Source organism: Mus caroli, unplaced genomic scaffold (genome assembly GCF_978045245.1).
Source record: "Mus caroli unplaced genomic scaffold, Mus_caroli_1 scaffold_6, whole genome shotgun sequence".
NCBI lineage: Eukaryota > Metazoa > Chordata > Mammalia > Rodentia > Muridae > Mus > Mus caroli.
The window spans coordinates 8,882,503-8,954,591 of NW_028227261.1; the positions used below are offsets into that span (position 1 = coordinate 8,882,503).

Below are 72,089 nucleotides of genomic sequence, written 5' to 3' on the forward strand. Positions count from 1 at the left end.
ATGTCAAGGAAGGAAAGATAAGGTTGCTGACGTAACAGTTCATAATTTCTAAGTATGAAGTATGTCTAAAACTGGGTTTTTGTTTGTCTAGTTGTTTGTTTATGGGGCTGGGAAGTGAACCTAAAACCTTATTTTTCTTTCATATAGGCAATGATGGGCTAAATTCTAGAACAGGTGGTATTTTAGTCTAAATTCTTGTTTTCTTTTATACTCATACATAATCCAGCAAAGACTAAGCCTTCCCAAGGCAGTAAATGAGGCTCTACTAACCATAACTGAAATACAAGGTAAACCTTAGTGAAACTAAATTGGAGCATTAGAAACTTACCATGAGTTCTTATTACCAGTTGGAACATCTTCTGCGTATATGCCCAGGAGAGGTATTGCTGGATCTTCCGGTTGTACTATGTCCAATTTTCTGAGGAACTTCTAGACTGACTTCCAGAGTGGTTGTACAAGCTTGCAATCCCACCAGCAATGGAGGAGTGTTCCTCTTTCTCCACATCCTCACCAGCTTCTGCTGTTACCTGAATTTTTGATCTTAGCCATCCTCACTGATATGAGGTGGAATCTCAAGGTTGTTTTGATTTGCATTTCCCTGATGATTAAAGATGTTGAACATGTCAGCAAGATTTTTCTGAAGGGTCCCTGATATAGCTGTCTCATATGAGGCTGTGCAAGTGCCTGGCAAATACAGAAGTGGATGCTACAAGTCATATATAGGATGGAACACAGGGCCTCGAATGGAGAAGCTAGAGAAAGCACCCAAGGAGCTGAAGGGGTCTGCAACCCTATAGGTGGAACAACAATATGAACTAACCAGTACCCCCAGAGCTCGTGTCTCTAGCTGCATATGTAGCAGAAGATGGCCTAGTCAGCCATCATTGGAAAGAGAGGCCCCTTGGTCTTGCAAACTTTATACGCCCCAGTACAGGGGAATGCCGGGGCCAAGAAGTGGGAGTGTGTGGGTAGGGGAGCAGGGTGGGGTAGGGTATAGGGAACTTTTGGGATAGCATTTTAAATGTAAATAAAGAAAATATCTAATAATAAAATAGAATCAAAAGAAAGAAAGAAAATTACCATGATACATTGTTTTGCTTTTTTTTTTTTTTTCCTGTCTTGCTGTACTTAGCTCATAATGACTTCAAGGTAATTTTGGGTTTTTGTTTTGTTTTGCCTTGTCTTTAATGTATTTTCTTTCTTTTTAAAATTTATTTATTAATTTATTTTTACACTCCAAATTTTATAGCCAACCCCCTCCCCCGTCGTCCACCTTCCAACTCTTAACTGTTCCACATCCATTACCTCTTTCCCACCCCCATCTCCACAAAGATGTCCCCACCCCCCCCCCCATCTCCCACCCCACCTGACCTATAACTTCTTCGGGCCTCCAATCTCTTATCCAACTGATCATGATTTAGGAGATTCTTCAACTATGGATGAAAATGTTACCCCTACCACAATAGCAGGGTTTGTAGACAAAAGCTCTCTTTCAGCTAACTAGATGAAAAGATACACACTGTGGTAATCCATGTGACCCAAAATGGGCAAAAGCAAAAGACTACCTGCCCCCGCCCCCCTCCAAAGAAAACTTTCAGACCTATGAAAAGGACAATACTAATTTAAAAAATGTGTTTACTTAAAAGCATTCAGAATGTCAACAAAACAGCTGTGATTTTTTTTTCAATTACAGAGTGGTATTCAGTTAACAGAACAACAGTTATCTTTGTATAAGCTGCAAGAGAGACACCTGAAGATGAAAAAGAAAAACCCAAAAATAAAACCAAAAGAAAAAAAAAAACCAAAGGAACAAAACCAAACTACTGTCCCCATATATAACTAATATGTGTTGTGCACCAACAAGAACCTGCTTTAAATTTTCATGCCAATTTACAACCCCCAGACTGTACCAGGCAAGGTTAGTGGCTATTGAAAATACTACCAGGACAGGGCTATCTAAAGACACATTCGGCCGGGTGGTGGTGGTACACGCCTTTAATCCCAGCACTTGGGAGGCAGAGGCAGGTGGATTTCTGAGTTCGAGGCCAACCTGGTCTACATGTAAGTACACTGTAGCTGTCTTCAGACACTCCGGAAGAGGGCGCCAGATCTCGTTACGGATGGTTGTGAGCCACCATGTGGTTGCTGGGATTTGAACTCTGGACCTTCGGAAGAGCAGCCGGGTGCTCTTACCCACTGAGCCATCTCACCAGCCCCCCAGCCTGGTCTACAAAGTGAGTTCCAGGACAGCCAGGACTACACAGAGAAACCCTGTCTAGGGGAGAAAAAAAAAAAAAGACACAGTCGGTAGTGTGTTAACTATACAGAAAAAGACATTGTACAGTTTATTGTTATTTTGTCTTTTTTTTCCCCCAGAGCTGAAGACTGAACCCAGGGCCTTGTGCTTGCGAGGCAAGCGCTCTACCACTGAGCTAAATCCCCAACCCTGACACTGTACAATTTAAAATCAAATCTTAGACAGCTTTACATTTCAAATTTTTCTTTAAAAGAAGTGAGTTGTGTACAAGGAGGTTAAGTGCTTTATAGATAAGAAAATAAAACTGTGCCAGAACCAACTTATTCATCATTATTATCTTCTTCATCTTCATCTAATTCTTCTTCCTCCTCTTCCTCATCCTCTTTATCCTCCTCATCATCTTCCTCCTCCTTCTTTTCTTGCTCTTTTCCACCCCCTTTTCACTGCATCACGTTTTCCTTTAGCTCTGTAGGCAGCAATATCCTTCTTGTACTTCTCCTTCAGTTTGGCAGCCTTCTCATAGGGCTGCTTGTCATACACTGCAGTGTTGTTCCACATCTCTCCTCATTGTTTTGCAACATCACCAATAGATAAGCCAGGATACACTCGCCTTTGATTTTGGGGTAGTACTCAGACCTGAACAAGAAGAAAGCCGAGGGAGTCCTCTTGGGTGCATTGGGGTCCTTGAACTTCTTTTTGGTCTCCCCTTTGGGGGGGGATGTAGGTTTTCATTTCTCTTTCATAATGAGCCTTGTCAGTCTTCGGCATAACTTCAAATTTCCCCCCTTTTTTAGCAGCCATGGTCGTCCACCTCTCTGAGCACTTCTTGGAGAACTCTGAGAAGTTGACAGAAGCATCCAGGTGCTTCTTCTTGTGTTCCTCCCAGCAGGTTTGCAAAAATAAAGCATATGAAGACATTTTGCCTCTCAACTTCTTAGGATCTCTTTTGCCCATGTTTAGTTGATTTTCTTTCGCGAGGCACAGAGTCGCCCAGTGCCCATCAGGCTCTCGCTTTCTCTTTGAAGTGTTCTTTATATTTTCAGAATATCACTGTAAGGAATCAAACACAAAAATCATTCTCACACAGCATGCACATATGAGCAAAGTTTGATAAGGAATCCTGGCAATGAATACAAAATTGGGCATAGAGACTCTGGGTTTTATTCCCTGCACTCTGGAGACAGAGGCAGAGCTTGTGGATACTGGAGGTTCCTTAGGAGACTCTTTTTTAAGTCCCTCAAGACTTTGAGGGCATGGGAATGCCACAAGCAAAACCTGAAATGTCTGTGCTTAAGGTTATGTTTCATCTCTAACTCTGCCCAGACTAGGAAATTCAACAAACCAATTTTACACTGCACACCCCAACACCCCACATGTTTGCTACTTGCCTAGAACGAAACTGGACTTAGTAAGAAGCTGTAACCAAGTTCCTGTCCACCATCTTAGATTCTCAAAGATTAACCATAACATCTTATAAGGAAATCTCTGCCAACTGACTGAACGCCACAAAGCAAAAGAAAATTGAGAGGCTGGAATTAAAGTAGTTTGACAATGTTGATAGAATTTCCCTACACCAAATCACTAATGCAATACCAATGCTCATGACAAGATGAATGATGAAACAAACGTAAGAGACAGAACTCAAAACACAACTTGAACACCATCCAATGAAGTCAAAGGACATAAAGAGGAAACAAGCACAGGAACTCAAAGAGGACAGGAACTACCTGAATGAAATACAAGAGAACTCCTGCAAGTGGCTTAGGAAATAATTATGATAATGCAGGATGTTGACATTGCATCCAGAGATATAAACATCTAAGGAATCCTCAATGTGAATGAAATGAGAAATGAGCTCTGTAAGCCTGATGGTAACTCAATGGAGAGCCAATTCACAAAGATAGAGCATGCAGAAGACAAACATTAGTGTTTCAGTGCAAACTGAAGGAGCTGCCTCAGTCAATCAAGTAAGTTATAGGTGACACAAATGAACAAATTCTTGTTGCATGTTAGCAGAAATATTAAAATATAAATGTTTGATTCATGCCTAATACAGTGGGTAAGGTCTTTCATCCTAGCACTCGGGGTGCACAGGCAGGCAAATTTATGAGCTAGAAGCCATTCTAGTCTCTATATCAGGATACATGAGAGTCAAGTATGCAGAGTGAGACTCTGTCTCACAAACAAACAAACAAACAAACAAACACACAAACAAACAAACAGAAAACACAAACAAGAAATTAAATATATATTTACTACGTTGATATCAAAACTGGCTAAAACGTGAAAGGATATTAGAAGATTGCCTATATAGTTCTGAATGAATATGTCTCACATTGGCTTATACTTTTGAAGTTGGATCCCCAGTTGGTCACAATGTTTTAAAAAATTTAGCTGTGGAACCTTACTGAATAAAGAATGACACTGGTGATAGGCTCTGAGGAAAAGAGTAGACCAACGGCACCTTAATTCTCTCTTCCTCCTTAGGGACTGGAGGTGAGGATATGATCTCTCAGCTTTCTATTTCAAAAACATGGTTATTTGCTGTCAGGCCTCCTTACCATGGTGGATAGTTATCCTCTGGAAGCATTACCCAAAGTGGTCTTTTTCTTCGATTACTTTCCTTGATCATGGTGCTTTAGGAAAGCAGCAGACGAAAATATAGAAAAACATATGATTGGATTTAAGGTTCCCTTTCAGAGAAAAAAATTCATGTCATATTCTGAAAGCTAATCAAGAACAGAATATATGTTAGATCATAAGAATTATGAGGCCATTTTAAAAAATGATATCATCTAAAATCATCGTAGCATTTATTGTGTCTTCTTCTTTCAGTAAAAAGTAGGTGACCTTCCAAATGCTGACACCATTGCATACACTAGCAAGATTTTACTGAAAGGACCCAGATATAACTGTGTCTTGTGAGACAATGCCGGGGCCTAGCAAACACAGAAGTGGATGCTCACAGTCAGCTATTGGATGGATCACAGGGCCCCCAATGGAGGAGCTAGAGAAAGTACCCAAGGAGCTAAAGAGACCCGCAACCCTATAGGTGGAACAACATTATGAACTAACCAGTACCCCTGAGCTCTTGACTCTAGCTGCATATGTATCAAAAGATGGCCTAGTCGGCCATCACTGGAAAGAAAGGCCCATTGGACTTGCAAACTTTATATGCCCCAGTACAGGGGAACACCAGGGCCAAAAAGTGGGAGGGGTGGGTAGGGGAGTGGGGGGGGAGTGTATGGGGGACTGTTGGGATAGCATTGGAAATGTAAATGAGGAAAATACCTAATAAAAATATTTTTAAAAAAGTAGGTGACATAATGGCCTCACAGTCAGGAAATATTGAGACATAATAAAGTATATATTTGAGGTCTGGATGCAGTAATATATCTTTAAGAACACTTTTTTAATAACAATATTGATCACAGTACCACACATCAGATTATAAATGATGGTGACTAAAAAAAACTACAACAGTCAGCTTTGATCAAATGTGGACCCTGTATCTATCTTGTATTCAGTTGGGTGTCAATAGGCAGACTCTAGTCTAAAATGCTCAGTTGAGATCCTAAGGACGATATATAATGCTGCATCCTTTCTAGACCAAAGAAATAGAGTATGGAGTCAAAATTCAAGGATTACTTAAAAGAAATAATTTTCTTTGTATCTAAGCAAATAAAAAGTATAAAATCAGATCAATGGACTCAATTCCCCAATAAAAAGACACAGACTAATAGACTGGCTACACAAACAGGACACAACATTTTACTACTTACAGGAAACCCACCTCAGGGAAAAAGACAGACACTACTACCTCAGAGTGAAAGGCTGGAAAACAATTTTCCAAGCAAATGGTCCAAAGAAACAAGTTGGAGTAGCCATTCTAATATCGGATAAAATTGACTTCCAACCCAAAGTTATCAAAAAAGACAAGGAGGGGCACTTCATACTCATCAAAGGTAAAATCTACCAAGATGAACTCTCAATTCTGAATATCTATGCTCCAAAGACAAGGGCAGCCACATTCATTAAAGAAACTTTAGTGAAGTTCAAAGCACACATTGCACCTCACACAATAATATTGGGAGACTTCAACACCCCACTCTCACCAATGGACAGATCCTGGAAACAGAAATTAAACAGAGACACATGGACACTAACAGAAGTTATGAAACAAATGGATTTAATAGATATCTACAGAACATTTTATCCTAAAACAAAAGGATACACCTTCTTCTCAGCAACACATGGTACCTCCTCCAAAATTGACCATATAATTGGTCACAAAACAGGCCTCCACAGATACAAAAATATTGAAATTATCCCATGCATCCCATCTGATCTTCAATAACAACATAAATAATAGAAAGCCAACATTCACGTGGAAACTGAACAACACTCTACTCAATGATTCCTTGGTCAAGGATGAAATAAAGAAAGAAATTAAAGACTTTTTAGAGTTTAATGAAAATGAAGTCACAACATACCCAAACTTATGGGACAAAATGAAGGCAGTCCTAAGAGGAAAACGCATAGCCCTGAGTGCCTCCAAAAAGAAACTAGAGAGAGCATACACTAGCAGCCTGACAGCACATCTAGAAGCTCTAGAACTAAAGGAAACAAATTCACCCAAAAGGAGTAGACGGCTGGAAATAATCAAACTCAGGGATGAAATCAACCAAGTGGAAACAAGAAGAACTATTCAAAGAATCAACCAAACCAGGAGCTGGTTCTTTGAGAAAATCAACAAGATAGATAAACCCTTAGCCAGACTAACTAGAGGCCACAGAGACCGTATCCTAATTAACAAAATCAAAAATGAAAAAGGAGACATAACAACAGAACCTGAGAAAATCCAAAACATCATCAGATCCTACTACAAAAGGATATACTCAACAAAACTAGAAAACCTGGATGAAATGGACAACTTCCTAGACAGATACCAGGTACTAAAGTTAAACCAGGATCAGATTAATGATCTAAACAGTCCCAATTTCCCCTAAAGAAATAGAAGCAGTCATCAATATTCTCCCAACCAAAAAAAGCCCAGGACCAGATGGGTTTAGTGTAGAGTTCTATCAGACCTTCAAAGAAGACCTAATTCCAACTCTCCTCAAACTGTTCCACAAAATAGAAACAGAAGGTACTCTACCCAATTCATTCTATAAATCCACAATTACTCTGATACCTAAACCACACAAAGATCCAACAAAGAAAGAGAACTTCAGACCAATTTCTCTTATGAATATCGATGCAAAATACTCAATAAAATCCTCCCAAACGGAATCCAAGAACACATCAAAACAATCATCCAACATGACCAAGTAGGCTTCAACCCAGGAATACAGGGATGGTTTAATATAGGGAAATCCATCAATGTAATCCACTATATAAACAAACCCAAAGACAAAAACCACATGATCATCTCGTTAGATGCTGAGAAAGCATTTTAAAAATCCAACACCCCTTCATGATAAAAGTCTTGGAAAGATCAGGAATTCGAGGCACAAGACAGCAGAGATACAAGGAGAATGCTGAAATGGTGGAACTTCCCTTCACTTCTGCCTAGCCCCTCCTTCTGGACCTGCCCAATATTCAGCAGCTTCCTGCAATTCTTCTAAGCCTACCTACTTGGGGATCTTTCAATTAATTAGCTTCCCAATTCTTCACAGCAATTTTTGTTGTTTTGGATTTTTGCTTGCTTGCTTGCTTTCTTGTTCGTGTGCTTTTAATTTGTCTTTTCCTTAAAATCATCAAATTATGCAGGAATCCCACACTCCCCAATCAGGAACCACTCCTCCAACTCTGTTGCAGCCTGTCTTCCACACAACTTCCCAGAACCTACTCTGCACAGCTTCCCCACAAGGTTGCTGCTAGACTAGACAAGAACTGGATGTTGTAGGACACTGCACCTGAGATCTGAACCCTTCAGATACAACTAATCCTGTCTAACTTCTCATATTGTGAGTCTAGCAATCTGAGCTAAAAATGCACACAATTAAGCAATCCTTCTGAATTCTGATGCTCAGAACAGATACCCAAAATAAACAGAAACTATGATAAAATGTCCTTGGCTCAAACCACAAACCATATATGTATCCTATAAGGAGCACAGTTTACATGATATCTAAGATAAAAATTGAAAACCTAAAGTAATGACCAAGGAGATTAAAGTTTTTAAACATGTAAATCCACTCAAACAGGAACAAAATGAATCATGGGCAAGAAAATAACACCAGATGCCTGAAGGAAATGAGGACACTATAAAATATTAAAATTGAGTTCAATAGGTGCTTAGAAATGCCCCCCCCCAAAAAAAGCTGGGTGTGGTGGCGCATGCCTTTATTCCCAGCACTTGGGAGGCAGAGGCAGGGGGATTTCTGAGTTTGAGGCCAACCTGGTCTACTGGTCTACTGAGTGAGTTCCCGAAAGCCAGGGCTATACAGAGAAACCCTGTCTCAAAAAAAAAAAAAAATCACTGAAAATAAAATGCAGTAAGGCAAATAAAAATAATACAGAGAGAACCTGTGGGAGACAAATTATAATTCTTGCAGAAAATTAACATGATGTTAGGTCAAGGCACAATATTACTTACTGCTTGAAGGGTCAGGCACTAAAGAGAAACTCCTTTGGAAAACTGTCTAGATTTTTGTCAAAAAAAAAAAAAGAAAAAGAAAAGAAAAGAAAGAAAATATGAAGGAAAGAAGGAAAGAAAACTAGAACAAAATTACAATGCATACTGTACTGTTTGTTCATAAATGATTTCCTGATTGTTCACTGTAATTAATACTCTATGTAAACCCATACATATCAGCATAAGCTGGGAAAAGAAGACTTGAGATTTACCCAGGTCTCATTAGATCTAGGAAGGCTAGGAAGTCAACTCTTTTTATGATTAAAATGCGTTCCAGGATTCTCATGTAACCTCCAGGGTTGTGATGACTGTGAGAGGTTAAAATGGATTCTAGCTAAGCATGGAAGTGAGAGCTCAGAAGCACAAGTCCAGACCTGGGGGTCTGTCTTTAAAGAACAGGGTTCTGGGCTCATGGACACCTTTCAAATGGCAGGGCTACTTGTTTACCGTTGTGGTGACTTTTAGTTTTTCCCATATTGTACTTATGCAAAAAAATATGTCACAAGTTAATTGATCCTTCATATGTGAATAGATTAAATAAGCATACTGGTGATTAATAAAGCATCTGAGCTGAGTTAAGAAAAGAAATTAAAGCCTTTCCCTCAGAGCATTTAACTAAGTGTGAGTCCAAAGTTGAATTGTCTACTTCATGTTCCCTGTGCCTTCTATCCTTTGTCTGTCTTCTCAGTTAGTTTAAACCTTTAACTTCCTGAAGGCTGCCTCATGCATCTCTCCCTTTCTATCTGCCTTTTGTCTCCATGTGTAAGGTAGAAAATTTAAGTTTGACCCCCTAGACCAAGTTGGAGCCAAGAAAGAAAAATAGGTGGTCCCTGAAGTACCCTGTTCCCGAGAATGGCTGACCTCAGAACAGGTAATTACATAAGCCGGTTCAGTGATCTTGTTCCAGGACCTGACTGACCACAGAACTTAGATTAAAGTCTTGAGAACCTCAATACCTGTGGAGAATCTATGTAGGCCAGAAGAGGAAATTGTGACCCAAAGGTTGGAATGTCACTTTGATGTATACTAGTCTGACCTCAAATGTAGAGGAATACACCTGCCACAGTGTTCTGTTTGCTGGGATTATGTCAGCAACACTTGCATGTTTTATGTCTATGAAGTCAAACAATGTAATCACACTCTGTATATCTCAACAACATAATTTATATTCTAGAAAACATCTTTTGATTGTCTTTCCATTTACACTAACACAACATTAACATCCTAAGAACTAGAAACAACCATAAAATATATTTTTTCTGTAGAGAACAAAAGGAAATTGTGGTCAAAAATAAGCTCTAGGGTAACCAGGAATGTAAAACCACAGGGTTTTCTCTACAGTGCAAGAAAAAGTACACTTTTTTTTTACCAGAAGTGAAGGGATGGATGTAGTAAGCAGCTTGGTGACCTGTGGTAGTTGAAGTGCAGGACCACACCTGAAAGTCCCAGACTATGAAATTGTCCCAGACAACAATCCTAGGTCATTGTTTCTCAATAAGTACAAACCATCCTTGGGGGACATGGGACATGTACCTTACAGCTTGGTGTCCTCTATACTGTATACTTGGATCCTCCTCCAGGCCCTTATTTTTAGAATCCAACTTTAAGAAAGAAACACATGTACTTTGCAAAAGACTTTTGAGGTAGCCACACCTTCATCTTCACTGTGCACAGATGATTGAGACAATTATTACCAAGAAATTTCATTTTGAAATTATACTGTGCTTACTTGTTCCTAAAATAAACCATCCTGGGATCAGTATCTTGAAGCTTCAGTCAGCATTGGCCACTGAGTCTACAGGGGAATTTTATACTTTACTTCCCAGTTTTAATAATTCAGGAACTCTTTAGTTTACTCAAACTTAGAACATAAAACCCAAGCAATATCCAACCAGAGATATTTCCAATCCTGAAAATCCTTACCCCCCATCCCCCTCCCCCAAATGCGTCCCACTCATTTCTCTTCTGCTTCTCACCTGAGCAGAGGCAGTCTCCCTCCAGTGTTATCCCATTAAATCTCTGTGTGTGGTTAAATGTTCCATGGGGCATTGTGGTATATCATGACTTCTGACTGCCAGGAGACCTTTTACTTCAGAGCTATTCACATATTCACTGGGATAGATTTTCCCTGAGTGCTGCAAGAATTTCATTGACAATAACCCACAACACACCCACAACCAGTGCTGAAATACTTATAGAGTGGTATTGAACTAGATTTCTTTTGGTCTCAGGGATTGTTATTCTAGCAGACCTAGGGTTTGCAGAAACCGCCATGCTTGTATCACTTAACCAGTAAACATCAATCATAGTCTTTCATTCTGACTAATGAACTCAGTTTTGAGCACAAAATTTCTTCCCCTTTGAAATTTTAGCTTTTTGATGTTTTTCATTTATAATGACCCATAGAGAATATACTTTATCAGCAGCCAGCAAAATGTGTCACAGAAAAATGCAGAAAAGACCAGAAATTTGAGAATAGAATTTGGGAGATACAAGTACTAATGCCTACACATGAAATATTAATGATGATGTTCATAGTGTGAATAAATTTAAGTAAAAGAACACTCTGAAATTGAGAACCATGGTCAATTTGGCCAAAAGTTTGGGAAAAAAAGTATCCTAGTCTATGCACCTACAAACATGGTTTGCTTTGCTATAAAACTGAGTGTGAATGGCCTGTGAATATCATGGAGCCAAAGAAAGAGAAGATGAGGGAAATATACAGAATGTAGGTGAGAGTGTGGTTACTGGTTTTCCAAATGGAAGGTGCTGGGTGATTCACAAAAATCCCAAGAATCAGACCTCTGAAGGCAGGGAAACAGATTTCACAGGTAATAGGCATTCTCAAATGGTCTCCATAGGCCAGAGATGTCACAGGTGTATGGACGCAGTAGTAATCTATGCTCTGTGATGATGTACCAGGCCTCTGAACACTTCACACACTAATACTCATGTAATAGAGAAAAGAAAGTATCATCACAGGGAGTGGTGGCCCACGCCTGTAATCCCAACACTTGGGAGGCAGAGGCAGGCAAATTTCTGAGTTCAAAGTCAACCTGGTCTACAGAGTGAGTTCCAGGATTGCCAAGGCTACATAGAGAAACCCTATCTAAAAAAAAAAAAAAAAAAAAAAAAAAAAAAACAAAAAACCAACCAACCAAACAACAACAACAACAACAAAAAAAACAAAACCAAAACAGAAAAAAAGGAGGAGGAGCAAGAGCAGGAGGAGGAGGCGAAAGAGCAGCAGCAGCAGCAGCAGGAGGAGGAGGAGGAGGAGGAGGAGGAGGAGGAAAGTATCATCATTGTAGCTTCCACAATCACAGGACACTTTCAGACACAGGTGGGAGATACTTTGCAACATCCACATCCTCTGCAGGTGAGGATGTAACTGAAGTCACTGTGGTACAGCAACAACTCTAATTCAAAATGTCCATCCCCTTCACTGATTAAAAACTAAGAGATGTATATGTTTAAATTTTATTTACCTATGTGTAAATGTTGCTATGTTATTAATGTTGCTAGAAAAACACATTTCTTTGAATATTTTGGATAATTGAATGGGGTATGCCTTTCAGTCAATCACAGTTCTACTGACTCTGGAAGACGAATAGCTCATTGCTGTCAAAGTAGAACACCTGAAGATCTATGGCCTGTTTGAAAAGTTTTGACAAAACTGTCTGGTCAATATACCAAGCCAGCTCACGAGAAGCTGGGGCAGAAAGTGGATACTTTTGTGCCAGGACATCTGGACATACAGAAGTGTAATCTTGCAATAAACAAAAATTAGTTGTGAAATGGGGTGAGGCAGAGCATGGTTCAGATAGACAGGTTGGAAGCAGGAAGAGGGAGGATTACTTGTTGGGTGGTGGACCACAAACTAATTCAGAGCACCCATCGAAAAGAATCCATAAGATCCTGGCAGCCCAGGAAAAATAATCTATGTCAGCTTCCTGTGCAGAACATGAAAGCCAGGATCCTCCAGCACCATCACAAGACACTTGCTAAGAAGGTGTGTGACTGCTTTAGAAGGCTCAGTTTAATGATGAATGGATTGCTATTTCCTATCCATATAATTTCAGTGGAGCACAGGCTGTATGCTAGCCAGTCGGGACAGGAAGGATCAATGGTAACAGGTGTTTGAGAACTGGTCTTGATACTGTTGCTAGTATTAGAGGCTGTGATGTACAGCAGCTAACATCAGGAGTGGTAAGGTTGTTGTGACCTTTCTGTGGTTAGGGAGTTTAACAATTTCCTTTCCCCTTCCATAGGTACCATTGCATACCTGGAAGGAGTGAAGAATCTGAGACACAAGGAAAGCTCTGCAGTTGTTGTCCTAGCATTCCCACAGCAACTGAGGCAACTTACTCTGGATGTGGAACTCAGTTCTGACTTCTCTGTTTTTAAAGAGACAGCTGCTAATTTATAGTAGTTGTTCATTATTTTGATGAAAGATAGATAGATAGATAGATAGATAGATAGATAGATAGATAGTTAGATAGATATTCACATTAAAATGTTCAGGCAAATAGATGTACCTAAAAAAAATTATCTACTGAGGTAAACCAGACACAGATGGAGAAATATGGAATATATTCACTTATGTGTGGATATTAGCCACTGCTAAAACAATGAACTTGATATTCATAGGCCCATTTTATTCAGAGATATTAAGTATAGAAGAGTTGACTTCAGAGCACACAGTGGCACCCAGATTCCCTGGTGGAAGTAAGTAAAATAGATTCCATGGATGGACTGGAGGCAGATGGGGATGTGAATGGGTAAATGAGGTAGAGAGTGGGAGGGAAGTTAAGGTTGAAGGAGAAAATGCTGAGAGACAGTTGGAATTGAGAGGGGCATTTGAGTGATGATATGGAAAACTACAGTGGTACATACTTCTTAAATGCTATAAAGACAATCAAAATCCAGTAACCTAGTAATGGGGGTGAAGAAGTCCCAACTGACCTGGTATTTGCATCAAGTGAGCTTTCTAGTACACTACCTGAGTTTTATTTAATTAGGTTTTTGGCTAAGTGGGTCCCTTGGATCCATAAGCAATCTAGACACTTGATAAGATAACTCTTTTTTTCTGTAGAAATTGAGAGCAGTTCTCCATTACCACACATGCCATCCAGAGAACTCACTGGACGTGGAGAAGTTGAACCTTCCTGACTATATAATATTGTCTTTGTTATGAGAAGTTACTAAACAGGGTAACAAAAGAGAAATGTGAAAATCAACTTAGCTGCCTTCCAAGTGCTGGGATTAAAGGCATGTGTCACCACTGCCTGGCTCAAAAAAGAATTTTTATTGAAGAGAAGTACTACAAATATAAGCAATGTTGTTAGCACCAGGTGCATCTGTGGACAGCTAGAAGTGTCTTTACAGTCAGGTTTTCGACCCAGTGAAGAGGCTCCTCATCTCTAGGCAACAGCACTGCTCCTGCATCTGTTGTCATGGCACACACCATGGTATCACTCCCCTTTCACATGCCTCCCATCCTCATGTACTGAATAAAAGAGTCTTCCCCTGTCCCACAGCCCTTCTTCTTCTTACCTCTCACTCCCTCTCAGAGGCTGCTTCTGCCAATAAAACCTCCCCCGTGAGACCTGAGGGTTGGTGTGATTTGTCCGGGAGTTTGTCTGCCTTCTCTAAAAAATATGAAGAAGCCCTTTCTTTCACACAAATAATATCTCAGAATATATAAAAATTGAATATAGGAGAGAAACCCTATGAATAAGCCATGTGATAAAGCCATCAAATGTTATAAGTCATGAGAACAACAATACTGCAGAGAAATCCTGTTAAATGTATTCAGTTTGGTGACTTGCCTGCTCCCTTGAGTTCTGGGGGAAAAAATGCTTGGCAGTCGGGAAATATACATAATAGCCATGGCCAACTGAAAATAATGGGCTGGGCTCAGGAAACATGAACCATTTCCAGCTCATGGTGCTCCTTTTGGATGGGTGTTCCTTCCTTGTAGTTAGACCACTTGCTATAAACCAATCAGCTTAAAGGCCAATATTCCTTTACACTCTTACCCAATCACATAATGTTAAAGCTTGGAAAACCCCCCTTATGTTTTTCTTTTTGTCTTTTTCTTTTTTCTCCTTTATAAATGCCATTACCCAAGGGATCACTCTCCTATCTGGTTGTATCAGGTAGGTTTGTGGCCTAAGCTGGAGCTTCAATAAAAAACTCTCATGCATCAGAGTTGTGATTCCTGGTGGTCTCTTTGGGGAATTTGAGATCTGGGAACAGTTGCACATTCAGCCTTTTACAAAAATGTTTCTGTGACATTCTGTCTTCACACAGGTCACCTTGATGACAGTCTGTTGTTCCCCAAGGTAATGGTTTTGATTTTTTTCCTGATTAAACTAATTCTTTAGTTAAAAGGCTATACCACAACATAGTTTTAAAACTGCACATTACAGTTGTGTAATTGTTGCCACACCCTACTGAGACCCTTGGGGTGGTGGAAAGAAGGCACAGAATCAAAGAAACAGATTCTGGGAATCAGGCAAGTGGCAAATGCAGACTCCTTTATTGCAAGTACTGCACAAACTATTATACTCCCATCTAAGCCTGATCAAACATCGGGGGTCTTGAGCCGTGATGGCAGTTAAAAAAATTAACTAATGAATGTTGTTATCAAAGGCATTTAGAAACTATCTAGGCTATCTATAAACAAGATACAACAGAGGTTGACAATTTAGCTCTACATCAAGGAGACACTGCTGATAAGACACCAACAGCCTTACCATGGAGGTGGTTGAATGACCCACCCATTTGGATTGATTGTATATGACAACTGAAAACCAACAGGCATTAGAACAGCTAGTCCAAGAGCAGCTGGTTGCTCAGCCTATAGAGTAAACCACCAAACCTTGGAATTCTCAGGCAGTTGTCATTTAAAAATATCTGGAAAATGGAGGTTGTTGAGATGTCTCAGAGCAATTAAAAAGGTTATTCAGCCAATGAGATCCTTGCAGCCTAGAATCCCATTGCATTCTCCTGGAAAGAATGTTTGATGAAATTTAAAAAAAAAAAGAATCTCGCCTTGCTAGGGATTGCAAATCGCCCCTGAAAAAGATACAAAGAGTGGATTCTATTAATTATCTAGGATACAGAATAAGTCTGCAAAAGGTTAGGCCACAAAAGGTGCAAATCAGGAAAAACCAATTGAGGAATCTTAATGATTTTCAAAAGTTATTAGGAGATATTAACTGGCTGTGGCTTGGCCACTCAAGATCTAAGCAATTTGCTTCAAATTTATTACAAGGTGATAGAGATATAAATAGCCTGGAGAAATTAACAGCCAAGGATGAGAAGGACTTAGCTCAGGTAGAAAGGAAATTGCAGGATACACAACTAGTTTGTATTGTTCCAAAATGGCCTGCATCTTAGTTATCTTACCTTCTACTCATTCCCCTACAGGAATTTTCATGCAGAGGGAAGATTATGTATTAGAGTGGACATTCTTAGCACATAAACAGAGTAGGAAATTAAAAACCTACAAGGAGATGGTCTCTGAATTGTCACTAAAAAGTAAAACGAGACTTCAAAAATTAATTGGGATGAATCCAACTGAAATCGTGGTACCTTTTTTTAATGCAGAGATGACTCATTTGGGTAAAATATGAACGTTGGTAAAAAGTATGCAGTAATTTCTTGGAGAAATTAACAACAGACACCCTAAAAGCAAGTGACTTTTATAAAATGAACTACTTGGATTTTCCCTCATATTGTAAAAGCAATTCCAATATCTGGAGCCGCTACATTTTACACTGAGGCTAATAAATAAGAAAAGGCAGAAGATTTAAGTAAGGTGGCTGATTGTTCCTAGAAATCAGTTCAAAAATCTTAATTATGTGAAATATTCATGGTGTTCTCAGATTTTCAAGAGTCTTAATATAGTAACTGACTCTCAATATACAGAAAGGGTTGTTTTACACAGAGAGACTGCTGATCTTATTTAGGATGATTCTGAATTGACTTCACTATTTATTCAACTACAACAAATTATCAGAAATAAGAGTAATTGACTATATATAAGACATATAAGATCCCATACACATCTGCCAGGCTCTCTGGCACAGGGTAATAATGAAATTGACCAGTTATTTATAGGAAGTGTACTCAGGGCTTTGGAATTTCATTAAACAACAACAACAACAATACCATTTTAACAGCAAAGGTTTCAAGAAAGTATTCTCTATCACAAGAAAAGGCAGTCTCTTCCAAACGCTGATACCATTGCACACACTAGCAAGATTTTGCTGAAAGGACCCAGATAGAGCTCTCTCTTGTGAGACTATGCCGGGGCCTAACAAACACTGAAGTGGATGCTCACAGTCAGCTATTGGATGGATCACAGGGCCCCCAATGGAGGAGCTAGAGAAAGTACCCAAGGAGCTAAAGGGATCTGCAACCCTATAGGTGGAACAACATTATGAACTAACCAGTACCCCTGAGCTCTAGACTCTAGCTGCATATGTATCAAAAGATGGCCTAGTCGGCCATCACTGGAAAGAGAGGCCCATTGGTCATGCAAAGTTTATATGCCCCAGTACAGGGGAATGCCAGGGCCAAAAAGTGGGAGTGGGTGGGTAGGGGAGTGGGGGGGAGTGTATGGGGGACTTTTGGGATAGCATTGGAAATGTAAATGAGGAAAATACCTAATAAAAATATGGAAAAAAAAGTAAAAAAAAGAAAAAAAGAAAAGGCAGTCTCTGCTTCTGTGTCTCTTTCATATTGTATTAGAAGTTCTAGCTCAAGCAATAAGGCAACTAAAAGAAATCAAGGGGATACAATTTGGAAAGAAAGAAATAGTGAGTTTTCTATTTTTGGCTAATATGATAGTATATATAAGTGAGCCAAAAAAATCCTTCCAGAAATTACATTGATAAACTTTGTAGCAAAGTGTCTGCATACACAATTGACTTGAAGAAATCATTAGCTCTGCCCTACACAAAGTGATAAACAAGCTGAAAAGAAGTTAGGGAAACAGAACACATTATATTAGCCACAAACAAAATAAAATACATTCATCTTCATCTACCTCTAACTAAGCAAGTAAAAAAGTGAAAGACAAGAAATTCAAGTATCTTAAGAAAGAAACAGAGCCGGGCGTGGTGGCGCACGCCTTTAATCCCAGCACTCGGGAGGCAGAGGCAGGCGGATTTCTGAGTTGGAGGCCAGCCTGGTCTACAAAGTGAGCTCCAGGACAGCCAGAGCTATAAAGAGAAACCCTGTCTCGAAAAACCAAAAAAAAAAAAAAAAAAAAGAAAGAATCAGAAAGCTACCAGAAGGTGGAAAAATCACCCTTGCTCATGTATAAATGGAATAGGCACATGAATATGTCCATCTTACCAAAAAGCAATATAGAGTTTCAGGGCAATTCCCATCAAAATTCCAGAAAAAAATTTCACAGAACTTTAAAGAAAAAATTCTCAACTTCATATGGAAAAGAAAAAAAAAAAAAAAACAAAACACAGGATAGATAAAATATTCATCAACAACAACAACAACAAAACTTCTGGAGGTATCAATATCTGTAACTTTAAGCTGTACAGCAGAAAAATAGTAATAAAAATTTGTACAGTACTGGTATAGAACTAGATAGGTGAACCAATGGAATTCAATAGAACACCCAATAATAAACACAGTCACCTACAGGTACTTAAATTTTGACAAAGAAGCTAAAACCATACAATGAAAGTGGAGAGCATCTTCTATGAATGATTCTGGTCTAACTGGATGTCTTCATGTTGGAAATGCATATAGATCCATATTTATCCCCCTGCATATCACTCAAGTCCAAATGAATCAAAGACCTCACTATAAATATATACACACTTAATCTAATAGAACAAAAAATGGGGAATAGCCTTGAACTCATTGGAATAGGAAACAACTTCCTAAACAGAACACTCATGGCTCTGAAACTAACGTCAAGAATTTTTAATAAAAGGAACCTCATGAATGTGAAACGCTTCTGTAAGTCAAAAGACACCATCTTCAGGATCCCTATAGATTAGGCAAAGATCTTCACTACTTCTACATCGATTAGATAAGGATTCCTGCTACTAAGTAGAATGAGGGGAGACTTGTGTTAGAGGATACTGAGAGAAGAGGAAGGGATGATATTGTAATCTAATGTGAATAACTTCAATCTAAAAGATACACATGAAGAATAGGAAGACATTCATTTACATGGAAAACAGAATAGAAACATGACATGTGAATATGCACATACTACTTGCAACATGGAATGAGGAGTGTCTAAAAAAAAAGAAAGATGAATTGTCTTACTTTTACAATAAATTACAATTATAACAAATAGCGTGTAGTATGTTTATTAACATTCATAGAGATATGAATAAAATGGTGATCTCGTCATTCATATGCACAGTTCAGTAAATTATAAACCACCTAATATTTATTCTTTTTTTTTTTTCTTGCTGTCTCTCGGGAACACCCCACAGACACAATTTTATTCTTTATAGAAACAAAGTCATTCCCTAGCACCCTCCCTTGTCTTTGTCCACAGCAAAATAAATAGCTGTTCCCTCTAGAGTGGTGACAGCTGTCCGGGGGTGGGGTGTCCAGCAGAGATGAAGAACTCGATGGAAGGCCTTAGTCCTGGCTCTCAGAGTCAGCTGCCTTCCTCCTCCTCAGACTCTCCCTCAGACTCAGGCGCGCTCTCAGGAAGGTCATCGCCCATCTGCTGGAATCGTCCCGACTGGGCGTCCCACATATATTTGATGATCACTTTGAATTCAGCCATCTCATACCCAAACAGCTTCAGGATACGGGCCTACTCTGGGGTCAGCACGTCACCCTCTTTGCATACTTCATAGTCAGACAGCAGGGTCACCACACCTTTCTTGAGGGCAGTGGGCAGCCCCAGCTGCCTCAGCTGTGGCTCCATGGAGTGAGGGAATTGCTTCAGGGGCCCTGGATCCAGGCTCACAGTTAGCATTGCTTTGTTTCCCGCTCGAGCAGAATCCATTTCTGTATACTTTGTGAACCACTCATTCACCTCCTCCTTCGTGCTGTTGGTAAAAAGCAGCCCAACTTCACCTCTCAACTTCTTGCTGACCTGATGTAGGTTGTCTTTGTATTCATCAGATGGGCTTCGACCCAAGGCCACCATCATCACCTTGTTTTTGCCAAAGAACATCCGGCTGTGCTTCCAGGCGTTCCGGATGTCCTTCAGCTTGCTGTTCCTCATGTTGGCCACAGAGAAGATGAAAAGGTACTTGTAGGTGTCCACACATTTCCGAAGCTCTTCTATCAGGTTCTGCTTCAGTTCCAAGCCTTTCTTGGCAGTTTTTGTTAAGGAAACTTTCTTGTCTCACTTGGATTTGGGCATCGCAGCAAAGGCATGTGCGGCAGAAGACCGGGTGGCCCGTCAGGTTAATATTTATTCTTATATAGAAAGTCAATTACATGGTCATTAGGAAAATCTTGAAAATAATAAATGTTGAATAGGAAAATAATATTTAAAATAGTTTCATACAGAATTGATTATAGGGACAGAAAAAAAAATGTGCCATATTTTTTCCATATATTTTCAACGATTTTTTTTTTTAATTTTAGCTGAGGTTTACCTCTTTACAGAGCATATGTGTATACACTCTGTGCTGTTGCTAACTGGACTCAGATACAGGCATCAGATGTCCCAAACTGACATTTAGGGTGATTGTCAGCCACCATGGGGGTTGGGTATTGAACCAGTTTTCTATTTAAAAGAAAGCAACTCTATTAACTGGTACATCATCACAACAGCCCTCCAAGAGAATGTGCCCATGTCAATCCTAGTCTCCTGGAGCCTGATCATCCCTTTCTCAAAACCTGAAGAATACCTGGAACTTTGTTATAGTCTCCTTTCACTGCACCTGCCAAGGTTCTTATTCAATAAAACAAACCAAAACCAATCAACAAGCCAGGCGGTGGTGGTGCATGACTTTAATCCCAGCACTTGAGAGGCAGAGGCAGTCAGATTTCTGAGTTCAAGGCCAGCCTGGTCTACAAAGTGATTTCTAGGACAGCTAGGCCTATACAGAGAAACCCTGTCTTGAAGAAAAGTAAAAACAATTAAATAAAATAAACAACAACAACAAAAAACCAAAAAAAAAAAAAACCCCAATCAACAACACACCACCTTAGCCATGTGTGCATGTGTAACCTCCTTCAGCCTAGGCAGGCTGGTTCAGACTGTTTACCACTGAGGCAGGGCCACCTGCTGTGCTGCTTCTCCACTCTACTAGTTTCCTTTGATGTGACACTGTGAGGCTGAACCGGTTCTCCAAGATTTTCTGGACTTAACTGCAAACTGTGAAATTGGTGAGTTTCTGCTAAAAGGCTGTTTTGACAACTTCACATCTCTACATCAAGAAACTTGGCATGACTGGGGATGGGTTTCTCTCTTTATAAGCGCAGACTTTTTTATTAAACATTCGAACCTTGAGCAGGCTAGCATGTCTTGGTTCCATTATTTCTCAACCCGCCTAGGTTCCCTCTTCTCTTTCAGCTCCAGGTTGCCTCCCAGACTCTAACCTGGACATGAGAGCCACAGGCCAGCCCCAACATGCATGAGAACAATGCATTTTTGGATGGAGACAAAAGACAGAATTTTTCAAATAGTTACCTGATTAGTATTATTTAAAAATTCACATGTATTGTTATATTAATTATAATGTTTTTTTCAAACTATAAAACATTCTGACCTATTATCATCACACAGGATCATACCTAGTGTATTTTTTTTTCACAAGTTAAGGTATAACATTAATAAATCAGAATATGAGAACAAATTAATGAATGCTGTATTTATATCAGACAGTTCATATATTTCAGGTTTAATATTAATACAGAGTGTTTTGTTGGTTAATAAATATTTATATAATGATAAATATAAAGACAGCTAAAACTTTAAAAAAATTGCTAAAATATTGTTTAAGATTCAATCAAAACTCCAGTGGTCCGTATGGGACGAATATCTAAAAAGCTCCCAGTGGATGTATAATCTCCAATGGCAAAGAATCTGACTAGCACAGTGATTAAATAGCAGAGTTAAAAACCATGGATGGATGTGAATTCTATCAGCTTTGAATCTGCCACCAAAGAAATATAACCATGTTTGCAACTGACCAGTCCATCCTCTGAGAAAGTATTACATAAGAATCCAGGCAACAATAAGATGAATAAAAAAAAAAATCAGGATACCCCACACTTACATGGTCAGCAATTTAACAACACAGTTATGAAATGCACACTAGGATTTGAGGATCAGTGCTCTTATGAGCAGCAGAGTAAGGGATTTCAATCATTCTCCAGTTTCTGTCCGTCCACTAGCCTAGCAGCTTCTGTGACCTTGGAGTGTCCAAGTCTTCTAGTTTGCAGTTCCTGCCACTGCTCTGGTGACTGAAATTTTCCCCAAGGCGTAACTTGGGGACAACTGCAGAGGAAGGGAATTTTCACATGGCTGTGTAGACCCCAGGAAGTATTCTCTAGTCCTAGTTCCACACCATGCAGCTCCAAACTCCTACTGACAGGGATGGGCTGATGATCCCACTCTCTTCCTTCAGGCCCTCAGTCCCTCTTCTGAGTTCTCCTGTAACAAAATCAATTTCAACCCAGGAATAACTCTACCTGCTCCATGTGTTTCCCATCCCCAGGCTGTCCCATCAGTTGTCCTGAAGCTGAAGAGAAGTTTCCTTTCCCTGCAAGGTACTGACATAGACCTAGTGGGTTCCTTAAAATCTAGACGCTGGAAGTTCTAGAAATGCCCATCAGGCTCCTATAGTGTGGCTCTTATTATTTACCTTACAATGCTCTTCCACAAATAGTTAATGTTCCAAATCCAGTGAGCTTCTGTCTCCATGTTCTTCAAACATGGTATGGCTAATTATATCAAGCCAAGGACTTGCATCTTTATCAATATACACATGCTATCTTCCACACAACTCAAACAGAGTCTACCTGGACCTATTTTGTCAACCATCACCATATGCTTGCGGTACCATAGATAAGAAGTGTGTGTATAAATGGTTATAGAATGAATATTGTGTGAGGGGTACAAGGTAAGATGTGTCTTCATTGTGTACTTCTAGAAATTTTTTCATGAACCTGGAAGTCACTTCAGATCTGGGTAATGATCTCTCAGTCATTAAGCAGTGAGGCCGAAATCCACTGAACATGTGCAATGTGAAACAAGAGACTGTCCAACTGGTTGCAATTTCCAGACTAGTAAGAGCTACTCAAGCCACCTAATTTTAATTTGCCTGGTATGTGTTTCAACATCCCTGAAGAAGCAATTGGCAGAAAATACTAATTATCATCTGAAATCAAGGGCCAGTATCCTTGAAATCTATGAAGCCATGCTTTCATGTACTTTTCTATATTTTTCTCTCATACTTCCTTAAATTCAAGAGTTATTTCTGAGGCTCTGAAGGCATCTACATATTTCCTTTTTTGAGCCTTTTTATCTTAACCTAGTAATACTTGCCTGGAACATTGAACTGAATTTTACCTATTTCAGTTAATACAAATCACCATATGTAAAACAGTGTTTCTAACTCTTTTAATGCTAAACACGGACATTGAATTCAAATTATTTTTAGGTGGGCAGACTACCCTGCAGTTCAATGAATGATTTCTCAGTTTTAAGACAATTGGAAAAATGTGTTTTCCTATGTTTTTAAGCAACCACTATGACAGGGTCATTACATCCCAAAGAGATTGTTATCCACCAGTTAAAAATCATTACTATTAACTTTATGATATAGGTTTGCAAAAATATTCATGACTTCTGCGTATGTTTTATGTGAGGCATTTCCTGGGAAGATGCTACATATATTCATCTGAGTATCCCAAGTGCAAGTTAAAAACAACCAAAGCAAACTTGTAGATTCTTTCAGCTTTATTGGAGTTAGTTACAGGACAATAGGAAAGGAGTTGTTGACCAGATCACAAGAAACTCAGAGTCACTTGTTATCCTAACAAGCATTTGAGAAGAATTATGATTACTGGATACTCGAAGCACACTTCACATCTATAAGCATATTTATAGGATAAAGAATATGCAGTCTGAGTGGCTCAGTTTGCCAGATACTCTTTTAAGTATAACTTTTCTTAATTGGATCATTTAAATTAAATATACAGAATGTTATCAGTTTTACTAGATATTTTGAGGATTGCATTAAAGACCTTACATAGTTTCCTTTTTGAAATGGATTATTTCTGTCTCAATGAAAGTGTTACACAATACTATCTTCTGACTTCCCAACTTGTCTTCATCTTGTAATATTTGAGGGTGAACAAGTAAAAAAAAAACTTGTGTCATGAAAAGCTTTCTACATTTTCACATGTTCAGAGTTTCTCCCTGCATAAATAGTTGACATTATCTAAGATTTGAACATTGCATGAAAATTTTCATAAGATTTTCATAATCATACTAATTCTCTAGTGTGGAGCCTCAAGTGTTGTCAAGAATTCACCGTGAATAAAACATATGCCACATTTTCCCCAACAGAAATACTTTCCCCTAAAAAGTTCTTAGATGTTCTCTCTATCCTGAAGTGAAGTCAAAGATATTTCTTCATACAATGCATGCGTTAAGTTTCTAGCCTGTAAGTATTCACTGTTACAGTCTAGGAACTAGGCCAAAAGGAAAGGATTCATACCTACAATATATTTGAAAAGTTTGTCTTCTTTAAGTATTCTCTAATGAATTTTAAGATGATGTATCTTGGTAAAGGATTGTCTCGTTCACTTCATTTATAAATATTCTCTACTGTATGAAAAAATTCATGATTTCTCAGACTGACATTGTGAGTATTTGTTACATACAAACTATTTGTAAGGTTTCTCTCCTGTATGAATTTTCTGATGATATTTAAGATGGGATTTTTTGGTAAAGCATTTGTCACATTCACTGCATTTATAAGGTTTCTCTCCTGTATGAATTCTCTGATGAATCCTCAGACTGCCTTTCAAAGTAAAGGATTTGTCACATTCACTGCATTTATAAGGTTTCTCTCCTGTATGAATTCTCTGATGAGATCTCAAAATAAATTTCTGGGTAAAGCATTTGTCACATTCACTGCATTTGTAAGGTTTCTCTCCTGTATGAATTCTCTGATGCCTTCTCAGATTGCCTTTGTCAGTAAAGCATTTGTCACATTCACTGCATTTATAAGGTTTCTCTCCTGTATGAATTCTCTGATGAATTCTCAGACTGCCTTTTCTAGTAAAGCATTTGTCACATTCACTGCATTTGTAAGTCTTCTTTCCTGTATGAATTCTCTGATGAATTCTCAGATGGCCTTTTTCAGTGAAGCATTTGTCACATTCACTGCATTTGTAAGGTTTCTCTCCTGTATGAATTTTCTGATGAATTCTCAGACTGCCTTTTCTAGTAAAGCATTTGTCACATTCACTGCATTTGTAAGGTTTCTCTCCTTTATGAATTCTCTGATGAATATTAAGATGGTATTTTTGGGTAAAGCATTTGTCACACTCACTGCATTCGTAAGGTTTCTCTCCTTTATGAATTCTCTGATGAATTCTCAGAAGGCCTTTTACAGTAAAGCATTTGTCACACTCACTGCATTTGTAAGGTTTCTCTCCTGTATGAATTCTCTGATGATTATTAAGAGATGATTTTTGGTTAAAACATTTGTCACATTTACTACATTTGTAAGATTTCTCTCCTGTATGAATTTTCTGATGTCTTATCAGATTGCCTTTGTCAGTAAAGCATTTGTCACATTCACTACATTTGTAAGGTTTCTCTCCTGTATGAATTCTCTGATGAGTTCTCAGATTGCCTTTTTCAGTAAAGCATTTGTCACATTCACTGCATTTGTAAGGCTTCTCTCCTGTATGAATTCTCTGATGCCTTCTCAGACTGTATTCGTCAATAAAGCATTTGTCACATTCACTGCATTTGTAAGGTTTCTCTCCTGTATGAATTCTCTGATGAGTTCTCAGACTGCCTTTTTCAGTAAAGCATTTGTCACATTCACTGCATTCGTAAGGTTTCTCTCCTGTATGAATTCTCTGATGAATTCTCAGACTGCCTTTTTCGGTAAAGCATTTGTCACATTCACTGCATTTGTAAGGTTTCTCTCCTGCATGAATTTTCTGATGAATATTAAGATGGGATTTTTGGGAAAAGCATTTGTCCCATTCAGTACATTTCTGAGGTGTATAATCGGAGGATTCTAGAATCACATTGCTAAGCTTGTTCCATTTAGAAGACTTCTCTTGAATATTCATGTGTTCAAGAACAATGTACTGGCTGTCTTGATCCATGACCTTCTCATACTTTCCATGTATGCAATGATTTTCTGAAACAAAAAACAAAGAATAAAAAATAAGGGCAATTAGAGGTGACATGAATTACTTATATAAGGAGTAAGGGAATCAATAATCAGTGATCTCATGGATTCCTACTCTCAAGAGAGGTTTCTCTCTCTCTCTCTCTCTCTCTCTCTCTCTCTCTCTCTCTCTCTCTCTCTCTCTCTTTTGAATCATTACATGTAGAACCCAAATATGATTTATATCAAATGTCTGGAAATGATAATAGCCTGCTAAATGTTATTTTCAAATTGGACAGCATACCCACCTCAAATATAATGACCCAGAATTGCTCCTGTCTTAAGGAAAAAGAGGGACAAAGAATGGAAAAGAGACTGAAAGGAAGGCCATCTGGATATCTCAGAGCATTTACATAAACACATAGTAGGAAAACTCAAAGAAAGAAACAGGAATTCTACAAGAAGTTCATTCTTACCCACAAACAACAGATTGTTGTAATTCTCCAACATCACATCCATGTACAATGACCTCTGAGCAAAACTGAGACAATCCCATTCCTCCAGTGAGAAGTCCAAGGCCACGTCCTTGAAGGTTAACAGACCCTGGAATAGAAAACTACCTATCTGATACTGGACAAAAATACTTTTTTACTTTACAAAAAAACTAATTAAGATATCCTTTTGGGGGGCTGGTGAGATGGCTCAGCGGTTAAGAGAACTGACTGCTTTTCCAAAGGTCATGAGTTCAAATCCCAGTAACCACATGGTGGCTCACTACCATCTGTAACTAGATCTAACACCCTCTTCTGGAGTGTCTGAAGACAGCTACAGTGTACTTACATATAATAAATAAATAAATCTTAAGAAAGGAAAGGAAAGGAAAGGAAAAGAAAAGAAAAGAAAAGAAAAGAAAAGAAAAGAAAAGAAAAGAAAAGAAAAGAAAAGATATCCTTTTTGGGGCTGGAGAGATGGCTCAGTGGTTAAGAGTCCCGCCTGCTCTTACAAAGGTCCTGAGTTCAAATCTCAGCAAACACATGGTGGCTCACAACCATCCATAATGAGATCCTATGCCCTCTTCTGGTGCATCTGAATAAAGCTACAGTGTATTTAGATATAATAATAAATAAATTTTTAAAAAGATATCCTTTTTGATGCAGATTAGGAAGGAAAATATGAAGAACAAATGTTTTCTAAAAGTGCTATGGAAATGTGTCTATAGATACGAATTGCTGCTCTTCCACAGACAATCTATAGAATGACTTACTAAAATGCTCACATTTAGAAAGGCTCTCTAATTAAGAAAAGAAAAAAAAAAGAAAAAGAAAAAAAGAAAAAAGAAAGGCTCTTGTCTTCATGAATTTTCTGTGATTTACTGAGACCTTCACAGAACATGAAAGATTTGCCACCATCACTCTTTTCAAAACTTTTGGTGTGCAGTTTGGATGGTATACTGTCTTTTAATGTCATCTATTATGAAATTTGACTCCCAGCACCCACGTGGCAGTAAACAGTAGATTGTTAAACCCAGTTTGTTAAAAATCCAATGATCTCTTCTGAACACTACTGACAGGAGAAATACATAGCACATATGCATATATTCAGGCAAATGTAAGCAACGTATATTGAAGAGAAATTAACTTTATTCAAAGAAACTTTCTAGACTACTAATAGACTTCCTTATATTTCTTTTTCTCTGAGAATGCATGATGTAATTTCAAAAGCAGTAAACATTTATAGAATATAACATGTATTTTTGATGTCTAGATGCAGTAATGTAGCTTTATGATATATGGGTTGATATTAAACAGAATCTCAGTGTCCCATTAGAGATAGTCAAGTTATGATAAAAAAATATGCTTTCAAATTTTACAATGTCCACTTTGTTCAAATATGGACACCAGCTTAGTCTTATGTGCGTCTGTATCTCACGTCTGTATTACAACATGTCCATTTGACAATCTGAGGCCTAAGTTCAATGCTACACAAGTTCTAGAAGAAACAGGTAGAATACAAAATGCAGAAATAATGGATGGACTAAATGACTAAGCTTTTTCTTTAAGCACAATAGAACTGCAACAAACATCAGGGCATCATACACTGAACGTTCCATGACACAGAAAATCAAATGGTTTTGGAAATTATTTTATGAAAATATATTCAAAATCATAAAATAGAAAAAAAAACAGTATTAGGGAGCTTTAAAATTATTTAACATTTTACATATGTTGGCATAATCAATATGCATAATAACAATTTCAATAATACCACATGGTCTTTCACTATAAAATGATTAGATATGTATGTATAAGCACATAACATATGTGACAATGCATTCCAATGAAGTATAATCATTTCTTGATCATTTTGTGTTTTTAAATTCAGGGAGAATTATACTAAATATTCATTAAAATTTAATGACTTATTCATCACTGTATTAACTTAACTGAAAATTTCAATCTTCTAATTATATTTTTTTCTTCAGAATTTGACCATATGTATATAAGAATTGCATCTTTCATAGAGAAGTATGATTTGTAATTCTTCTTTTGTTTATCAAAAATTATAATATACAGACTATATATTGTCTTTATTACAAATATGCCTCAAAAAATGTAAGCCTGCGACATGAACAAATGAATAAAGGTTAAAGGTACGTGCTGTTACTACTTTAAAAACTAATCTAATTCTCTCTAAATATATTGCAGCTCACTATTATGTCTGAATTCAGTCCCAAAGGGTTTGGGGCTGTACTCATGGTTTTAGGGGCATAATGTATCATTCAGTGTACATAAAAAACATTCAGATATACACTTATGTACTTAAAGAAGATAGTATTGTAATAAAAAATCGAAACATTGCCACAACCCTTCAGTTTTCCCTTTGTAATGCACAGCTTGACTGAAGAGGATTAGCATAGACTGATTCAAGTCTTTCCCTTCTAACGAAAAATAGACAAAAAATAAGAAAGGACATTCCTGCCCGGCATGGTGGCACACGCCTTTAATCTCAGCACTCGGGAGGTACCCAGGCAGGCGGATTTCTAAGTTCGAGGCCAGCCTGGTCTACAGAGTGAGTTCCAAGACAGCCAAGGCTACACAGAGAAACCCTGTCTCGAAAAAAAAAAAGAAAGAACATTCATTTATGTTTGTAAATTGATGGTTTATGTACAGCACCATAGCTATCCTCTCTAGAAAATTTTACTAATATAGTTCATGTAATGAAATACAAAGGTGAAGAAAACAGGATTTAAAGTTATTTCTGAAACCAAAAAGAGAGGAAAATAACAATTTCTATATTGAGAATTTACCACAGGGACAGTATCTCTCTTGAGACAAATAGATTTCAGGTGTCAACAGTGATTACTGTGTGACATGAGCCGTGAAAAAAATGTTGTTAGAATACTGAAATCTGTATCAGCTCACAATGACAATAATGGTAAAAGAAAGACATTTTCCTTCCATCATCTGTGACCCTAGGGAGCTAATGATTTATTTACTATTAGGATTCAAAACAGTGGATCTCTTATACTTTTACATTCTACAAATTCTACTCTTTCATATCTTCTTTAGTGATGTGAATTTCTATATCCTCATTCACAAGCTAGAAACCTGACCTTCCCTGAAATGCCATTTATGTGGCACAAGAGACCTTACTTTACACTAATACAAAAGGACAGAACTTATTCAACATAGAAAATACCCATCAATCTGTTCTTTGAGCATCATTCCAATAGATCCTTTTTGAAACATGCAGGTATCTAGTCCAAGGGAATTATATGTCCTCACAATATAAAATCAAGTTAAAATATAAAGATGATGTATACATGAAAGACCAAAACATTAAATTTTCACTATTACAGAAGAAAATAAAGATCGTAAAAAAAAAAAAAAAAGCCCTTTAGATAATATTCCATATGTGGAGAATAAAACATTTGGATGATTTGAATAAAAAGTTGTTTTTTTTTTTTTTTAAAAAAAAAAAGAAATGTGGAAAGGACACTGACCTGTGGCATGTTTAGCAGAGATACACTCATTCTTTTTGTTGAACTTCTCCCAGGTTCTATGTGAAGAACAAAGATTTAATTCTTCTTAAAATTTCACATCAAGAATTGAACGATTCAAAGATGAAATAAATACAACTCCATTACAGAAAATGGTAAACCTTTTTTTTTTTTTTTTTTTTTAGGCAGGTGACCCAAAGCTTTTATTTCACTAGGTCCACAGGCTGGCGGGTAATCCCTACAGGGCCACCTCAGGGCCCACCTCTCCTTCTCCCTGGCCTTGGGCTACCCGCTTCTTCCTTTGGAGCATTCGCTGCTCCCGTTGAAACTCCTTCATGCGTTTCACGTAATCCAGGTGCTCACAGTAATCCCAGTCGTGCTGCTCCTGTTTGCAGGCCAGGAAGTTGGGGAAGCTGTCTCGCTTGCATTTCAGCAGCTGGATGAGGTAGTGGGCACAGTAGTCACGTTGCTGCAGTGTCAACTGATAATCCATCATCTCTTGTTGTGTGGCCACCATCACTCGCTCCTTGAGATCCGGAAAGCTGGGGTCCGGAGGGAAGCTGGGTATCTTCTCGGGGTCAGGCTCCACCGAGGCATCCCACAGATAGCGCCGGGTCAGGTGCGCCCCCATGGCTACTCTGCCTTACCCTTCTTTAGTTGGTAAACCATATTTTTAAAAAATTAAATGCAAAATGATACCAGGAATCTTGACAACGTTTGTAAAGCCATGAAAGCAAGTAATGATATATTTAGAGTGTACCTATAACCTAGTTCCTGCCCACCAACCAGGATTCTCAAAGCTTATTCATAACACCTAATATGGAAATCCCTGCCACCTGACCTAAATGACATATAGTAAAAGAAAATTGAGAGGCTGTAGATAAAGCAATATGACAATGTTAATAAAATTTCCCTACCCAAATCACTAATACAATAGCAATACTCATGACAAAATGAATTATGAAACAAACTCAAGAGACAGAAGTCAAAATATACTCTGAACACCATTCAGTGTGGTCAAATGACATAAAGAGGGACCAAGCACAGGAATTCAAAGAAGGCAGAAACAAACTTAATGAAAGACCAGAGAACTCCTATGAGTGGCTAAAGGAATAATTATGATAATGCAAGATGTGAACATTGTATCCAGAGGTATAAAAATCTAAGGCATGCTCAATCTGAAATGAAACACGAAATGAACTCTGTAAGCCTAATGGTAACTCAGTAGAGGGCCAATATATGAAGATACAGCATTCAAACAAACAAACAAAAAAATCAGCCTGTCAATGAAACTGAAGGAGCTGGCTCAGTCGAGGAAGTCATAGATCACAGAGAGCAACAAAATACTTGTTGCATGTCAGCAGAGATATTGAAAGATAAAAGTTTAATTCAAGCCTGATACAGTGGGGTAGGTCTTTCATCCTAGCTGTCAGGGGGGCTCGAGCAATGAGATTTATGTGACCTAAAAGCCATTCTGGTCTCTATATTAGGACACATGAAAGTTAGGACTAGAGTGTGGGACCCTATTTTACAAACAAATAGGAAACCCAAACAAAAAATGAGAGCTTTGTTTTCTACATTCATATCAAAATCAATTTAACAAGTACAAGGATATTAGAAGACTGATTATATAGGTATTAATGAATAAATCTCCTATTGGATAATATTTTTAAAGTCGAATCCTCAGTTGGTCACAATGTTTAGAGGAATTTAGTTGTTGGAACATTGCTGAAAAAAGTATAACACTGGGGGTTGGCTATGAGAAAAGAGAATAGATCCAAGCCATCTTAATTCTCTCTTCCTCTTTAGTGACTGGGGTTGAGGATGTGATCTTTCACCTTTCTATTTCAACAACATGGAAATGTTCTATCTGTCCTCCCTGCCATGGTTGATGGCTATCCTCTGGAAGCCTTACCCAAAGTAGTCTTTTTCTTCTATTAGTTTCCTTGAACATGGTGCTTAATGAAAGCAGGCGACAAGAACCAATTACAGTAAAAGATATTCTGACTGGATTTAAGGTTGCCTTTCAGAGAGAGAATTCATGTCATATTCTGAAACCTAATCAAGAACAGGATGTATGTTAGGTCATGGGAACTATGAGGCCATTTTAAGAAATGATATCATCTAAAATCATCATAGTCTATATTGTGTTCTCTCCTCTCAGTAAAAGTACATGACATAATGGTCTCACAGCATACATTTAGTTATTGTAATGTATACATTTGAGGTCTAGATGCAGGAATTTTTTTTTTCCTTTGGTTTTTCGAGACAGGGTTTCTCTGTGTAGCCTTGGCTGTCCTGGAACTCACTCTATAGAACAGGCTGGCCTCGAACTCAGAAATCTACCTGCCTCTGCCTCCCAAGTGCTGGGATTAATGGTGTGTGCCACCATGCCCAGCAGGAATATATTTTTAAGAACAGTTTTTTGATAACAAGAATGATCCAAGTGACACATCTCAGATAGTAAAGTCATATTTAGTAAAACTATGCTTCCAAATTCTACAGGGGTCAGTTTTGCTCAAATATGAACCCTGTAACTATATTGTCTACAGTTGGGTGTCAACAGCCTGACTCTAGTCTAAAATACTCAGTTGGGATTGTAATGTTTCTACCATTCTAGAACAAAGAAATAGAGTATGGAAGACCAAATTCAAGAATGACTTAAAGGCCAAAAGTAGTGGCACAGCCCTTTAATCCTCTAGCACTTGGGAGGCAGAGGCAGGCAGATTTCTGATATCGAGGCCAGACTGTTCTACAGAGTGAGTTCTAGGACAGCCATGGCTACACAGAGAAACCTTGTCTCAAAAAAACAAAAATCAAAAAAAAAAAAAAAGAATGACTCAAAAGAAATAGTTTTCTTTCTATTGTACCAGTAAAGAAGTGTAAAATCAGTGTCTACACCCAAAATTTAAAACAAGACATAGAATCAAATACATTGTGATGTGATTTCATAAGATATTTTCATAAAGAAGAATTAATAATACTTAATGAAGAATTAATTTGAGAATATTTAATGAAATAATAAGGAAGTTAGCTTTAGATAGCATTGATATCATGGGTCAGATTGAAGCAGGAAGAGTTTCCTCTGACAGTATCTGAGGACTGCACAGATTAGCATGGAATTCTTCTTTCCTTAGGCAAACCTTATACTAATGCCAAAAGGATAATATTGTGTAAAAGGCAAAGAAGAGAAACACTAGAAAGACATCATACAAAGTTGGTGTACATCTACACTACAAACAGATAAACAGAAGAAAATATATGGCCAAAGACTTCCAGTGAAAAACAGACAGCATATTCAACAAATGGTGCTGGTTCAAGTGTCAGTACACATTTAGAAGAATGCCAATTGATTCACTCTTACCGCCTTGTACAATGATCAAGTCAACGTGGATCAAGAACCTCCACATAAAACCATATATATTGAATCTAATAGTAGAGAAAGGGGGAAAAAAAAAAAACCTTCAACACATCTGCAAAGGGTAAATTTTCCTGAATAGAACAGAAATGGCTCAAGTTCAAAGGTCAACTATGGACAAATGGAATCTCATAAAATTGAAAAACTTCTGTAAGGCACAAAAAAAAAAAAAAAAAAAACACTGTCAATAGGACAAAATAGCAACCTACGGAATGGTAAAAGATCTTAACCATTCCTCTGTCTGACAGAGGGCTAATGTCCACTCTATACAAAGAACTCAAGAAGTTAGACTCGGGACTGGTGAGATGGCTCAGTGGGTAAGAGCACCCGACTGCTCTTCTGAAGGTCCGGAGTTCAAATCCCAGCAACCACATGGTGGCTCACAACCATCTGTAACAAAGATCTGATGCCCTCTTCTGGAGTGTCTGAAGACAGCTACAGTGTACTTACATATAATAAATAAATAAATCTTTAAAAAAAAAAAAAACAAGTTAGACTCTAGAGAACCAAATAACCCTATTAAAAATAGGGTATGCAGCCATGGAAGGAGTTACAGAGACAAAGTTTGGAGCTGAGACTGAAGGAAGGGCCATCCACAGACTACCCTACCCAGGGATCCATCCCATAAATAACCCCCAAACCCAGACACTATTTCAACTGTCAACAAGATTTTGCTGACAGGATCCTGATATGCTTGGCTCCTCTGAAGCTACGCGAGTTCCTGGCAAATAAACTGGATTTTCAACCAGGAGGTGATGGAGCATGCCTTTAACCCCAGCACTTGGGAGGTAGACGCATTAGGATTTCTGAGTTTGAGACCAGCCTGGTCTACAAAGTGAGTTCCAGGACAGCCAGGGGTATACCGAGAAACCCTGTCTAGAAAAGAAAAGAAAAGAAAAGAAGAGAAGAGAAGAGAAGAGAAGAGAAGAGAAGAGAAGAGAAGAAGAAAGAAAAAGAGAGAAAGAGAGAAAGAGAGAAAGAAAGAAAGAAAGAAAGAAAGAAAGAAAGAAAGAAAGAAAGAAAGAAAGAAAGAGAGAGAGAGGATGTTCACAGTCATCTATTGGATGGAGCACAGAGTCCCAAATGAAGGAACTACAGAAAGTACCCAAGGAGATGAAGAGGTCTGCAGCCTCATAGGAGGTACACCAATATGAAGTAACTAGTACAAACAGTGCTCCCTTGGACTAAACCACCAGTCAAAGAAAACACATGGTTGGACCATGTCTCTAGCTGAATATGTAACAGAGGATGGCTTAGTGTGAGGAGAGGCCCTTGGTCTTGCAAAGATTCTATGCCCCAGTATAGAGGAATGCCAGGGCCAGGAAGAGGGAGTGGGTGGTTTGGGGAGCAGAGGGAGGTCTGAGAGGATAGAGGATTATCAGAGAGGAAACTAGGAAAGGGGATAGCATTTGAAATGTAAATGAGCTGGGTTAGGTGGCCCACCCCTTTAATCCCAGCACTCTGGAGGCAGAGGCAGGCAGATTTCTAAGTTCAAGGCCAGCCTGGTCTGCAGAGTGAGTTCCAGGACAGCCAGGCCTATACAGAGAAACACTGTCTTTAAAAGAAAAAACAAAACAAAACAAAACAAAAACCAACAACAAAAAAAGAATAGGATACAGAGACAAAGTATTCTCAACTGAGGAATCTTGAATGGCTGAGAAGCACCTAAAGAAATGACATTCTTAGTCATCAGGGAAATTCAAACAGATAAAAACTCAGGTAACAGCAGATGCTGGTTAGGATGTGGAGAAAGGGGAAGATAATGCTGCTCCATTGCTGGTGGGATTTGTTGCAAGCTGGTATGACCACTCTGGAAAACAGTCTGGTGGTTCCTCAGAAAATTGGAAATAGTCTACTTGAGGACCCAGCTATACCAATCATGAGCATATATCCAAAAGATGATCCAACATATGACAATATGCATGCTCCAATATGTTCAAAGGAGACTTCTTTATAATAGCCAGGAACTGGAAACAACCCAGATGTCCTTTAACACGGGAATTGATACAGATAATGTGGTACATTTACAGAAAGGGGTACCACTCAGCTATTTAAAAAAAATGACTTCATTAAATTTGTAGGCAGGTGGACGGAACTAGAAAATGTCATCCTAAGAAGGATACACATTGTATGCAGTCACTGATAAGTGGATATTAGCCCCAAAGCTTGGAATACCCAAGATACAACTCACAGACCATATGAAACCATATGAAACTTAACAAGGACTGTGGATGCTTCAGTCTTACTTAGGAGAAAAATTATAAAGGGAAGTAAAGGGAGGGAGGGACGGGGACGGGGAGGAGGGGAGAGTAATAGGGTGGAGGGAGTATCAGTAGTGGGAGGAGACAGGGGAGAAGTACAGAGAGTCAGAAAATTGAATGGAGGTGTGTAGCACTGCGGGGTGTGGAAGTGGGTGTAGCCAATAGAAAGTCCCAGATGCCAGGAAAGCAAGAGTTCCCCAGGACCCAAGTGTGCTGACATTAGCTGAAATACCCAACAAAGGGGGTTCTGAACCTGTAGAGACCATATCCAATGCATCGGCAAGGACCACAGTTGAAGAAAGGGGCCATCCACCCATCTCAAGATTTTTAACCCAGAATGGTTCCTTTCTAAAGGAAATGCAGGGACAAAGAATGGATCAGAAACTGAAGAAATGGCCATCAAGAGACTGCCCCACCTTGGGATCCATCTCATCTTCAGGCACCAAACCAAGACACTATTGCAGATGCCAAGACGCACTTGCTGATAGGAGCCTGGTAGAGCTATCCCCTGAGGCTATGCCACAGTCTGACCAATACAAATGCATTTGTGGTGCTTGCAGATAACCATCAGACTGAGCACAGGATCTCCAAAGCAAATTAAGTGACACATGAGACCTTCCTTCCACACTAATATAAAAGGACAAAACTCAATCCAAAGTGGAAAGTCGTAATCGATATATTTTTTGAGCATCATTTACAATAGATTACCTTTGAGATTTGCAGGTTTTCAGTCCATGGAAATTGCACAGAAAATATAATGGTATTATATATGTGAAAAGACCTAACTGTTAAATACTCCTCATCCCAGAAGAAAATGAAGAGCATAGAAAAAATTCCTTTTAGATAACATGACCACATGTAGATTACAGAACTATGGAATGGTTTGAATGAAAAAGGAGTTTTCAAAGAAATGTGGACAGCACACTGACCTGTGGAGTGTTTACCAGAGAACTCATTCTTTTTCTTTTTCCTCTCCCAGTTTCAAATATTGGAACTCTTCTTGAAGTTTCACAACAGGGTTTGAAAAATACAAAAATGAAATTACTACAACTACGTAATAGACAATAATAAACCACATAAAAGGACATTAAAAGCAAGATGATACAAAGAATCTTGTCGACACTTCTACAGACATGAGAGCATGGAGTGACATATTTAGTGTAGTAAGGAATATACGTATAATCTGAGGAGTCTTTCTGACTTCAGTGGGCACCTGACATAAACACAGAGCATATGCATCCAGACTGTAAAACACTATTATCAGGGTTGTTACTGAGAACTTATCTTCCTGGGACTAGAGTCAAGAACAAATGGCTAGTGCCTACCATGAATAATGTCTAGAGTTGAACGGTGTTTCATTAGACATCATACTAGAATACAATGCCGAATCCTTTGAGGAGATTACATTTCATTCTCCCAGGAAGATACAGTATATCTATGTTCTATGTGTGTCTTGTTGTCTTGGTGCCTCATTAGTTTTCATTGAAACTGGGGCATAGCAGATGATGGAATGCTGTAGAAAGTCATACACAATTAATGGGAACTAACAGGGAAAACAATGATATCCTAGGAAGAAGTGAACAAGAAAATTGTCTATGTCCTAACACTAGGCAGGCATTAAGCAAGTGTGGAAACCCAGACCTGCAGAGTGTCTTCTAACACTGTCTGAGAACTAAATAGGTGCAGCACTGAATTCACAAATTTTGTTAGAAAATCCCACAATCATCTTACACAGAGAATATTGCAGAATACAGAAAGAAAGGGAATGTGGTGCAGTCATCACACAAAGCTGTCTGTACCGGGATGCAAAAGCAAATGACCATAGAAATATGCATGAATAAAATAATAAAATAATTCACTCTAATGGATATAGAAAATGAACTCCACTTGATTTCATGCCATAGATGCAATACTGTTTCAAGAAGCACAAACCAAATAACTCAAGGCACAAAGTACATACAATCAGTGAGAGAAGGCTCTCAATCATGTCATTATATCTACAAAAGGCCTACAAAATATCATAGTGGATCACTATGAAAGCTCTGAAGAATGTGGAAGAGAAAGAACATCACTCAGAGGTCCTGAGTTCAATTCCCAGCAACCACATGGTGGTTCATAACCATCTTTAATGGGATCTGATGTCCTCTTTTGGTGTGTCTGAAGACAGTGACAGTGCACACACATACATGAAATAAATAAATCTTTTTTTAAAAAAAGAGCAAGAAAATCACTGAGTCTAATGAACATCATAGCCATCATCCTAATTCTATCACTAGAGAAACTGAAGACATCTATCATCATTCTATCCTACTAACTAGAGAGACAAGGATGTGCAAATCCTCCACACTAATTTTGTACAAACACCATTCACCTGAAAATGCTAGCACCAGGAGAATTAGATAGCAGAGATTAAAGAAAACTTTAGGAGCTTTGTAATATCTGCAATAGCAAAGAAAACAGATAATACAAATACTCTACCAGAATGTTTCCCTGTAAATATTCTAACAGCTGTAATATGCATAAAAAATGAAGATAATCCCTAATTCATGTGATGGAAAATTGAGTGGTAAGAAGAATTTATGTACAACAGAAATGTAGATACGGAGAAAAATATAATGCTGTCCTAAATTCACAATATGTAAATCTCTACGACCCAGGCATTTGAAGACAACATCAAGTGGGCTAGAAAAAGTAGGCATAGGAATGCATAAATATTCAGGGAATAATCAGGACATTTTTGCAGAGCATGTCACTTTATGAATCCTGCCTGTGACATACAGGCTGAGTATTGTCAACTTTACAGCAACAGATCCTAAATTTCTGCCCAAGTAAGAGATGTTGGGCTTTAGTTTCAACAATAGTAAAAACATGGAATGAATGTATATCATGGAATTATTTAGTCTATGTGTATAACAGGAAAAGTACATCTTCCATCTCATGGAGACTGAACAAGAGCTCATTCTAGGATGGAAAGAATAACCCATGGTTTCACAGCCACCAAGAAGTTGATAGGAACACTATGGCTTTGACTTTAAAACTTGACACTGGCATTTCCTCAAATTCACATCTGATTCTGAACAGACTTTATTGTGTCCTTTTCAGCCTTCCAGTCCATTTTTACTATCACTTTTTTCATCCCAATATTTTGAAAGTGGACAAACTATAATAGTAATGTGTAGTGTGTTCAGACCCTGGGACTCTTGAGTACAAGAACATAGCATTCTAGCTTAGCATTCCCTAGGGAAGGCTATTACAGATTGGCTTTCTCTACTCCCAGATGTTTCTGGCTTTTGTCACATCGAAGTGCTATAACAATGTACATCTCTTTTCCTATCGTCTTGTCCTGTCCCTTACAATCAATGTGGCAATATTACAATAGCATACAATACTAATAAATATTTACACATAGATTAGAATCAAGAGTGAATGGAATAATATTTTTCAAGCCCTGAGAGAAAATAACTGGCAATCCAAAGTAAGTGACTACTAGTATTGACAGTATATAAAGTAAATTTGAATGTAGTAATTCATTAGGATATGTTTTTTAGTCAAAAACCTACTTAGAGCCGGGCAGTGGTGGAGCAGGCCTTTAATCCCAGCACTTGGGAGGTAGAGGCAGGTGGATTTCTGAGTTTGAGGCCAGCCTGGTCTATGGAGTGAGTTCCAGGATAGCCAGGACTGCAGAGAAACCCTGTCTCATAAAACCAAACAACAACAGCAAAAAGAAACCAACCAACCAAACAAACAAAAAACCTACTTAGAAAATGAACTGATGAAATTATGCACAAAAGAATAAGGCATCCAGGCGTGGTGGCACTCACTGTTAATCTCAGCCCTTGGGAGGCAGAGGCAGGCGGATTTCTAAGTTCGAGGTCAGCCTGGTATTCCCAGGACAGCCAGGGCTATGCAGAAAAACACTGTCTCAAAAAACAAAAACAAAAACATAACAAAACAATACAAAAAAAAGAATAAGGCAGACATTTTTCATGAGGTCATAGGAAATAAGAAATTTCTTGGTAAGAATGAATAAATACAAGGGAACTAGTAAGTATTCCTCATATACAACACAGTAAAGCTCTATCCCACACACAGAATTGAGAACAAAGTGAACCATGCTTTACCACCTACACTGCCAGCAAAATCTTCCAGATTAAAAATCCTAAGGAACATAATCTCATAAAGAACAGAATGTCATCGACCGATCTTCAAAGGACATTATAATAAAGTCCCTAGTAGAAGTCAGAAAAAATGAAACAGATATATTCATACTGAAGAGTAGTATATGTGGATCTTGGTTTTCATTTAAAAAAGAAGAAATTGTACAGAACTAAACTGACATCACACTGGGTAGTATTCACTTTAATCCAAAATAACAAAAGTACAGTTTATATATAGAAGAACAAACACACCCATGTTTGAAAGCAATGTCTAATTTAATGACAGAAAATATGGAATATCAGAGAAAGATCTGAAAGACTAGGATATGCCCAACTTTGCTGTAATGAGAGTGCAAAGAGAAGTTACTTGAGACAGAGAAAGACAGTACAGGAAGAAGAGAATAATAAAGGAATACAGTAGAGTGCATGGGCTGCAGTTGAGAGAGTAGAGCCACAGAGAGGGAGAAGGACACAGTTTTACTGGGAGAGTTTTACAGAGTCAGATTGAAGATAGAACATGCTAGGCATGGGCAAAGACAGAATGAGCAGGAGAAAGAGAAGGAGCCAGAGGATTACAAAAGATTTCGACAGTTAATTTAAGGCCTAGTGGAACAATTCTGGGTCTGAGAGAAAACTCAGCTGGGAAAGGAGTGTGAGCTGGAAAAACTGAATTGAATCAGCCAGGTAAGCATTGAGAAGGAATAAGAAAGGGGGAGCTGATTCAGCAGAAAATTTCAGAGGCTGAAAACACACCAGGCCTAGATAATACTGTATGGAGAGAAGAAGCTTACATGACTAGGCCTAGGTTAATAGATGTAGGCAAGAATCCTCCCAAATTACACTGACAATAGGAGAATGAAACTTACTTATACAGCCCTGTGGTAAAAAGTAGACACTGCTCAGTATAAAACTCTCAAGAATATAAGAGAAGAAGCATACCTCAGAAATAAGGCAAACAGACTCAAAACTAAAGCAAAGAGTACAGAGAAGGTCAACAATAATTATTCCACTCTAATGGGGACTAATGCAACACAGAGCATCAATAAGAACACAGGTCAAGGACAGGAAAACATTTAGAGTGCACAGAATAGGTGATTCAAAAAGCAAGTAGACCATCTGGAGAAAACCACCTCATATCAGACCATTCACTCTCAGCAGACATCTTACATACTGTGGTGGGAACTTTCAAAGTGACAAAAACTGCTAGGCAAATTGGGGCAGGAAGGAGAGTTATCAATGTCTTACTCAGGTTTGCAACCTGCTTGTTAAAATCTGAATCTGTCAGACAAGGCATGGAAATTTTTATGATACTGGCAAGACTATCTGTGGGTAACAGAAGGTTCAAGCTCCACAAGAAAATAAAAATACATAGGTTACAGTGGAAATCTGCTTGAAAAATCATAAGGAAGGTCACAGGCCCTAGGAGAGAATCTACTGCTAACATTTGCTTTATGTATAAATTGCCCTTGTCACACCCATAGCCTGATGCTGCTTTCAATCTGGGTAAAAGCAACTTTGATTACAATGGGCAACAGCAATTTCCCAGCATCAAAATTAATTAAATATTGACATCAAGTGAAGCCTGACAGCACTGCCTACCATGGGAAATCCATATCATCCCATCTAATATTATTCTTTTCCAGAATCATTAAGGAAATAGAATCTGGAAAAATCAAATACATGTCCTCTTTCTACTAACAGGTGAGCCCCACTCCACCCCTTGTTCAATACCTCTAACATACCTGGATCCTTTGTGAGAGTCTCCTTGACCTTAACTATCCAGTGCTCTTAGTGTTGTTTTACAGTTATGCACATTTGGATGAGCATATGAATACCTGAAAATGGGAAAACATTATTCAGAATGAACCTGGAACTTTTCATGGAACACAAATGAGAGATGTCAATACATGATAAAAGGATAAACATGAGTGAAAGAGAAGAAATTATGAAAATGTCTTTTTTTTTCTGAGTATTTCAGTTTACCCTAGAGATGTGCAAGTCATTCACACAGTTAACACACATACAGAGTCCTTTTCCAAGTAACAAGGAAGAAGAGCAGGGAAGACTGGAAGAAAATTACTCTGGGGCTGGTGAGATGACTCAGTGGGTAAGAGCACCCGACGGTTCTTCCGAAGGTCCAGAGTTCAAATCCCAGCAACCACATGGTGGCTCACAACCATCCGTAACGAGATCTGGTGCCCTCTTCTGGATTGTCTGAAGACAGCTACAGTGTACTTACATATAATAAATAAATAAATCTTAAAAAAAAAAAAGAATGTTTAAAAAAAAAAAAAAAAGAAAATTACTCTGATTCACACAATGCAGACAGTTGGACTTCACCAACAAGAGGTCTGTGAAAAAAAGCCCTGAGTGCAGGGTCTAAGCATTCCCACACCTGCAATAAATCCACAGTGCAGAACTCATCAGACCATGAATGCGCATGGGCTTGTGATGAAGCAAGGAGTCATTTTTCTTATGTAAGTGAGCAATCATAATTACTCAAAAGGTGCTGTCTAATTTTGTCTTAATCCATAATAAGTTTTCCACTTATAAAAATTTCTGCTGGGCGTGGTGGTGCACGCCTTTAATCCCAGCACTTGGGAGGCAGAGGCAGGTGGATTTCTGAGTTTGAGGCCAGCCTGGTCTACAAAGTGAGTTCCAGGACAGCCAGGGCTATACAAAGAAACCCTGTCTCAAAAAATATTTTTAAAAATAAAATAAAATTAAAAAAAATATCTTTGCCTGAAATCATTCTCTCACAGCATGCTGGGCAGAACCTTGAAAGGATTCAAAGAAATTCAGGAGGAATGGCTAACTGGGGTGTCTGTTAACATATCAATAAAGTCATAGTTGGGTAGGTGCTTTCTTGGCTCCTGCTTATCTCTTGGCCTGCCCCTCTATCCTCCATCTCATCCTCAATTCCCCTCAACCCCACCTGATGGCCTTGTTAAGTTTGGAACCAACCAGATATCTCTGAATACTTTCTCCCTCAGACTGAAATGCCAAAAATTAACCCAACCACCAGCATAAGAACCAGGTATCTTCATGCATTGCTGAGGGTTGCATGTTTTAGGAAAATAATAAAGCCTCATAGGAAACTACACTGGCCTATAAAATGCCTGTAGCATGTGACCAAATCCATCTCTTGGTCAGGATGTATTATTTTATATAACTTGCCCACATGGTACAATTAGTGTTTCTCTGGCAACACTCAGGGTTGACAGAATCTGCAATGTATCTTCTCCTCAGCTGTACCTTGCTGCAATCCTGTCTTCATGTTTTAATCAAACCTAAGGTGTAACATTAATAACTGAGCCTATGAAGACACATTTCTCAATGTTGTATTTACATCAAAGACTGCATATACCTCAGTGTTAAACTAACAGAGCCTATAACTTTGCTAGGTTAATATTAATATTTACAGCCACAAGACAGTTAAAAATTGAAACGTTAAAAACAAAAAGAAAGCCTTTAGGGCCAGGCTTAAGTGCCCCCAAGGTATGCTAATCATAAAACAGATAGCAACATTCCTCCACCCACCCATTTCTAAGGTGTGTTATCAAAGAAAGTCACCTTGACTCACCCTGACCACTCCAGAACTCACTATGCAAATGTGCTGTTGTTACTGAGACTCATAGACAACTGTCTTGACTTTCCACTTAACTCCTATTTTTGGTATTTTCCAACAACGCCCTCCCCATCCCCTTGACTTGTGGTTTAGCCCTGCATGGTGTAGGACTGTGGACCTGAGAGCTCTCTTGAAATAAAAGTCCTCTTGCAATTTGCATCAAGACCCTTTTTTGCAAATGATTTGGGGTGTTGCCTCTCCTGAGTCCCAATGAGGGAGAGTCCTCACGTTTTGGGTCTTTCAACAATACTTTATAACGAATATTTTCGAATTCAATCAAATCTGCACTGGTCCCCATATGACAAATACCTACAAAGCTCTCTGCGGATGCCCACTCAATTCCCTGGAGAAAGGAAAATGAAATGGCAAAAGGAGGAAAAGGGGAGTTAAGAAAGCATGAAAGAATTTGAATTACAGGAGCTTTATAAAGGCTTTTGCAAAGGCAAACCTCCAGGTATACAAACTCCAGATGCAGCCAAGAATCTACGAGGATATTTTAGAATAATATTCTGGCAACCATAAAATTGATTAAAACATCACCATGAACCCAATTCACAGGATCTCAAACTTACTGACAATGGTAAGATAGCCACAACAGAATTGTGAGAGTAGTGACAGAAAATGCACCCCTGCTCCACACCCCTGCCCAACTCCTGCCCATTTCCCAGTCCAACAGCTCCTCTGACCTGGAAGGTGACAGGACCAGCTGCTCAATGTCCTAGGAGGGGCAACTGCAGCTTAAGGAAGTTTTCAGGTTCAGCAAATACTGAATTGTGAGAATGGCGGCAGAAAATGCACCCCTGCCCAGCTCCTGCCCGTTTCCCAGTACAAAAGCGATTCTGACCTGGAAGGTGACTGGACCAGCTGCTCAATGTCCTAGGACGCCAGCACAACAACTGCTGCTTTGAAAGTTTTCAGGTTCCGCAAATACTAGGCACTAGTATCCCTCCATGACTTCCTGACCAAGAGACAATCTAGAAGCAAGAAGAAAGATGAAACGCAGAACTTCCCTTCAGTCTGCCTAGCCCCGCCTTCTGGACCCGCCCAATATTCAGCAGCTTCCTGCAGTTCTTCTAAGCCCACCTACTTCTGACCTTTTAATTAATTAGCTTCCCACTTCTTCACAGCAATTTTTATTGTTTTGGACTTTTGCTTGCTTCCTTGCTTGCTTGCTTGTTCCTTTGCTTTTAATTTGTCTTTTTCTTAAACTCATCGTGCAGGAATCACACACTCCCCATCAGGAACCACTCCTCCAACTCTGTTGCAGGCTGCCTTCCACACAACTTCCCAGGACCTACTCTGCACAGCTTCTCCACAAAGTTGCTGCCAGACTAGACCAGAGCTGGATGTAGTAGGACACTGAACCTGGGTTCTGAGAGTTTTACAGAATCAGACTGAGGAAAGAACATGCTAGGAAAAGGTAAAGACAGTCATCTCTATCTAAGGTCAGTTATATTCCTAAAAGCCAGGTGTGAGGTCATTTTGTTCCCAGGGCAAGTCCTTTCTTGCCCAAGTCATAGTTCTAATTCTGATTTTTCTTTAGCCCACCACCAGCCAGCTCTTAGTAAATACCTAACTATGCTCTGCTTCTGGGCTAGTGAAAGTATGTGCTAGGGAGTTCTGCTCTAACTAACCTTCTCATGAATAATGCAATACTCTAGTTGCTCCTTAAACCACATCCAGACCTACTCTCTAAACCATTGTAAATTCTTGTATATGAGAGTGACTGGGCTGTTATTCTAAGTGATTTTGTCGGGGACTTTTATCTATTAAGTAAAGTGTCTGACATATATAACTATAAGATTTCTAAACTTACTTTGCTAAGCTTGTCCTGAGATTTTTAAACTCTATTTAGTAGATAGTAATGCCTGATTTCTTTCACTATTTCTTTTTCAATACTTGAGGCAATTCGTCTTAATCGATAACATTCTTATGAGATCCCAAGCCCAGGGCCTGCTCAAGGGCTGGCTAGGACATTGATGAAGGCCAGGAAGCAAAGTCCAACCTAATTTAGGTATTTGACAAATCATTCCTTGGAGGCACTGATAATAAAACAATACAGAAAGAAACCACAGAGACCCATTCACCTATTAACACAAGGACAAGTTTGGAACATTCATGCTATAGGATGCCAAGGCTCCAGGAAACTAAGTTTCCATGAAAGTTTTTGCCTCAGGACTTCGTCCAAGCTTTTGGACTTGCCACACAGATTTCACTGGAGTGGCTATGGCACACCAGAACCTGGATCTGTACGGTTCTGTAAAGAAAGGCTTTCCACGTTCACTCTTCTGCCTTAACAATCTTGATTTCTGAACTTATAAATTTGACCATAAGCTACTTGTGAAGTAAAAGAACAAAAGAATGAGGGCTGCTGATGACTCAGAAGTTAAGAACAGGGGTGGGTGTGCAGGGGACATAGCTCAGTGGTTAAGAGTGCTGACTGCTCTTCCAAAAATCCTGAGTTCAATTCCCAGGAACCACATGGTGGCTCACCACCATCTGTAATGAGGTCTGATGCCCTCTTCAGATGTGTTTTTTAAGAGAACTTCAGTGTTCTCATATACATAAATACAAAATTTTAAAAAAAGTTAAGAACACTGGCCTTCTCTTGCAGAAGACTCAAAATTGATTCTAAGCATCAACATGGTGGCTCCCAAGCACCTACAGGGACCAGATTCCCTCTCCTAAATTCTGAGGGCACCAGACACCAAGTGGTGTACATATATGCAGGTTGGCAAAATGTTCACACTTGACAATAGACCAGAGAAAGAAATTTGAAAATGGACAGAAACATAATAATAACACTAATATAATAAATCTTGAAAAATATAAGAATAAAGGCTGAGAGGGGAGTCATCACTTCAGGCTCATTTATGAAGAGGTATACCTACAGCAGATACCCTCAACAAACTCCCTGGTACATTTTCTTACATCACACCAAGAAAACACTCCAGACTTGGCCATGTGTCCAACAAGAGTTTGACATGGGGCATCAGGGACAGAATGCTCAATACCACAAATGTGTCTGCTTCAGCGCTCTGTCAAGTAAACTCAGTCAGCGCTTACCTACACACACACACCATGAGGGATGGGAACAAAACACAGACTGTTCTCAACTTTGAAATCTCACCTCTTGGAGAGCTACAGCAAGAGAGCCTGGTTCAAAGCCAACATACGTTAAAGCTTGTGGTCTTAGACAAACTCATCTGTCCTTCCACATGCATGCATGTAGTACTGGTGTGTCCCAAGCACTGAACTAGCCAGTGCACTAGGGAGAGGAATGGACAAGATCACCATTCCCAGTGGCATGCAGCTGACATGGTCTGTAATAGTTTCCCCACCAAGGATGGTATGGTGAGACTAGAAACCAAGGACAGGTGGCCATAACATTACTGGATTCATTACTTTTATAGGGTTTGGCTTTAGAGTGTATCCTTTTCTTTTGTAGACTCTAGAGACCAGTTTTTTTTTCCATATTGTGTCCCAGTCTAATCTTGTAGGACATTTGTCTGAGGGAAATGCAAAGGCAGAAACAGATTAACACATTCTCTTTTCCTTTTTTTTTTTTTTTTTTTTAAAGATTTATTTAGTATATGTAAGTACACTGTAGCTGTCTTCAGACGCTCCAGAAGAGGGAGTCAGATCTCATTACGGATGGTTGTGAGCCACCATGTGGTTGCTGGGATTTGAACTCTGGACCTTTGGAAGAGCAGTCGGGTGCTCTTACCCACTGAGCCATCTCACCAGCCCCACATTCTCTTTTCCTTGTGTCCCAGTCTAATCTTGTAGGACATTTGTCTAAGGGAAATGCAAAGGCAGATGCAGATGAACACATTCTCTTTTCCTTGGAAATGTTGACTTAAAGGAAGCACAAAAGTATTATGCAAACTTAAATTAATATGCAGCCTTGATAAAATGAGTTTCAATAACAACAATGACAACAAACAGACTCCTTAACAGAGGTGAATGCTCCTCATGTGCAAAATTTAATATTTGTAACCCTTGTGACTCACGCATTTCTGTTGCAAAATCATATTTTGCACATTAGTAATACTCACGAACCTAGTTTGAGAGGCTGAAGTATGCTCATGTCATTGTGGACACTTTCAGAACAATTACCCTTATGTACATTGATGCAAAATATTTAATACAATACTCAAATACTGAATCTAGAAAACATCACTAAGAATCTATCCAAAATGATGAAGATTGTTTTCTCATCCAATATATCTTGAAGAGTTTCCATTCCCTCTACTCTTCTCAGTTCCTGTCCACTTTTCCTTTGTTCTGGATCAAACCCCTTACTGTCTCTCAGTAAGAAAACAAACAAACAAACAAAAAAATAAAAAATAAAAAATCCACAGACTTACTAATTGACAAATCTGCCCCCAAAAAGCCAAGGTAAAAGTTATAATATATTTCAAAACAACTGGTGCAGGCATTAGTATTTGTACATTACAAATTCTAGTCTCAAATTTCTGGTATATATTTGGGCAATTGTGTGTGAAGCATTTTGCTGGGTGCTGATAAAGTATATTTTCTATGGGTCATTATAAGTGAAGATATCAAAAAGCTAAAATTTCAAAGGGGAAGAAATTTTTTGGCTCAGCTCTGAGTTCATTAGTCAGAATGAAAGACTATGATTGATGTTTACTGGTTAGGTGATATAAATGTGGGAGTCTCTGCAAACACTAGTTCTGGTAGAGTAACAATCTGTGAGACAAAAAAAAGAAATCTAGTTCAATACCTCTCTATAATTATTTCAGCACTAGTTGTGGGTGTGTTGTGGGTTATAGTCAATGAAATTCCTACAGCACTCAGAGAAAATCTTTCCCAGTGCCTGTGTTAACATCTGAAGTAAAAAGTCTCCTGTTAGTCAGAAGTCAAGTTAAACTACAAAGCCCCATGGGACAATTAACCACACACAATATAATGACTGGGAACAACACTGGATGGATTCTGCCTCTGCTCAGGTGAGAAGCAGAAGAGAAATGAGTGGGAGGCAGGCTTTCTATAGGGATTAGTTGTGGGTGATGGATTTTCAGGATTGGAAATATCTTCGGTTGGAGATTGCTGGTATTTTATGTTCTGAGCTTGAGCAAACTCAGGAATTTCTGAGCAGTTAAACCCTGTAAGTATGCTATCCATTTTCCCTGTAGACAATGTTGAGTCTAACTTTAGATGCTGACCCCAGGGTGGCTTATTTTAGTAATAATTAAGCATGAAAGAGGAAAATTACTGACCACCAGAACTCTCACCCCAGAGTACATTCTGAACTCTCACACCGGAGTCCGACCCCCTCTCAAATGAAAACTGTTCCAGGGACATTTTTGAGATAAGGGTGTGAGTAAACCTCAGTTCCAATGAATCAAGTACATGGCCAAAGTGTGGGACGCGGTTGCGAAAAGCACTTTGAAAAAACCCTTGGCTGAATCTCTTAGTGACGTAAAACCTGTATTTTCCCTGCCCTGCTCCCCCCTTGCCTCCTTCCTATAAAAGCTTGTGAAAAGTTTGGGCCGGTTGTCGAATCTCCTCTACACCATGCTGGGTGTGTGGGTTTCGACCCCAGAGCTCTAGTTCATGTATTTGCTTGCTGTTGCTTTATAGAGCTCTGGTTTATGTGCTTTTTATGTGCTTTCTTGTTGCTGCTGTATTAAATCTTACTCTCTACATCTTAAGTTTAGTCCCAGTGTCTTCTTGGGTGCGCGGCTGTCCCGAGGCTTGAGTGGGTGTCTCCCCTTGGGAGTCTTAGAGTCTTTCATTTGGTGCATTGGCCGGGAATCAGCGCGACCACCCAGAAGTCCTGGACCCACTCAGAAGTAAGATTTACTGTTCTGCTTTGGTCTGGTGTCTGTGTTGTTAGTTTCTGAGAGGCCAGGTAGGCTGTTCTGTATCTGGTGCGGTCGCAGTTTCGGTTTTGCAGACGCTCAGTGTGCAATGTGCACAGTGAGACCGCGTTCCGGGTAGGAGCGCGGGCTGTGGATAAGGACAGACGTGTCCAGGTGTCCACCGTCTGTGCGCCCTGGGAGACGTTCCAGGAGGACAAGGGGAGGACTAAGGACGCTTAGTGGACCCCTCTGGAGACCGGGTGGGTCTCAATCTGTGCGAGATCGTGGGTTCGAGTCCCACCTCGTGCTTCAGGTTGCGAGATCGTGGGTTCGAGTCCCACCTCGTGCTTCAGGTTGCGAGATCGTGGGTTCGAGTCCCACCTCATGCTTCAGGTAGCGAGATCGTGGGTTCGAGTCCCACCTCGTGCTTTGGTTTTTTCTTTTTGTCTCAAGTCTTGTGTCTGCTCTTGTTGTGTCTGCTATTATTCTAGAAATGGGACAATATGCTGGGTGTGTAGGTGTGGAACTGCTGCATTTGTGTATTCTGAGATTGTGGGTTTATTCTGGCAGCTGCCACTGTGGACCGTAAGGACCCTAGTGGCTGTGAGAGGACGACTGTCTATGGCCCCACAGTCTGCACCCCAAAAAGATGTTCCAAGGGAGACCCTGGAAGGAGTGCCCAGGGTACAGAACAGTCAAAAAGACCTGGCTGTTGCCTGGCAGAGAGAGAGAGAGAGAGTGTTCTCTCTGCCAGAGCAGGAGTGGATGTGGAATCCCACCCCCGTCAGGAAAAGGAGTCAATGTGGAATCCGACCCCTTCAGAAAGTGGCGTTTGGCTGGTTGTGTTTTTGTCACGTGACAGACTTGTGTGTGTGTGTGTGTGTTAACCCTTTGTCGACTGTAGACTTGGACTGACGTCAGGACAGAATTTGTCAGCAATGGTTTTAAAAGGAAAAAAAACTCAGTGCTGGTGAGTCCCAGACTGCTCAAAAGAGCTCTGAAATGCAGAGCTGGGCTAAAAATTTCCGGCCTTGGCGGCGCAGTTAGGGCTTTAATAGCAACAGTGGCGCTGAGGTTCTGAGTTCTGCAGGCACAGCAGCAGCAGAGGCTGTCTGTGCCCCGTGAGCGAGTTGCGAGATGCTAATGGCAAATGCGGCAGCCTGCCGGTCCCACCTGGAGCCCTAGAGTGGCCATAAAGCCTGCCACAGCTTGGGAGGGGCCAACTGCAGCCGCCGTCCCTCCTTTGGCTTCCCCTCCCCAGAGTCTACCCGCACTCCCTTGTGCCTGCCTGGCTGCCTGCGCGCCTCCCTCACCAAGGTCAGTGCAGGGAGCACGGGGGTGTCTCCCGGGTGCATGCCCACACTCCTTTGTGCTCACTCCCCCGCCGCCGCTGCCACCAAGGGCTCAAGCCATGGGAGAAGACAGTGCAGAGAGCACCGGGGGTCTTAGTAGTTAAATGGTTAAATAGCTGACTCTGCCGCCTTCCCCCTCCCTGCCAGTGTTTGTTTGCCACGCCCAGGAGTTCGCGCGGCAGAGATTCGGTGCTGGGCTCCCTTGTCCACTCGCCATTCTCATTTTGAGGTGGGCGCGGTTTTTTCTGTTAACAAGGGACAGTCTCCTGTATCCTGTCTCTTGTTGGCAGGAAGGAATTGTGTTCATATTAAGATATCAGTGGTCTGGTGCAGTCAGATGTAAGAGCTGCACTCCCTTCTCTGCCCCATGTGTTTTCTCTTCTCAGGCACCGCCCTGAGCTGCTGGCAGTAAGTCTGTTCTAAGCTCTGGTGAGAGAGACATCCACTCACTTAGGGCTTCTTCTGTCCAAGGTAGGGAACACCTACGAGTCTAACTGCCAGGCTCTGATGGTCTCGTCTCTGTGGGATTAGAAAATGCCCCAACAATCTGACCGAGATAATAAAAAGTTACAGAAGTTAAGAGAAGGATAAAGGTCTGCAAAAAAAGAGCTGAGAGCAAAGCTTCAGCAGACTCAGAAGAGATAGGTTAACAGTAAAAAGAGGTAAAAATAGAGATAAAAAATTAGGTCTGAAATGAGAGAGATACTCTAAATGAGAAATATTTAAAAGAGGAACCAGTAAAATGAGGCTGGCAAGTACAGAGACCAGAGTCAGAATCAGAAATGTGCTGTAAGACAGAAAGATAAACCAGGGTAGTCGAACTATGAAAAAAAAAAAAGTTAAGCGACAGAATATAGATGTAATAATTAAATAACATTCAAAGTAAGCAAAGACAAGAAAGAGAAACAAAAAGATGAGATCTCTATTACAGTTAGGAAACAGGAGCAAAGAGAGATAAATGACAAAGACTAAAACCTAGCAAAGTGACACTTGCTAATAATGCTAGCACTCAGGAATGATCTGTAAGAAACAGGGAGCCAGAAAATTTTTAAAAAAAGATAAGAAAAATAAAATGCCGGCCACAAAAGTCAGGGAAGCTAGAAAACTTAGTACCCGGCAACAAAAGCAAGCTTTTGGCTGAAGATCAAAGTGTTTACTGTTATCTGTTAAAGAAAAAAAGCACTGAGTGAGAGACTGGCCTAACAAAAAGAAGAGGAGCCCCCCCTCATGACCAAACCCTTCACCTGTTTGTGGCTGAAAGTAAAGAAAAAGCAGAAGGGGTGCTAACACAGAAGCTGAGTCCTTAAAAGAGACCGGTGGCCTACCTGTTAAAAGCAGCTAAAAAGAGACTGTGTTTCATATTCCTCCACTGACCAATGCAAAGCAAGTTTAAAAGGTTCCTGGACACTGCGGGCCTTTGCAGACTGTGGATTCCAGGTTTTGCTGAATTAAAAAGATAAACAGCCCTTCGTATAAAAAATAAAGAACAACCTTAGATGGCCTTAGATGCTATTACAAAGGTATTGCCAAAGAGGTTCTTACTCAGAGATTGGGACCCTGAAAAAGACCGGTGGCATACTTGTGAAAATTAGACCTGGTGACTGTAAGATGACCTGCTTGTCTGCACATAGTGGCTTCTGGTCAAGGACGCAGATAAACTGACTCTGAGACAAAACTTGGCACATGCCCTAAAAGTGTGGTTCAGCCCCCTGACCGATGGCTGACTAATGCTCTGGAAAACATGATCCAATTGTTCCCCTGACTGATGGACACATTATCAGAGCTTTTTGTTGACAGAACAAGTGACCTTCGCTTCTCCTGCTAACCTGCTGAGTCTTCACCTACTCATCACTGCTCTGACATTCTGGCGGAAGGAACTTCGGCTCAGAAGGCTGAACTCTTGGCGCTAACCCAAGCCCTGCGGTTGGCTGAAGGCAGAGACATCAAAGACAAAGAAGAAATTCTGGCCCTCCTAGAAGCTCCTGAATGAACTGGGTGAGTTGGGGTACCGGGTATCAGCCAAGAAAGCTCAGTTATGTCGTACCGAGGTGCCGAGACGACGAAAAGCGGTGGCTCACCGAGGCCAGAAAAAAGACTGTGATGCTGATCCCAACCCCCACCACCCCGCGCCAAGTACGTGAGTTTCTGGGGACGGTGGGCTTTTGCAGAAAAAAAGTCCCATTCACCTGGATTGAAAAACACCAAAAAGCCTTTGACAGCATAAAGGCAGCACTGCTTGCAGCCCCCGCTCTGGCTTTGCCAGATTTGACTAAGCCTTTTACCCTATGCAGTAGCCCTGCTTGTTAAAGACGCTGACAAGCTTACTCTGGGTCAGCATGTGACTATACCCACTACCAGAGTTTGCCGCCCCTTGGCGGATGACTCCACTCCTGTACATCAATGTGCTGATGTCCTGGCTAAAGAAACTGGAACAAGAAGAGATCTGACTGATCAGCCTTGGCCAGGTGTGCCTGCCTGGTACACAGATGGCAGCAGCTTTGTCACAGGAGCAACAGTAGTAGATGGAAAGCAGCTCATATCCATGGGGCCATCTACCAACAGAGGGGGCTACTTACCTCGGCAAGTAAAGATCAGATCAGCCTTGGCCTGAGAGTTTGAGCTGGTACACGGACGGCAGTAGCCTCACGATTGAAGGTAAGCGGAAGGTGGGGACAGCAGTGCAGTGGTGGACAAAAAGCAAGTGATCTAGGCCAGCAGCCTCCCTAAAGGGACTTCAGCCCAAAAAGCTAAACTTGTGGCTTTGATACAAGCTTTATAAAAGTCTACACTGACAGCAGGTATGCTTTTGCCACTGTATGGAACAATATACAGACAAAGAGAGCTGTTGACATCTACAGAAAAAGACCTAAGATGCTGTGAACAAAAGAAATCAGATGGCAGATCTAACCGCCAAAAACAGGCATCCCAAAGAGCAATGATCCTGGCAGTCTGAAGACTATCAAGTTATAGACAAATTAAGACTGGTAAAAGAAACCCTGTATAAAATGGTAAAAACTGAAAGAAAGAAAACTAGTCCTCCCTTGAAAAGACAGACCTGACATCAACTGAGAAATAAACTTTACTGAGAAAAAACGTTCTCAAAATGGATAAATGAGACTGCTCACATAGTCATCAAAAAGATTATTAAAGAAAATTTTTCCAAGGTTCAGAGTGCCAAAAGCAATAGTGTCAGATAATAGCCCTGCTTTGTTGCCCAGGTAAGTCAGGGTGTGGCCAAGTATTTAGAGGTCAAATAAAAATTATATTGTGTGTATAGACCTCAGAGCTCAGGACAAATAAAATAAATTAGTTTAAAACTCTATGACAGACCTTGACTAAATTAATCGTAGAGACTGGCACAGACTTGGTGTTCCTTCCCTATGCCCTACTTAAACGTACTAGAAATACTTCCTCTTGATTCAGTTTTATCCTTTATGAGACTCCTATGCCCATTATAGTCTTAAATGATGTGTTTAAACCTATGTTGTTATAATAATGATCTGTATGCTAAGTTAAAAGGCTTGCAGGTGGTCTGGTCACAACTGGGAAAAATCGGACTGAGTACGCGGACGACATTGCTCCAGGGATCCCAACAGCTGAGACAGTAAACGAGCTGGGTACCCCAAGGACATCTCACCAGTTCCAGCCAGAGATCTGATCTACGTGCACCTACATCGTGCCCAGACCCTCAAGCCTCGCTAAAAGGGCCCCTGCCTAGTTCTGTTTACTAATGCTTCTTATTCTGTTTTTGTTCCCATGTTAAAATAGAGTAAATGCAGTATTCTCCGCATAAAAATATAGACTTCTGAAATTCTAAGATTAGAATTACTCACTAGAAGGAGTGGGGAATGAAAGAGGAAAATTACTGACCACCAGAACTCTCACCCCAGAGTACATTCTGAACTCTCACACCGGAGTCCGACCCCCTCTCAAATGAAAACTGTTCCAGGGACATTTTTGAGATAAGGGTGTGAGTAAACCTCAGTTCCAATGAATCAAGTACATGGCCAAAGTGTGGGACGCGGTTGCGAAAAGCACTTTGAAAAAACCCTTGGCTGAATCTCTTAGTGACGTAAAACCTGTATTTTCCCTGCCCTGCTCCCCCCTTGCCTCCTTCCTATAAAAGCTTGTGAAAAGTTTGGGCCGGTTGTCGAATCTCCTCTACACCATGCTGGGTGTGTGGGTTTCGACCCCAGAGCTCTAGTTCATGTATTTGCTTGCTGTTGCTTTATAGAGCTCTGGTTTATGTGCTTTTTATGTGCTTTCTTGTTGCTGCTGTATTAAATCTTACTCTCTACATCTTAAGTTTAGTCCCAGTGTCTTCTTGGGTGCGCGGCTGTCCCAAGGCTTGAGTGGGTGTCTCCCCTTGGGAGTCTTAGAGTCTTTCAAGCACAGTATAATTTTGGAAAGAAAGTTCTTGGTAATAATTGTCTCAATCCTCTGTGCACAGTGAAGATGAAAGTGTGACTACCTCAAAAGGCTTTTGCAAAGTACATGTGAGTCTTTCGTAAGTTGGATGCTAAAACTAAAGGGCCTAGAGGAGAATCAAGCATACAGTGTACAGGACACCAAACTACAAGATACATATCACATCTCCTGCAAGGCTGGTTTGTATTACCTGAGAAACAATGATCAAGGGAAGATTTTCTGGGACAATTTTATAGCTTGGGACTTTCAGGTGTTTTGTGGCACTACATCTAGCACAGCTCACCATGCCACTTGCTACCTACATTCCCTCACTTCTGGTCAGAAAAAAAGTGTACTTCTCTTCCCCTGAAGAGAGAACTCTGGGGTTTTATATTCCTGGTTACCTTAGAGCTTATTTTTGACCACAAGGTCCTTTTGCTCTCTACAGAAAAAATATATTTTATGGATGTTTCTAGTTTTTAGGATATTAATCTGTGTTAGTGTAAATAGAAAGACAGATATCTTTAAAGAATATAAATTATGTTGATCAGATATACAAAGTGTGATGACATTGCTGACTCTATAGACATCAAACATGCAAGTGCTGCTGGCATAATCCCAGCAATCAGAACATTGTGGCACGTGTATTATTCTTCATTTGAGGCCAGACTATTCTAAATCAAAGTGACTTTCCACCCTGTGGGCCCGAATTTCCTCTTTTGGCCTTTCTGAACTCTCCACATGGGTTGAAGTTAATTTTCGAAACTTTTATGCAGGTGTGTCTGTGTATTTTTAAATGTTTATTGCTATATTGGTAGAGAACTAAGTGCTAGCAGGATCTTGATATTGTCATTTCTATGGCCCATCACCAGGCTTACATTTGTAAATACTTGTCTCCACACCTGCTGAGATATTTGAATGGCAGGCAGCTCTCTATGCCTAGAGGTAATCCACAGAATTCTGGAGATGTCTCACACCTGATTGCTTCTAAGAAAAAGACCTAACATCCAATCCCTGGGGCAAGAATTGGAGGGTGGAATTTCTGGATGGAAAAAGTGATGTAGGGAAGAGAAAGCAGGTGGAAGAGATTTAGTGGGAGACAGAGAAGAGAACAGATAAATGGGAACAGTTGCAGAGAGGTAAAGAGCAAGCTACACATGAGGTCATAGGCTTGAATATTCTGAAATTTAAATGATCGTTGGTAGACTGCTCCAATGAAAGGCCTATGTTTTAAACTATATAGAAACCTTCTTCTCATTATTTATAACACTGGTGTTTGCACAAGTACTCCCACTATACTCAGAAAACAGGTATATATATATATATATATATATATATATATATATATATATGCATATTGTGTACATATATATGTACACACACAGATATATACATGTGTATATATATGCACACATATATATGTGAGTATATATATATATATATATATATATATATATATAGCTTTTAACAAGGGTACTTTGGGTATTTAAGTCAAATTAGATATTGATTGGTTATTCACAATATATTCATGAATCATTGACCTAGCATATTTTGGAGGAAGCACAAATTTTAGATCAATGTCTTTTTGGTTGGTTCTGTGTATAATTTTCACTTTTTGTAGCTTGCAAAGCCCTTCACATAATGAGGACTGTGGAAAATCAGAGCCAATGTTCTTGGAGGCACCAGCTTGACCTCTTCATACATAGTGAGTTGTGTAAGTCTGCTCATTAGCAGTGAAGACTTATTGTCAGTTTGTAAAAAGCAACACCTTTTGTTGTCAATGCCCTGCAGTGTTTGCTTATATTTATGAAACCACTTTGTGGAACAACTCAGTTGATAAAACCCAGTGGAAAAGACAAGATCAACTGGAACTCCATCTCTCTCAGAATTCAGAGACTTCATTAGAATCACCTTCATAGACTTATAAGCTGGTTTGCTTTTAAAAAAAAATCCAAACATCTTATTAAGAATACAGCCAGCCGAACTCCATGGAGTCTTGTACCATGGTGCTTTTCTATGCATTGGCAGAACCACAAATGTGACATTGCAGTATACAAAAGTTATTACCTTCCAATAGATGGTGATTTTTCTTGGACCTTACAACCAGACTTAGTGCAACTTGAAGAAATTTAAGATTTAATATTGCAGTTCTACTGTGTACTCAACTTTATGGTTTAGCATTTTTTTTCAAAGAACAAGGTAAAAACAAACATTATTTTCCTTGTATTTCTCTTGTTATCAACTTTTAAAACTTAACGTGAAGCATTGGTGCAATGATAATTTACTGATACAATGGTAATTTATGTACTTTTTCAAGGCATGTCCAGAAACTGCCTGAGTGTCATTTGTTGAAAGCATGAAATGCATAGGCTTAGAACAACCTTCCAAAATGAATATACCATTATGTGTACTGATTGATAAACAGTGATGTCTGTAATCACTTGGAGCCAGTTACCTCATCCTTTTAAAAACTCTGTTAAAGATTTCTGTATACTATACCATTCCTTCCTCATGTAATGGGTTTTTTTTTTTGATGTTCTTGAGAATATTGCAAAGGTCTTTCTTAAGACTGGCAATGGAGATACAAAAGTCAACAGACATACAGAGAGTACACAGATAGACACAAACACGGAGACAGAAGGCAGACACACAGGAAGAGAGAGATACACAAGGCAGTATTCAACAAGTTCCAGATTTAAATTAACTGAATAGACACAGAGAATACAACTTTGGATTCACAGTTAGTTAAATTACCTCTGAGGGAAAGGCTATTGATTCTTTTCTTAACTCAGATGCATTATTAATCACCAGTGTGTTTAATCTATTCACATATGCAGAATCAATTAACTTTTGACATAGTTTTTCTTTTTCTTTTTCTTTCTTTTTTTTTTTCATAAGCACAATATGAAAAAATATAAAACTCACCACAATTGGTAACAAGTAGCCCTGCATTCTGGAAGGTGTCCATGGGCTCAGAACCCTGTTCTCTAAAGACAGACCATCAGGTCTGGGCTTGTGCTTCTGAGCTTTCACTTCCATGCTGGCCTAGAATCCATTTTAACCTCTCACAGTCATCACAACAGGTTTTGAACCTCAGAGGTCACAAGAGAATCCTGGAACTCGTTACTTTCATGAAAAGAGTTGACTTCCAGCCATATTCTCTAAGGGGAATTGGGTAATTCTCGGGTCTCCTTTCGCCAGCCTATGAAGATATGCATGGGTGTACATAGAGTATTATAGAGCACAATCAGGGAATCTTCTATGAACAAATGGCTAAACAGTGCAGTATGTATTGTATTGAAGGTCTCTTTCTATTTCCTTTCTTCCTTCCTTCCTTCCTTCCTTCCTTCCTTCCTTCCTTCCTTCCTTCCTCCTTCTCTTCCTTCTTTCATTTCTTTGTTCTTTCTTTTGACAAAAATCTCGATACTTTTATAAGGAATTTTTCTTTATTGCCTCATCCTTCAAGCAGTAAATAATATTGTGCCTAAACCTAACATCATTTTAATTCATCATTTTCTTTGACTAAGGTATCCAGCTACTCTAAATTTTGTCCAAGTCTAATGATCTGTCTCCCACACGTTCTCTATGAGTTATTATTATTTGCCTTACTGCATTTTCTTTTCAGGCTCTTGTTTATTTCTAAGCACACATTGAACTCAATTTTCATATCCTATGTTGTCCTCCTTTCCTTCAGGCATTTGCTATTATTCTCTTGCCCATGAATCATTTTGTTCCTGTCCTCTTTCAGGTGATTTATGTGGCTTACACACTTTGATCTCTTTGATCATGACTCTGGGTTTTCAATTCTTTACCTAGGATATCATGTGAATTGCTCTCTTTCTAAGATACATACACAGTTGATTGTTTGAGCCAAAGACATTTTATCATTTTACTTTGTTTTGAGGTATTGAGCATCAGAATTCAGAGGGACTTTTTTTTTTTTTTTGGTTATTCGAGACAGGGTTTCTCTGTATAGCCCTGGCTGTCCTGGAACTCACTTTGTAGACCAGGCTGTCCTCGAACTCAGAAATCTGCCTGCCTTTGCCTCCCGAGTGCTGGGATTAAAGACCACCACGACCGGACAGAGGAACTTCTTAATTGTGTGCATTTTTAGCACAGGAGTCTAGACTCCCAATGTGAGAAGTTAGGCAGGATCCGTTGTATCTGCAGGGTTCAGAACCCAGGTGCAGTGTCCTACTACATTCAGTTCTGGTCTAGTCTGGCAGCAACCTTGTGGGAAGTTGAGTAGAGTAGGTCCTGAGAAGTTGTGTTTTCACAACAGAGTTGGAGGAGTGGTTCCTGATGGGGAGGGTGGGCCTCCTGCATGATTAGATAAGTTTAAGAAAAAGACAAAATAAAACGAAGAATCAATCAATCAAAAATCAATCAATGAATTAAGTAAGGAAGCAAGCAAGCAAGCAAGCAATAATAAAAACCAAGAAAAATTGCTCTGAAGAACTGGGAAGCTAATTAATTAAAAAGTCCTGAAGGAGGTGCGCTTAGAAGAATGGCAGGAAGCTACTGAGTATTGGGCGGGTCCAGAAGGAGTGGCTCTGAGGAACCAGGAGGAAGTGACAGGAAGTTCCGCGATTCCAGCCTTCTCCATGTATCTTTGCTGCCTCATGGTCAGGAAGTCATGGAGCGAGACTAGTGCCTAGTGTTTGCAGAACCTGAAAACTTCCTTAAGGTGCAGTTGCTGTGCTGGCCTCCTAGGATATTCAGCAGCTGGTTCTGTCACCTGCCAGGTCAGAGGAGCTCTTGGGCTGGGAAATGGGTAGGATCCTGGCAGGCCTGTGGAGCAGGGGTGCATTTTCTGTCGCCACTCTTACAATTCTGTTGTGGATATGAAAGACCTGAAAGAAGAAAAGCTGAACTCTCCATGAACTCTTCAGCTCAGGGTCCTCTTACCCCTCCCATCTGGAGATTGTTCCCGGAACACACCTGAACTTTTTACCCCAAGGTACCCCCTCCCAATTGGAAACTGCTCCGGGAACATTTTTTAGATAAGGGGTCTCCTGGAACAAACCTAGTCCTACCCCTCCTAACTGAAGACTGTTCCAAGAACATTTTTGAGATAGGGGCCTCCTGGTACTACCCCAGAATGTTCCAATAGATCGAGTACATTGCCAAAATATAGGACACGACCCCTTGGTTATGTAAAGCCCCTTGGCAAAGCCCCTTGGTGACGTAAAACTTGTACTTTTCCCCTTACCCTTCTCCTATAAAAGCCTGTGACAAGCCTGGGCCAATTGCCGAATCTCCTCTGCACCTTGCTGGCTGCATGAGTTTCGACCCCAGATATCTGGTATATGTGCTTTTTATGTGCTTTCTTGTCGTTGCTGTATTAAATCTTACTCTCTATACATCTTAAGTTCGGTCTCAGTGTCTTCTTGGGTGCGCGGCTGCCCCGAGGCTTGAGTGGGTGTCTCCCTTTGGGAGTTTTAGAGTCTTTCATTTGGTGCGTTGGCCAGGAATCAGCGCGACTACCCAGAAGTCCTGGACCCACTCAGAAGTAAGATTTACTGTTCTGCTTTGGTCTGGTGTCTGTGTTCTGTTAGTTTCTGAGAGGCCAGGTAGGCTATTCTGTATCTGGTGCGATCGCAGTTTCGGTTTTGCAGACGCTCAGTGTGCAATGTGCACAGTGAGACCGCGCTCCGGGTAGGAGCGCAGGGTGTGGATAAAGACAGACGTGTCCAGGTGTCCACCGTCTGTGCGCCCTGGGAGACGTCCCAGGAGGACAAGGGGAGGACTAAGGACGCTTAGTGGACCCCTCTGGAGACTGTGCGAGATCGTGGGTTCGAGTCCCACCTCGTGCTTCAGGTTGCGAGATCGTGGGTTCGAGTCCCACCTCGTGCCTCGGGTTGCGAGATCGTGGGTTCGAGTCCCACCTCGTGCTTTGGTTTTTTCTTTTTGTCTCAAGTCTTGTGTCTGCTCTTGTTGTGTCTGCTATTATTCTAGAAATGGGACAATCTGCTGGGTGTGTAGGTGTGGAACTGCTGCATTTGTGTATTCTGAGATTGTGGGTTTATTCTGGCAGCTGCCACTGTGGACCGTAAGGACCCTAGTGGCTGTGAGAGGACGACTGTCTATGGCCTCACAGTCTGCACCCCAGAAAGATGTTCCAAGGGAGACCCTGGAAGGAGTGCCCAGGGTACAGAACAGTCAAAAAGACCTGGCTGTTGCCTGGCAGAGTGAAGGAGAGAGAGAGAGTGTTCTCTCTGCCAGAGCGGGAGTGGATGTGGAATCCCACCCCTATCAGGAAAAGGAGTCAATGTGGAATCCAACCCCGTCAGAAAATAGTGTTTGGCTGGTTGTGTAAGTCCAGGCGTGGACGAGTGTGCTTGTTTGTGGCCACGTGACAAGACTGTGTGTGTGTGTGTGTGTGTGTGTGTGTGTTAACCCTTTGCCGACTGTAGACTTGGACTGACAGAATTTGTCAGCAATGGTTTTAAAAGGAAAAAAAAAAAAAAAAAAAACTCAGTGCTGGTAAGTCCCAGACTGCTCAAAAGAGCTCTGAAATGCAGAGCTGGGCTAAAAATTTCCGGCCTTGGCGGCACAGTTAGGGCTTTAATAGCAACAGTGGCGCTGAGGTTCTGAGTTCTGCAGGCACAGCAGCAGCAGCGGCTGTCTGTGCCCCGTGAGCGAGTTGCGAGATGCTAATGGCGAATGCGGCAGCCTGCCGGTCCCACCTGGAGCCCTAGAGTGGCCATAAAGCCTGCCACAGCTGGGGAGGGGCCAACTGTGGCCGCCGTCCCTCCTTTGGCTTCCCCCTGGAGTCTGCCCGCACTCCCTTGTGTCTGCGCGCCCGCCGCGGGGCACACAGAGAAGTTCCCCCGCCCTGCCGCGCAGGCGCCTTGCGTTTCCAAAGCTCGGGAGGCCGCCGTTGCCTCCGGCCAAGAGAGCTCCGTGGATGCCTGTGTGTGGGGTGGTGGACGCTGCCGCCTCCGGGGGCTCAAGCCATGCCGGAAAACAAGTGGTTAAATTGCCCCTATTTGGCTCCTCCCGGGGTCTGCGCACAGGTGCCCGCCCACACTCCCTCCCTTGTGTCCTCCACCCGCGCCGCCGCCGCTGCTGCCCCCACCGCAGCCGCTGCCGCCCCGACCGGCGGCGGGGCCGTTTCGCAGGAGGAGGCTGCTGTCTGCGCTCCGCCAGGCCCGCCGCCGCCTCCAGGCCATGCGGGAGGACAGTGCAGAGAGTACCGGATGTCTAACAAGTGGTTAAATTCCCCCTCCCTGCCAGTGTTTGTTTGCCACTCCCACATTTCGCCGTGGCGCGCGGCGGAGACTCGGCGCTTGGCTCCTCCCTGTCCATTCGCTGTTACTGAGAAAATCCTGGTTAGTTTCTTTCCCTCCGCTGACTAGTATGCTTGAGTTCAGCGGGTTGCCGCGTCTGATCTGAGGACGCCACAAGGTTCCCTGGTTGCTTCTCATTTCCCTGTCCCCTGTATCCTGTCTCTTGTTAACTGTTAACAGAAAAATTGTGTTCATTTTGAGATATCAGTGTGCAGCCAGATGTAAGAGCTACACTCCCTTCTCTGCCCCATGTGTTTTCTCTTCTCAGACACTGCCCTGAGCTGTGTGAGTTTGTTCTAAGCTCCGGTGAGGGAGACCACTCACTTGGGGCTTCTTCTGTCCAAGGTAAGGAACACCTGCGAGTCTAACTGCCAGGCTCTGATGAGGGTCTCATGTCTGTGGGACTAGAAAGTATCCCATCAATCTGACCTAGGTAATGAGATCTCCATTGCAGTTAAAAACAGGAGTAAAGAGAGATAACTGACAAAGACTAGAACCTAGCAAAGTGACACTTGCTAATAATACTAGTACTTAGAGATGATCCGTAAGAAATAAGGAGCCAGAAAATTTTCTAAAAAAGATAAGAGAAATAAAATGCCAGCCACAAAAGTCAGGGAGACTAGAAAACTTAGTACCTGGCAACAAAAGCAAGCCTTTGGCTAAAGATCAAAGTGTTTACTGTCCTAACAAAAAGAAGAGGAGCCCCCCTCATGACCAAACCCTTCACCTGTTTGTGGCTGAAAGTAAAGAGAGAGCAGAAGGGGTGCTAACACAGAAGCTGAGTCCTTAAAAGAGACCGGTAGCCTACCTGTTGAAGCAGTTAAAAAGAGACTGTGTTTTCATATTCCTCCACTGACCAATGCAAAGCAAGTTTTAAAGGTCCCTGGACACTACAGGTCTTTGCAAACTGTGGATTCCAGGTTTTGCTGCATTAAAAAGATAAACAGCCCTTCGTATAAGAAATAAAGAACAACTTTGGATGGCCTTAGATGCTATTGAGACTGCCCTAATGTTGTCCCTAACTTTGGGACTCCTAGATGTGACTGAGAACAAAAGTATTGCCAAAGAGGTTCTTTTTTTTTTTTTTTTTTTTTGGAGTTATAATACTTTATTTTTTTTTTATATTTTTTTATTACATATTTTCCTCAATTACGTTTCCAATGCTATCCCAAAAGTCCCCCATAGCGCCCCCCCACTTCCCTATCCACCCATTCCCATTCTTTTGGCCCTGGCATTCCCCTATATTGGGGCATATAAAGTTTGCAAGTCCAATGGGCCTCTCTTTCCATTGATGGCTGACTAGGCCATCTTTCGATACATATGCAGCTAGAGACAAGAGCTCCGGGGTTCTAGTTAGTACATCATGTTGTTCCAACAATAGGGTTGCAGATCCTTTTAGCTCCTTGGGTACTTACTCTAGCTTCTCCATTGGGAGCCCTGTGATACATCCAATAGCTGACTGTGAACATCCACTCCTGTGTTTGCTAGGCCCCAGCATCGTCTCGCCAAAGAGGTTCTTACTCAGAGATTGGGACCCTAAAAAAGACCGGTGGCATACTTGTGAAAATTAGACCTGGTGACTGTAAGATGACCTGCTTGTCTGCACATAGTGGCTTCTGGTCAAGGACACATGATCCAATTGTTTCCCTGACTGATGGACACATTATCAGAGTTTTTTGTTGACAGAACAAGTGACCTTCGCTTCCCCTGCTAACCTGCTGAGTCTTCACCTACTCATCACTGCTCTGACATTCTGGCAGAAGGAACTTTGGCTCAGAAGGCTGAACTCCTGGCGCTAACCCAAGCCCTGCGGTTGGCTGAAGGCAGAGACATCAAAGACAAAGAAAAAATTCTGGCCCTCCTAGAAGCTCCTGAATGAACTGGGTGAGTTGGGGTATCGGGTATCGGCTAAGAAAGCTCAGTTATGTCGTACCGAGGTGCCAAAACGACGGAAAGCGGTGGCTCACCGAAGCCAAAAAAAAAGACTGTGATGCTGATCCCAACCCCCACCACCCCGCGCCAAGTACGTGAGTTTCTGGGGACGGTGGGCTTTTGCAGACTCTGGACTAAAGAAAAAGTCCCATTCACCTGGACTGAGGAACACCAAAAAGCCTTTGACAGCATAAAGGCAGCCCTGCTTGCAGCCCCCGCTCTGGCTTTGCCAGATCTGACTAAGCCTTTTACCCTATATGCTGAACTGGTACACGGATGGCAGTAGCCTCATGGTTAAAGGTAAGCGGAAGGCGGGGACAGCAGTGCAGCAGTGGACAAAAAGCAGGTGATCTAGGCCAGCAGCCTCCCTAAAGAGACTTCAGCCCAAAAAGCTGAACTTGTGGTTTTGATACAAGCTTTATAAATGACACTGACAGCAGGTATGCTTTTGCCACTGTATGGAACAATACAAACAAAGAAAGCTGTTGACATCTGCAGAAAAAGACGTTCTCAATATGGATAAATGATACTGCTCACATAGTCATTAAGAAGACTATTAAAGAAAATTTTCAGGTTCAGAGTGCCAAAAGCAATAGTGTCAGATAATGGCCCTGCTTTGTTGCCCAGGTAAGTCAGGGTGTGGCCAAGCATTTAGAGGTCAAATAAAAATTACATTGTGTATAGACCTCAGAGCTCAGGATAGATAAAAATTAGTTTAAAACTCTAAGACAGACCTTGACAAAATTAATCGTGGAGACTGGCACAGACTTGGTGTTCCTTCCCTATGCCCTATTCAAACGTATTCAGTGTTACTCTTTTTAAGATCCTTTATGAAACTCCTATGCCCATCATAGTCTCAAATGATGTGTTTAAACCTATGTTGTTAATAATGCTCTGTATGCTAAGTTAAAAGGGCTTGCAGGTGGTACAGAAAAAAAGTCTGGTCACAACTGGTTACAGTGAATGAGCTGGATACCCCAAGGACATCTCACCAGTTCCAGCCAGAGATCTGATCTACGTGCACCTGCATCATGCCCAGACCCTAACTAAATTAGTTATTGAGACTGGCAGTAAAGACTGGGTGACCCTCCTTCCCTTTGTGCTTCTCAGAGTCCGAAACACACCTGGACGTTTCGGTCTTACTTCTTTGACTGAGTCTAGCAGGATATTGGATCCCTGTGTTGACTCTTCCTCACCCTCTGCTCTGTTTACCCATTTAAAGGCCTTGGAGGTTGTCAGAACACAGATCTGGGACCAGATCAAAGAAGCTTATGCGCCGGGGACTACGGCAGTGCCCCACGGGTTCCAGGTTGGAGATTCGGTCCTCGGTGGAAAGGACCATATCTGGTACTGTTAACAACTCCAACGGCAGCAAGAAGGCTCCTAGCCAGGGTGGAGGCAACCATGAGGACAACTGGACGATGGCAACTACTGACAATCCTCTTAAACTTCGCTTCTGTCGTGGGGGCCACCCTAAGCCTAGGGAACGACAACCCTCATGCCCCGATTCAACAGTCATGGGAAGTGCTTAATGGGGAGGGAAACATTGTATGGGCAATCACTGCAGTCCTTCCCCCTTGGACTTGGTGGCCTGATCTCACACCTGACATTTGTAAGTTAGTAGCAGGATCTCCCAATTGGGACCTCCCCGACCATACTGATCTTAGTAACCCACCCCCTGAACAGCGGTGTGTTCCAGGTGGAATAGGGAACACGTATGGGTGTTCAGGGCAGTTCTACCGAGCTAATCTTAGAGCTGCACAGTTTTATGTTTGCCCTGGTCAGGGTCAAAACAAAGAGCTTCAACAAAAATGTGGGGGGGCATCAGATTATTTTTGTGGTAAATGGACATGTGAAACAACAGGGGAAGCCTACTGGAAGCCTTCCTCTGCCTGGGACCTAATCACAGTTAAGCGAGGTAGTGGTTATGATAAGCCATATCAAGGAGAAAGAGATCCCCATAAATACCCAAACGATGGTGACCTCCATTATGTCCTGGATTCAGATGAGGCCGCCGTAGGAGCTTATGGGTGTGCTACTGAAAACAGCCCCCCAGGACCATGCAAAGGTAAATACTGCAACCCCCTACTTATAAAATTCACTGAAAAAGGGAAACAAAACCGCTTAAGTTGGCTTAAAGGAAACAAGTGGGGTTGGCGTGTATCCAGTCCACCGAGAGACCCTGGGTTCATTTTTACAATCAGGCTGACTGTGACAGAACAGGGTCCCCCAATAGTACCAGCTCCCCCACAAGTCCCGGCTGTACCAGCTCCACCAACTCCACAGCCCAGAACAGTGAGACCTTCCCTACCGACCTTAGTTTCCCCACCGCCCCTAGATACAGAAAGCCGTCTGGTCAGTCTAGTCCAAGGAGCTTTTTTGGTGTTGAATAGGACTAATCCTAATATGACTCAATCATGTTGGTTATGCTATGCCTCTAGGCCCCCTTATTATGAAGGAATTGCTCAGATCAGGACTTATAATACTACTTCAGATCATTCTCAATGCCTTTGGGGAGAAAACAGAAAGCTGACTCTGGAAGCAGTTTCAGGAAGTGGACTCTGTTTAGGCCAGGCGCCTCAGGGTAAACGGCACCTTTGTAATCAGACCCAGAACATCCAGCCTAGCAAAAGTGGTCAGTATCTGGTGCCCCCCATAGACACAGTATGGGCTTGTAATACCGGTCTCACTCCTTGTGTATCTATATCTGTTTTTAATAGTTCCAAAGATTTTTGCATTTTAGTTCAGCTTATTCCTAGACTCCTGTATCATGATGATAGCTCCTTTTTAGACAAGTTTGATCATCGGGTCCGCTGGAAAAGAGAGCCCATTACCTTAACTCTGGCAGTACTTTTGGGATTGGGAGTAGCAGCGGGAGTAGGTACAGGGACCGCTGCCTTAATTCAGACCCCCCAATACTATGAAGAATTACGTACAGCTATGGACATTGATCTTAGAACTATAGAACAGTCTATAACTAAATTAGAAGAATCTTTAACTTCCCTGTCTGAAGTAGTGCTGCAAAATAGGAGGGGATTAGACTTATCATTCCTTAAAGAAGGAGGACTTTGTGCTGCCCTAAAAGAAGAATGTTGTTTTTATGTTGATCATTCAGGAGTAATCAAAGACTCTATGGCCAGACTTAGAGAACACCTAGATATGCGTAAAAGAGAGAGAGAAAGCCAACAAGGATGGTTCGAAAGCCGGTTTAATAAGTCCCCTTGGCTTACCACTCTCCTCTCCTCCATAGCAGGACCCTTAATTACACTTATGCTTTTGCTCACTTTCGGCCCCTGCATTCTTAATAAGTTAGTGGCTTTTATCAGAGAAAGAATAAATGCAGTGCAAGTTATGGTATTAAGGCAACAATATCGGGTCCTTCAGGAAGCCGGTACCCCGCTCTAAGATTAGAGCTTGTTACTAAAAGAAGGGGGGAATGAAAGAAGAAAAGCTGAACTCTCCATGAACTCTTCAGCTCAGGGTCCTCTTACCCCTCCCATCTGGAGATTGTTCCCGGAACACACCTGAACTTTTTACCCCAAGGTACCCCCTCCCAATTGGAAACTGCTCCGGGAACATTTTTTAGATAAGGGGTCTCCTGGAACAAACCTAGTCCTACCCCTCCTAACTGAAGACTTTTCCAAGAACATTTTTGAGATAGGGGCCTCCTGGTACTACCCCAGAATGTTCCAATAGATCGAGTACATTGCCAAAATATAGGACACGACCCCTTGGTTATGTAAAGCCCCTTGGCAAAGCCCCTTGGTGACGTAAAACTTGTACTTTTCCCCTTACCCTTCTCCTATAAAAGCCTGTGACAAGCCTGGGCCAATTGCCGAATCTCCTCTGCACCTTGCTGGCTGCATGAGTTTCGACCCCAGATATCTGGTATATGTGCTTTTTATGTGCTTTCTTGTCGTTGCTGTATTAAATCTTACTCTCTATACATCTTAAGTTCGGTCTCAGTGTCTTCTTGGGTGCGCGGCTGCCCCGAGGCTTGAGTGGGTGTCTCCCTTTGGGAGTTTTAGAGTCTTTCAGACCCACAACGTGAGGACTCCCCCACGTTCTGACTCAGGAGAGGCGACACCCCAAATCACACAAGAAACGGTCTTGCTGCAACTGCAAGAGGATTTTTATTCGAGAGCGTTCTCGGGCCCATGGTCATACACCACGCAGGGGTAGAGGACCATGGCGCCCCGAGTAGCTGAGTAAGGGGGTATTTAAAGGAAGAAACCACAACTCAAGGAAGTGGGGAGGGTGTTGTTGGAAAAATACCAAAGATACCAGTTAAGAGTCACAAGGAAGTGCAAAGTCACAAGAGTCACAAAGAATACCTGGTAATTGTTCTGGTTAACTCTCAGTTTCTAAGAGCCCCTAACAATAGCACATTTGCATGGCAGTTTCCATTGTTGGTCAGGGTGACTTTCTTTGAATGAACACTCTTTGAACCCAGGAAGCAGGTAGGTGGAGGAAGGAATGTCGCTAACAAGGTATGATTAGCATACCTTGGAGCAATGAGTCACAAAGGTCACATTCCCAAGCCTCGTCCTAAAGGCCTAGAATTTTGTTACTTCTTCAGATATCTTACCATTATCAGGAAGTTTGAGGTCCTAAAATTGAGTTTATGGTGATGTTTGAATTGATTTTATGTTTGCCAGAATATTTTTCTAAAACAATCCTGTAGATCTTGGCCCTCTCTGGAGTTTGTATACCGGGAGTGTTGTCTTTGCAAAGGCTTAATAAAGCTCCTCGAATTCAAATTCATTCATGCTTTCTTAACTCGCCTGTTCCTCCATTTGCCATTTTACTTCCCTTTCTCCAGGGAACTGAGTAGGCATCCCGAGAGAGCTTTGTAGGTATTTGTCATATGGGGACCAGTGCAGATTTGATTGAATTAGAAAATATTCCTTATAAAGCACCATCATATGGCTGTAAATATTAATATTAAACAAGCAAAGTTATAGTCTCCATTAGCTGAACACAGAGGTATATGCAGACTTTGATGTAAATACATCATTGAGAAATGTGTCTACATATGCTTTGTTATTAATGTCACACCTTAGGTTTGAATAAAACATGAAGACAGGATTGCAGCAAGGTACTTGTGAAGAGAAATTTCCTTAAGGAAATGAGGACAACATAGGATATGAAAATTGAATTCAATAGGTGGTTATAAATTAAAAAAAAAAAGAAAGAAAGAAAGAAAGAAAGAAAGAAAGAAAGAAAGAAAGAAAGAAAGAAAGAGAAAAGAAGAAAAAAAAACCTGAAAAGAAAATGCAGTAAGGTAAATAATAAACATTCATAGAGAATGTGTGTGAGACAGATTATCAGACTTGAAGATATATAGTAGGTTCTGTTAACTCTGAGTGCTGCCAGAGAAAAACCAATTCCACCATGTGGGCCAGCTTTATCAAATAATACATCCTGACCAAGAGATAGACTTTGGTCACATGCTACAGGCATTTTATAGGCCATTGTAGTTTCCTATGAGGATTTATTATTTTCCTAAGACATGCAACCCGCAGCACTTCAAGAAGATACCTGGTTCTTGGGCTGGTGGTGAGGTTAATTTTTGTCATTTCAGTCTGAGGGAGAAAACATTCAGAGATATCTGGTTGGGTCCAGAATGAACCATGCCATCAGGTGGTGGGAGAGGAATTGAGGATGTGATGGAGGATAGTGGGGCAGGTCAAGAGATAACCAGCAGCCCAGAAAGCACCTATCCATCTGTGACTTCATTGATATGTTAACTGGTACCCCAGGTAGCCATTCTTCCTGAATTTCTTTGAATTTTTCCAAGGTTCAGCCCAGCATGCTGTGCGGTGATGCTTTCAGGAATAGATATTTTAATAAGTGGAAAATTTACTATGGAATTTTTTTTTGTTGTTTTTGTTTGTTTTTTTGTTTTTTGATTTTTTTTTTTTGAGACAGGGTTTTCTGTGTAGCCCTGGCTGTCCTGGAACTCACTTTGTAGACCAGGCTGGCCTCGAACTCAGAAATCTGCCTGCCTCTGTCTCCCAACTGCTGTGATTAAAGGCGTGCACCACCACTGCCCAGCTTTTACTATGGATTAAGACAAAATTAGACAGCATCTTTTGAATAATTTTGATTGCCGATTTACTGGATTACTGTCTGGATTCTGGATCAGAATAATTTTCTTTCAGTCTTCCCTCCTCCTCTTCTGTGTTGCTTGGAAAAAGACTCTGTAAGTGTGTTAACTGTGTGGCTGACTCTCACATCTTTAGGGTAAACTGGAATACTCAGAGAAAAATAGGCATTCTCATGATATCTTCTCTTTCCTTCATGTTTATCCTTTTCTCAGGTATTGATATCTTTCATTTTTGCTCAATGAATAGTACCTTTTTCATTCTATACAATATTTACCCATTTTCAGGTCTCCATATGCTCAGTCAAATCTCCATAACTGTAAACCAACACTAAGAGCACTGGATCGTTAAGGTCAAGGAGACTCTCACAAAGGATCCAGGTATGTTAGAAGTATTGAACAAGGGGTAGAGTGAGGATCACCTGTTAGTAGAAAGAGGACATGAATTTGATTTTGCCAGATTCTATTTCCCTAATGATTCTGGAAAAGAATAATATTAGATGTGATGATATGGATTTACCATGGAAGGCAGTGCTGTCAGCTGTTACTTCAGGTCAATATTTAATTCATTTTGATCCTGGGAAATTGCTGTTGCCCATTGAAATCAAAATTTCTTTTATCCAGATTGAAAGCAGCATCAGGCTATGGGTGTGACAGGGCAATTTATACATAAAGCAAATGTCAGCAGTAGATTCCCTCCTAGGGCCTGTGACCTTGCTTACTGGATTTTTAGGCAGATTTTCACTGTAATCTATGGATTTTCTTTCCTGTGGAGCTTGAAACAGAAAACCTTCTGTTACCCACAGATATTCTTGCCAGTATCATAAAAATTTCCATGTCTTGTCTGGCAGATTCAGCTTGCAGCAAGCAGGTTGCAAACCTGAGTATATTCATTGATAACTCTGCTTCCTGCCCCAATTTGCCTAGCAGTTTTTGTCACTATGGAAATTACCGTGAGGGTGTGTAAGATGTCTGTTGAGAGTGAATGGTCTGATAGGAGGTGGTTTCCTCCAGAAGGTCTACTTGCTTTCTGAATCACCTATTCTGTCCACTCTAAATGTTTTCCTGTCCTTGACCTGTGTTCTTATTGATGCTCTGTGTTGCATTAATCCCCATTAGAGTGGAATAATTATTTTTGACCTTCTCTGTACTGTTTGCTTTAGTTTTGAGTCTGGTTGTCTTATTTCTGAGGTATGTTTCTTCTCTTCTATCCTTGAGAGCTTTTATACTGAGCAGTGTCTACTTTTTACCACAGGGCTGTATAAGTAAGTTTCATTCTCCTATTGTCAGTGTAATTTGGGAGGATTCCTGCCTACATCTATTAACCTAGGCCTAGTCATGTAAGCTTCTAGTCTCCATACAGTATTATCTAAGGCCTAGTGTGTTTTCAGCCCCTGAAATTTGCTGCTGAATAAGCTCCCCCCTTTTCTTTTCTTTTCTTTTCTTTTCTTTTCTTTTCTTTTCTTTTCTTTTCTTTTCTT

General features: G+C 40.6%; 1 protein-coding gene and 2 pseudogenes across 2 annotated transcripts; all 3 read right to left on the reverse strand.

Annotated features, from left to right (window-relative positions):
• Positions 1-19,554: 19,554 nt before the first annotated feature.
• On the reverse strand, positions 19,555-20,274 carry LOC147004062 (mRNA turnover protein 4 homolog pseudogene; annotated as a pseudogene).
• A 4,484-nt stretch (positions 20,275-24,758) lies between these two features.
• Positions 24,759-30,260, reverse strand: LOC147004063 (uncharacterized). 2 transcript variants are annotated; one of them, XM_085838616.1, is made up of 3 exons: positions 30,231-30,260; positions 26,704-26,830; positions 24,759-26,257 (listed from the first exon to the last, which is right to left on the reverse strand). In XM_085838616.1, the coding sequence occupies exons 1-3, from the start codon at positions 30,258-30,260 to the stop codon at positions 24,759-24,761; spliced, it is 1,656 nt and encodes a 551-aa protein (XP_085694742.1). The 2 variants fall into 2 exon arrangements, with proteins under 2 accessions (XP_085694742.1, XP_085694743.1); XM_085838617.1 differs by lacking the exon at positions 30,231-30,260 and having other exon boundaries at positions 26,704-26,761.
• Positions 30,261-30,405: 145 nt separating this feature from the next.
• On the reverse strand, positions 30,406-30,876 carry LOC147004064 (NADH dehydrogenase [ubiquinone] 1 beta subcomplex subunit 7 pseudogene; annotated as a pseudogene).
• Positions 30,877-72,089: the final 41,213 nt, after the last annotated feature.

Excerpts from the sequence above, each read along its gene's own strand:
- LOC147004063 (XM_085838616.1), bottom strand. The coding sequence starts at position 30,260 with ATGAGTGTATCTCTGCTAAACATGCCACAG. Across the intron at positions 26,831-30,230 it reads CTCTGCTAAACATGCCACAG|GGTCTGTTAACCTTCAAGGA; the intron begins GTCAGTGTCCTT and ends TTTCTATTCCAG. Across the intron at positions 26,258-26,703 it reads CAACAATCTGTTGTTTGTGG|AAAATCATTGCATACATGGA; the intron begins GTAAGAATGAAC and ends TTTTTGTTTCAG.